General features: G+C 39.7%; 2 protein-coding genes and 1 long non-coding RNA gene across 6 annotated transcripts in view; 1 reads left to right on the forward strand and 2 right to left on the reverse strand.

Moving 5' to 3' along the window:
• The window catches only part of LOC119895345 (putative monooxygenase p33MONOX), an 11,670-nt gene extending 1,838 nt beyond the window's left edge, over positions 1–9,832 (reverse strand). The window contains exons 1-9 of one of the 3 annotated variants that reach the window (XM_038708401.1): positions 9,675–9,832; positions 8,091–8,170; positions 7,783–7,848; positions 6,251–6,423; positions 5,985–6,099; positions 5,549–5,676; positions 2,854–2,960; positions 2,514–2,692; positions 1–446 (exon numbers count right to left, since the gene is read on the reverse strand). The exon at positions 1–446 is cut by the window's left edge and continues 1,838 nt beyond it. In XM_038708401.1, the coding sequence (XP_038564329.1) occupies positions 235–446; positions 2,514–2,692; positions 2,854–2,960; positions 5,549–5,676; positions 5,985–6,099; positions 6,251–6,423; positions 7,783–7,807 (939 nt within the window). In that variant the 5' untranslated portion in view covers positions 7,808–7,848; positions 8,091–8,170; positions 9,675–9,832 and the 3' untranslated portion in view covers positions 1–234. Of the gene's footprint in view, positions 450–2,513; positions 2,693–2,853; positions 2,961–5,548; positions 5,677–5,984; positions 6,100–6,250; positions 6,424–7,782; positions 7,849–8,090; positions 8,171–9,483; positions 9,589–9,674 lie in introns of those variants that run through there. The other 2 variants (XM_038708399.1, XM_038708400.1) reach the window with 2 other exon arrangements.
• Positions 9,833–13,418: 3,586 nt separating this feature from the next.
• Positions 13,419–55,362, forward strand: pof1b (POF1B actin binding protein). 2 transcript variants are annotated; one of them, XM_038707602.1, is made up of 13 exons: positions 13,419–14,043; positions 17,696–17,773; positions 33,433–33,698; positions 36,971–37,004; positions 37,435–37,515; positions 39,976–40,068; positions 41,466–41,579; positions 43,249–43,401; positions 45,050–45,169; positions 45,650–45,784; positions 46,950–47,020; positions 49,281–49,395; positions 51,613–55,362. In XM_038707602.1, exons 1-13 carry the CDS (start codon positions 13,654–13,656, stop codon positions 51,631–51,633), a joined length of 1,671 nt encoding a protein of 556 aa, XP_038563530.1. In that variant the 5' UTR covers positions 13,419–13,653; the 3' UTR covers positions 51,634–55,362. The 2 variants fall into 2 exon arrangements, with proteins under 2 accessions (XP_038563530.1, XP_038563531.1); XM_038707603.1 differs by having other exon boundaries at positions 51,658–55,362.
• Positions 45,713–49,361, reverse strand: LOC119894894. The gene is made up of 3 exons (XR_005442995.1): positions 49,297–49,361; positions 48,443–48,546; positions 45,713–45,786 (listed from the first exon to the last, which is right to left on the reverse strand). It is a non-coding gene; the product is annotated as an uncharacterized LOC119894894 (long non-coding RNA).
• Positions 55,363–63,286: the final 7,924 nt, after the last annotated feature.

Genomic DNA, 63,286 nt, shown 5'->3' on the forward strand with positions numbered 1-63,286 from the left:
AGTCAGTGATAACCTTGTTGAGTACAGTGTTATTATCACTAAGGGCAATGACGTACAAAACTACAAAAATGAGACCCACGTTGTAATAAAACAGATTTATGCTTTAGGAACAAAGGCAGACCCAGAATGTACAGTCAGTGCAGAAATCCATGATAACAACACAGAGAAGTTTTTATTTAATGGGACCTTTAGTGTCTGAGTGACACGCAGGTTTGACAGATGTCATGATCGGTCTTAGAAGCCAGAGGGCGTCAGGACGTTCATGTCTCTGGGTTTGAGCTTGTGTGGCCGAGCTCCATGCCGTCGACCCTCCACCGTGGGAATCTCCATCCTGGGAGGGGCCATCGTCTGAGCGGCAGGGTTGTCGGCCAGTCTTGTGGCCTGCGACTTCATTAACTCCATGGGGGTTGGTTTCTGGGCACCGCGGTATGCCTGTATCGCAAAGCCTTCTGGGAGAAGAGAAGAAAAAATTGTCTCTCAGCGTGTTTCTCTTACGTTTTTACATCCACCTTGGATGATTTCACTACAGCCCCCTTTGACTGTAGAATATCTAAAAAAATCACTCTGCCACTTGCAGACTACTCCGTTTCTCCCACTCTCTGAGGAAAACTTGTGAATTTGGTCTATATAAATAAAACAGACTTGAACTGAATGAGGATCCAGACGTAGATAAAATTTACAGAACTACTACTTTTGCCATGAAATTAAACAGAGACAAAAACTTTATTCTTAAAAATCTGTTAAACAGTGTCAGGGAATTCGTTAAAATGTGTAATGCAGATGGTGTGTTTGGGTTTAGCAGGAAAAAACAGGACTGTTGGTGGGAGAATTTTTACCTCTTGAACGTCGCCTGGCTCGTCATGTGTTATTGGCTGGTTCAACACACTGGCAAATTTTAATGTGCGAGCGTTTGGTTGCATGTGTTCTGTCCAGTGTCTTGAGATCATAAAAAGGCACTAATTGCAATGACAAACATAGGGCATAACTAAAAAAATAAGATAACTGGACAATACAGAGGTTGAATTCCGTTTCATTTTGTTGGGTAAATTAATGTAATTGGTGTAAAGAAAGCTTCATAAATATTATAAAAATGAGACTACATGAATTAAAATGTTTGTGTCCATGTGTCCATTGATAACTCACACACATACATTCGCCAAATTCTCCTCCTTTTTTTAAGTTCCTCTCTATTTCTATTTACTCTCAGTGACATTTCATTGATGCTTCCTTGTCTTTGATTAGAATATTTATTCAAAGGTTCTTTTTATTGTCTTTTCTTGTAACTTTGACAATATTGTATGACCATGCCAATAAATGCCTTTGAGTAAAACCTTCCTGATTATACTGATAGAAGCATTGTCGCATTTGTGCTGTTCAAACAAAGAAAATAGGTTTACATTAATCCCTAAACCTATACATATCTATTTTGATATCTCTGTGCATTGTAGTTAGAATAAGACATTCCTGCTAATGACGAAATATATTCTGTTAAACTGGATTATCGGTCTTCAAGTGACGAGTTCAAATGAAGTTAATCTGTCACTTTTCTGCAGCAGTCTCGATTATAAATATAAATACTGGTAATTGTTATATTCCTGCTATGTTGTGAATGATATCAAGTAGTTATTATGTTTGTGAAACATCAGTGAAACTTCTAAGATAAAAATTGCTGTTTTCTGTAAGATGAAAAAGTCATTCCTTCACTCCCTCAAACGAAACTCTACACAAACATCTGTTATTTTTCTTAAATCACATACCCAAAGTCATCCTGGAAAAAAGATTTTGATAGTTTCCAAACAGACTGAGTAGTTCTTCATTTGAAAATCTAAATGTTGCAACAGCAGCTGTCAGTGATCTAAATGTAAAAGTTGTCCTATCTGACTTTTATAATCACTGGAATGTAGAAAAACTCTGCTTCACTCTTCAAACTTTTGGTCAGTGTTTACAGTCAGTCTGAAGTTCATTTGTTCGCCCATGAACCCAAATCCTGTACATAACTGTTTATATGGACTAAACCAAATCACCTTTCACCAAGTTTCTATTTATGCCTCAACAGAGAGAAATCTTTGAAGCAGTAAAGGGATTTACTTAAGCTTTTATTGGAGTTTTCCCTCTTTTTAGTTTGTTGTTGCGCCAACATTGCGCCTAACGATCCGAGCACATTTACGTCATCACTCAGTCAGTGTTTCACATATATTGATTTGTTTGTGGTGGCCCGCCACAGTATGAAGGCCGGCTGCCATATATTGATATGTCATTTTTTTTACTAGGCCTATTTAAAATCGGTGCCGCTCCGTTCTGTGGGCCCGGGCATGGAATGGGCACACTGGTCAAACAAACCTGACTTTGGGGGTTAAACATGTTCGGGCACGGTACGGATCGCCTAGTGTGAGTACACCCTTAGACTCGAGAAGGCCATCAATGTCTGCGGCTTTGTTCACACACACACCAAACCAACATTAAAGGACTTTTTGTCAAGATTTAGTGTCTCACAATGAGGCCACGCTGTTTACCTGCATGCGTAGAATCTGATCCCAGGTCAGATGTCGACTTTTGGACAAGCGGCCGCGGCCCAAACATGCTCCACCGTTCGACCGCACCTCCTACTCCACCTGCTGCTGTGTCTCCGATGTCCACACTGCTGTTGGCGGAGCTAATGCTGGCCTCTGAACCTGTGCTGCCGAACCAGGTCCTACACAAACACACAAACAGTATGTAAACTTTGCCAGGTTACAGATTTTCAGTGTTCATCCCACTTTGTGGTGAGGAAGGTCAAATTCTTAAACGTGATTTAGACCACAGGTCAGTGAACGCTCTGTGAATAGTGTGTAAACTGTGGGTGTATGTATGTACCTGCGTTGTTTTGGGGAGCTGTGTGGTGTGTTGGATGGAGTGGACTGGCAGGAGGAGGAGGAGTTCTGCCGCTCTTCTCGGGCCTCCATGCTCTGGATCTGCAGTTTCTAAACAACAACAAAACAGGATTCAGTCACGGGTACAATCTTAGATGTACGAGACGTTCAATTTCATTTTCACGGTTTAGAACTTTAAAGTAATGAATAAATATTAAGCAGCTACAACAACACATTTTAAAAGGCGAACGCTGCAGATTTTACTCATCAAAGTCGGTTTACATGTCTTGAGGAGTAGAACTGCATATGTGAAAGAAAGTTGTATAAAGCGTTTTTTGGCTCCACAGGGAGCTGCTTCAAATCTGATAAACGGCCTCAAGTGAGGTCACCTGAGTCAGCGTCAGTGTGAGCTAAAGACTAAATGAAGTTTGAAAAAAATAAATGCCTAGAGGCTTGGGGTTACATAAGCCATTACTAGCATAACACACCAATCTCTGACCGAATTGTTGGCAGTTGAGTTGCATTGTGGATAATGTACGTAGGATATTGGTGCGTCTCAGTTGAAACTTTCAACTGGAACTACTCAGAAAGTCGGGACAACCGCACTACCCCGACTTCGTGATCCAAGATGACTGTCGGGGTATCAACAGTTAGTGAAAGCTGTAGTTTATACTGTTTATTAGCACTTCTGTGTACTTGTGACTCATAGAAATGTTCGTACACAAAGTGCTGTCCAGCAGCTGTCTGTGGTCGTGTTGCTACAGTGTTTAGTGTGAGTAAATACCGCACAATGCGTTTTTTTAATCAACCGGCGTATCAATAGCTAACCTGGCTAGTTGTAAACTTTTTTTCAAATGTGACAAAAACTTCAGGCAGGGAAAGTATCAAAGGCGCTGGATGAAAGGAGGGATAGCTACATGTAGCGATGACATTTACGTTAATATTCTTGCCACAATGGCCATGGAGTGGCTCTTCTCAGATATGGGGCTCACATCTGCAAGACTTAGGCATGCAAACTGGTCAGAGGTTAAAAAGGTGAGAAGGATATACAAGTAGACAAACATACAGAGACAGTGTAAAGCTAATGATACACGGGGGCAACTTTTCAAGCAATGTTGCTGGGCAATGTTGCTGGTGGCAAGTCTGACTATGTTTCGAATGGATAGCGGCGGGCAGGGCAGGTGGCGGAGTGGTGGTGGTGGGGATTACGGTAGCAATCTTTATTCATTACCATTCACGGCAACATTGCCAAGCACCATTGCTCTGAAAGTTGCTCCGTGTATCATCAGCTTAAGAGGGGTCTTTTTTTAAAGCTTACATGTTGTATAGATAACGTGCATTCGTCTACTGCTACAAGAGAAAGATACCGACACGCAAGGGCGCCACTTTGTGTTAGTAGCAGGGACATCAGGGCTCAGATTAGGGATGTGACGATACATTTAGCTTACGAGATGTGCTGATGCACCATACTGGTGTCACAAGAAAGAGATGTGATGATAAATGAACATTATTTCATAGAAATCACCAAAGCTGAAATTTGAGTTGGGGGATCTGGGGAACCTCCTCCAGAAATTTGAGCATTAAACACTTAATTTTCTGCATTCTGGTGACATTTCCTGTTCTGCATTTCCTACATCAATGTATGATGAAAATGTTTTTATTTATGTAAAGGGAAACACAAAATTCAGGTGGCAGGTGACAATTCAAAATCTATAAGTATTCTAAGTCAGTGCAGCTTTCACACATGTTTCTCCTGTAGATCAACTTTTCTCATGTAATATCATCCCTGCTAGCAGGATTGCCCATCCCTTCTGGACCTGTACTCCTCGTGGACTCCGAGGTGAGCAGGAAAGATTGCAGCTGACTCCTCCCACCCTGGGCACAAACTTTCAAACTCTCCCCTGTGACAGGAGGCTGCGGTCCATCAGGACCAAAACCTCTCGCCACAAAAACAGTTTCTTCCCGTCTGCAACTAGCCTCATTAACAAGGCCCGGGTGTGTAAAACACTACTTGGCAATAAAGCTCCTTCTGATTCGGCTGAGTCAACACACATGCAGGCATGGTTTAGTCTTCCCTCCTCTTTTGTCATGTTCACAGGGAGAGAACAGAACATTTGGCCAAATAGAAACTGTGACAGGAAGTTGTTAAAGTTATGGACTGGTGCTGCACGTTTTGGGGTCATTTTGTAATCAGTAGCTTGCTAGCTTACTTAAAAATGCAAAAATACTTTTCTTAAAGCACTTTCATTGGTTCTTTGCCATTTCATGCTGCAAGCTATTTTTCAAAACATTTTTAACAAACGCTTTCAAAAAGTGATTGGGACATGTCCCCATATCCAGTAACAATTAGCTTAGCTAACATTACTGGTTAATAACAGCGGGCAAAGTTCTAAACTTAACAACATTACTGTATCTGACAGGACAGTTAACATTGTAAGCTAACTTTTACCGTCCTCACGTGTTCAGCTATCAGCCTTCGCAGTGTAGTGGACTAGAAAAAAAGACCCGCTCTATGCTGCCTCTGATTGGCTGTTGGGTTGAGGCATTAGGAGTGACGATCGGTTAGGCAGAGCCAGTTGTAAAGTGCAAATCTCATGCCAGAGAGGAGAAGACTCTAAAATAAATATATATATAAATAAAGCGAGGAGGCCTGAATGTATGTATGTAAAAAATGTAATGTATAAAAATGTGTATCTTACCTGGAGGGAATCGGGAATGCGGTGGTGGTGTCTCGTCTCCTCAGCGGTGAGGCCTTTGTGGGGAGTGTAGCTGGTGTCAGTAAGCCCCGCCCTCTGCTCAAACTTATACATACTATCATGAGTGTGCTCTGAGAGAGAGAGAGAGAGAAAAAGTGTTTTAATAATTGTTTCAAGTGACAATTTATCTTTAAAATATCAAACATTCAAACCTGGTTGCCTGAGAAGGTGGCTTTAAAAAGTTAAATAAGTTTTTGGGAATCCTGAATCTAAGTGATGACCATCATGTTGACTTGAATTAAACTTCAATTTAACATAGTTCTACCCCTTTTTCCTTTACTTGTTCATGACATTATTCATTTCTCAGCTTTGGCGCATTATACAAAATATACTGAACTTAAAAATAGAATATCTTTGTCATCAACAGACTGAAACATACTGGTGATAAGAGAACTCATGATGACGGAGGAAGCCTTAGTTTTCACAACAGCTGGTGACCTGGAGGAGGCGGAGCCCAGCCCTGTGGACTGACTCACTGCACCACTCTCATCCTCCTGGTAGAAAAAAAACCCAAAACACACCAACATCATCATCTACACACAACATCACACTCTTCCTCTTGATGACAAAACAGGTGAAAATAAAAATAATTCAAATGTTAAGCAGGTGTGTGTGTGCGTTTGTGTTGTGGAGGCCCCGTTTCACCTCAGCCAGTTGTGCGAACTTTCTTTCCGGTATGACGGGTCGTCTCCATAGGTTGTTGATGCTGATGTCATGAGGAGGCGTGGACATGGGGGCCTCCAGGTTATCGTCGTAGCTGAGGGCTCGTCGGGTCATCCCGATGGGAAGCTTCATTCCCATCCCTGAACCCTCTATGGCTGTGAGCACAAACAAAAGCAATCACATCTAACCACGCTCTCTTCGCTTTCTGTTGACAGGAGTTCAGAAATTTCACAGGGGCCATAAAGGCCATACGCCCAGTGTGCCAACATCAGCTCCATGATGTTAGCGGATGAGTGAGGTTAAGTCTGTAAGCACGATTCTGTTTTTACAGCAGCAGGTGAGCTGCCAAAGGTTTGCCAAATATACCTGGGTGGCCCGCCCAAGTACAGTCTATATGTGGGAAACACTAAAATGGATACTTGAGACTTGGAATATGCTGCATTAGTTGGGTTACTTTTGTTTTTTTTAACTTCAGATTAGTTTGCATTTGCTATTGCTGGAAGATCCAATTTCATGCAGCATTTCCATAACCATGGGACTTCAGTAGTTACAGATATTAATAGCCACTACTTAACAATGTGGGAGTTGGTGTGACTCACAGTATGAATGGGTGACTGTGTGGGTATCTAATACTGTAATATTTGTCTGATGTGAGACAAAACAATCTGTGTAATTCCCTATTATATGTGTGACTCCACAGGTTAGTCAGTATTTTTTTTTGGTTCAAATCCAGTTGAAACGAGAACACTGCCTTATAGCTCAAACTCACAGAAAACATGCTGAAGGCTTTAGTGAAAAGATACACAACTGAAATCAAGGTCTCAGAAAGATGGAGAATGATGATGATGGGGCAAGATTTTGAACCATCAGATCATAGAGTACAGGAACAAAAGTATGTGGATACATGGACACTTGTGTGATTTCTGAATATTTCATTCTAAGTCACTGCTGAAATAACAGCCTCCACGCCTCTGGTTTCGCAGTCGGTGTTCCAGTTCATCCTAATTGTTGGATGGGGTTGGGTGGGATTACTATTTCTTCTGGATTTGTGAAAGGGGGGATTGTTAAGTTGAATATTCCCCAAACTGTTGCACACTAGGGATGCATCTATCTAATCCTGATATCGACTCGATACTGACTCAAATAACTGGATCGGGTATCGGTGACATGGGTGGCGAGCTGTTCAGTTCAAACACATGCGTACTAAGCAATACATCAGCAGCACACCAGTAGACCTGAACATTTTGCTACGAGAACCAAGTTTTACAAAGTCTCCTCCTCACAGTGAGGAATACAGCTTATTCATTTTAAACCTGCATCGGCCGACAACCAAAGCCCAGGTATCGGGACTGAAAAGGTCTGATCGGTGCATCCCTATTTCGCACTATTGTCTAAAATAAGATTGCATTCTGTTGCATTAAGATTTCTCTTCACTGGATCTAAGTGGTCTAGCCTAAACCATGAAAAACAGCCCCAGAACAGAAGATTATGACTAATGATTAAAGAATACACACCTGGTAAGTCTCCTGAGCCGGACATGATTTTAATAAGACAATAAACGAGATCAACCAGCAAAGGACCTGTGAAAAAAGACAGAGAGAGGTATATGCCTTATTACATCTACATACAGAGGTAGTTTACATAAAAATGTAAAACTACAGAGTCTCTGCTACACACTTCTCCGCAGCAGGACTTCAATTTAAACAGATTAACACATTTGATATTGCATTCATTTTCCATAAATATCTACACGACTCAGATTTCAGCAGCAATGCAGCAAAGTTGCGGAGATACATAAAGCAGATTGTGAACAGGCTCCTACCTTCCCGGTGTTTCGCTGCGATGTGGATTGGCTGACAGCGCCAACAGTTACATTGGTCTGTCTAGGACACACAAAACCCACTGTGTGTAAGCAGCCAGGCCAGGGAGCAATAAGGAGACAGAAAAGGCAACAACAAAGGTCAAAATCAAATTTCAGCAGAGTCTTTGCAAACTTGAACATTTCCACTTAAATTATAAAAAATATGTTCTGTGGGTTTAAACAATGTGTGTGGTCTTCTATGCATCTTAAACATTAGAGACATTAAGTTTTAGGTGTATATGCCTGACAAGCATATAGTTATGGTGAGAAAGAGATACTGATAACAATAAAAGACAGATATAGTGGACATGTAAGACAAAGGGAGCTCAACTTCCATTACAACCAACAGACTACAGGATTATTCCAGAGGATGATGGTAGACAGGCTGGATTACATAATTCCTTCTTCTGCAGCAGCAGGGGCACTGCATCACTGACAGAGACCAGAATCTTAATAAAAGCTTACATTTTGTCTAGTGGGGTTGATCAAGCAGGCCTTTTTGAACAAGGGGCCACTTGTGTCAAGCGGCTTGTTATACAAATATCCTTTGAACAGACACTGCAAATATTTTTTATACTTTTAGTCTGAATCCAGGTTTTAAAAAAGAAAAGAAAAGATGCATGTGATATGAACATATACATGAACACATATTCACAGAAACAATCATACAGGAAGTGTAGTAAGTATGAATGGATTTATTTCTGTGCTTTTGTATTTGTGTATTTTGTAATGATGTTGTATGTTTTTCTAATGGACCCGAGTCTGACAATAAAAATTTGAACTGAACTGGATACATGGAGAGATGAGTTTAGGTGCATTAATTATTTTTGACTGCCTAACAGTGATGAACTAAACGAGGTTTAGACCTCTATATAACCACTTGTATGTTGTCTATATTGTTATTATTGTCCGTTTAGTGTAATCACATCAGACAGTGAAATAAAATAAATTTACAGCAGATAAATGTAACAATTTCTGGTCAACTTTAATGTTAACGTTATCCACGATTGAGGCCAGAGCCACGTATTTAACGTTAAACACACGAAACTCCATTCAGACATTGGGCCTTTTAAGGTATTTTACAAAGGGTAACAGGTACATTAGTGTGTCATGCTTTTGGTATTCAAATTACTTTATGGTGAATTAAGCAAATATCTTTAACATTTAAGAGCATTTATTATCGAGTAAATTGTTAAAGGCCGTTTGTTAGTGTGCGTTTCAGTGAGGGAGGAAACACAGAGGAGCCGGTTTTAAAACGTACATTTTTACTAAAATAGGCACTTTAGTCGTATTTTAAGTCATCCCGAATTGAAGAATGGCTTCGATACATTTATAAAATGTCTTAAACACTTACATACGTCAACCAAGAAGCGTTGCGTCGTTTAATGATCTATTTTACAGTGTAGTTTGGTGGTGGCTTTAGTAACGTTAGGATCGCCCTGCAAGACAGCGGAACCAGTCGGCGCTGGAGGAGACGAGATGCCGCGGACTGACGACGTTTCAAAACACAGTGTTGGCAGCATAATCTGCCTTATTTTCTCTCACCGGAGGTAATGGCGGCTTCAGAGCGAGGACTGAAACATCGGTGACCCGTCAATGGCGACTGGACAGCGCAGAAAACAACGAGGTTGTTGGGCAACAGCCATTATTGTCCGTCCGGTAAATAAACGGTTGCTCGATAGAACCGGATAGAAGGTTCAATGACGTTCCTTGTTCTCGCGAGAGTACAGCTCAAACACACACACACACAAAACACAGATACATGTGTAATATTTTAAATAATACAATAGCCTACATTTCTAAAACTCAGCTCATAAATACAAAATCTTATTTCATCCATTCTATCGCCGTTTATCCATAACTTACACTATTTTAAAAACACCTAACCTTTTTGTATTTGTCAGTAAATTAAAGAAAATATATTTCTAACTCAAGTTAAGCTACTATATCTAAGACAAGAATGGACAATGATAAACTCTTGGATATAATGAGCAGAGGCCTACACGCAGTGAAAATGTTTTGAGATACTGGTGTTGAAATACAGGCAAATGCAGTGGTGGAAGTAACTAAGTACATTTACTCAAGTACAATTTTAAGGTATTTGTACTTTTGTATATTTCCATTTTGTGTTACTTACCTCTGCTCAACTACAATTCAGAGGTAAATATTGTACTTTTTACTGCACTATAGTTTTTTGATAAATTCAGTTATTCCAGACCAGATCCAAAAATGGATGTTACAAAATTATTGGCACCCTCAGATTAATAACTAACGTGGAGAAAATACATCCAGACTCCCTGCTCATTGTTCTCAGGGACTTCAACATAGCAAACCTCAGCCATGAACTTCCAAAGTACAGACAGCATATTAAGTGTCTCACCAGGGACACTAACACACTGGACCACTGCTACACTACATTAAAGGACACATTCTGATAGTGAAACGAATCACTTTGCTCGGGTTGTGACGGTCAAATATACTGATCCACTGTAATACAGCTGCTGGTTTGGCCGCTAGTAAAATTTACTTCAAAGCACGGAGCACTTCTTGTCAGCTGGGAGGCATTGCGAGGCTACCTAGCCAACCAATCACAGTTCTTACGGTCTGTGTCGCCTCAACGTGTAGTTCCATTTTTGAGGAGATGCACGTCAGGCTACGGCATAGCCTACAGCGTAGAGTACAGGGCTCCACAGAGGCTACGCCGTCAATTTGACACAGGAATATAAATATAAATCGCACTTAAAGAGGTCAAAGCAGCAAAGAGGAGCTACGCTGGAAAGCTCACTCACTAACTACAGGAGACCATCTCCCAACACTGCTGGTACTCAACAACTGGCCGACGAGCTGAATGACTTTTATTGTAGGTTTTAAAAGCCCACAGTCACACCTCTCCCCAGCTCCAACACCATCTTCAAACAGTCACCTTCCCCCACTGCCACGCTGACACTCCCCCTCTCCGACCGCTCACCTGCACTCACGATCTGTGAAGAGGATGTGAGTCAGCTCTTCCAGAGGAAGAAGATCAGCAAGGCTCCTGGCCCAGACGGTGAGTCACCATACTGCCTGAAAATCTGTGCAGCTGGCCCCCATCTTCACACAGATCTCCAGCAGATCACTGGAGCTACGTGAAGTTCCCTCAGGCTTATCGCCCTGACATCTGTAGTCATGAAGTCCTTTGAAAGACTGATGTTGGCCCATCTGAAGGACATTACAGGCCCCTTGTTGGACCCCCTGCAGTTTGCCTACAGGGCTAACAGGTCAGTGGATGATGCTGTCAACTTGGGACTGCATCACATCCTGCAACACCTCAACGCTCCAGGGACATATGCAAGGATCCTGTTCGTGGACTTCAGCAACCTCAGCACCAAACTCACCCAGCTCACTGTGCCAGCCTCCACCTGTCAGTGGATCACAAACTTCCTGGCTGACAGGAGTCAGCAAGTGAGACTGGGGAACATCACATCCAGCACCCGGACTATCAGCAATGGCGCCCCCCAGGGGAGTTCACATGACTTTTAATCAAGAATGTACAGATTTTTACATGTACATTCCTCCCACGGGCAGTTCAAAACCAGAATATCTCATAGATCTCCAATATGCTAGCTGGAGCTCACGTTTCTCACTGAACAACAGAAAGTAGGAAAGTGGTAGCTCTGTAAGAGGAAATGAAAGAGGAGGCATTACAGCTGTTCATTTGTTATGATGTGTTGAGTGTTTATTATAAAATTGGTTAAGACTACACTTCATCACTTCAAGCTACACTTTTTATTACATTTTTTCTAAAAATTAGGCACTTTAATTTAGTTTACTTAAATTTAGAATTTATTATTTGAATAGTTATTATTTATTATCCTTCCAGTTTGATTTGAAAACTGACTGAAATATTATTTGATTTGACAGTCCGTTGTTGACTAAAAACATGTGTTGATACAACTATAGGTTATAGTACTGAATGATAACGCAAGTTCGTCGTTTTGATGTTCCGGACCTTTGCTTAGGGAAATTTTCTCTAACTGAACCTCTTTGAAATCTAATTGAATACCCCTGGTCTACACCAACAACTGCACCTCAGGAGACCCATCTGTCAAACGGTGATGAGTCGGCCTACAGACGGGAGGTTGATCAGCTGGCTCTCTGGTGTGGTCAGAACAACCCGGAGCTTAACACGCTCAAAACTGTGGAGATGACCGTGGACTTCAGGAGGAGCCCCATACTCAACAGCCCTGGGTCTGCTGTGGAATCCTTCAGGTTTCTGGGATCCACTATATCAAAGGACCTGAAGTGGGAGCCCAACACTGACACTATCATCAAGAAGGCCCAGCAGAGTATGTACTTCCTGCGCCAGCTCAGACAGCTCTCAGTCTGTCTTGTTTTTGTTTACAGTGTGTATATGTGTTCTCTGTAGCCTGTGTCTGATTTTATTATTGTATTATTGTATCAGTAAGCACATTGTGAGCAATGTACAAACCTGAGTCAAATTTCTCTTATGTGTATCTGGCATTAAGCTGATTTTGATTCTAAATCTGATTCAAATTGTCAGCACCTGTGAATCGCTACAGGTGAGTATAATTACAAATTACAGGAGCATCACATGCTTGAAAAATACAGCTATTTATGAATATTTTGAAAAAGGTGCTTTTTAGGAGTTCTGTGTAAAATGTCTCAGATTTTGTTCCAATGCAAACAAAAGAAATAAACATGCAGAATACCAAAGCATTTGTAATTGCAACCATTTTCTGGGAGAATGTGACATATTTTTTGACCATGACTGTAGATTTTGGTGCAAAAACTTCTGTACTTTTACTTAAATAAAAAAATGTAATGCATGATCTTTACTTATAAGAGTATTTCTACACGTTGGTTTGGCTACTTCTACTTGCATGGACAAACGCATGGATAATTGTGAAGTTGCCTGTGACTGCACCTGTACTAATACCATTAACAGGTCACTTTTGTCTGTATCATTAGTGGCTGTCTGTCTCCTCCTATTGGCTGGTTCAGATTCAACAGCTTCTCTATCTCTACCTCACCTGCTGTATGTTCTTCATATATATTCAGGTAGCCTATATTCATTTGGGTGCAGTTTAAAATGCCGAATGCATGTGGAGGAGCACCTGGCGTCAGCACCATTATACCTTTGAGCATGTATGCTCATGTCAGAGCAGCCAGGTAAAACTCTCTGCCAGCACTTTTGACCTCCCACCCCGCCCAACTCCTGATGCACAGAGCAGTATTTGCATACAGCGGATCAGACCGCCTCCCTCAGTAGTTTGTGTCCCTCCTCTTCGTGGAAGGACTCCTCTAACCGGACTTTCCTCTCTAGTTTGCACAGAACAGGAGGAAGTTTAACTTGGGCACTTCACCTCTGCGCTGAAAAACGCTCACAGGAAAACAACCCGAGGAACCTACGCGGGTTTTCAGCGACTTATTCGCTTAGAGAAACTTCCAACTTTCTGTTGTTGTGTTTGTTTTTCTGTCGGGTTTGTTGGGGGTCTAAGCTGATCCGCTTCGCCGATTCATCAAGATGTCTGTCCAGTCGAGCCAGAAGACGACGACGACCTACCGGACCGTGAAAGTGGCCTCTCCTGAGCCGGTGACCAGCAGGGTAATCTCGGCCGAGTCGGGGTCTCCGCTGCCGTACGCGCTGAACGGCTCCTATGAGACGGTGCGGTACCTGGTCCCGGTGCAGCAGGGAATGCAGCAGCAGCAGTCCTACATCCCGGTGCAGCAACAGCAGTCCTACATCCCGGTACAACAGTCCATGCAGCAGCAATACTACCTTATACAGCAGCCTGTTGTGCAGCAGCCTGTGATGCAGCAGATGGTGTCCCCGGTGTACCTGCAGAGTCTGCAGCACCTGAGCGTCAGCAGCCAGGAGTCCGACATGATGTACCAGCAGCAGAGCGCCATGGAGGTGAGTCCAGCTTCTTTTCCAGATGCTTGTTAAAACCATTAGTGTTATAAGCGAGGCTGGAACCAAACCTTTGGGGCCCTTAATCGAATGGGACACGCCCATTAATAACCTGAACTTGCAAAACAGTAGGCTAATAAAACATAACAAAGAATGTGTTTTACTGAACAAAAACCAGCATACAAGCTGCGTTAAGTAACTGTAACCCACCAAACGCCTGCAGGCCAGGTGGTTTTCTTTGCAGGTGTAATGTAGTCATTTGGGGCCCTTCTAGGCTTTAGGTAAAGCTGATAAGTAAGTAGGTACAAATGGGGCAAGGGGCTGTAGGCTATATATGAGACTAACACAAATCCCTTTGTATGATCATTTTATTATTTATAAACACTTTCTGTGTTTAACTCTTTTTTGTTGCTCTTTTTTAAACTTAATTATTCAGTTGCTTTCTGTTCAAATGTGTCTAAATAGCACAAACATGGACTCACAAGCAGCTTGTTTATTGGGCAGAGTTTGGTGAAAGCACAAGACCAGATTCCAGTCTCTGAAAGTCAGCTATAGCTGCCTGCTCTCTTTATTAGAGATAAGAAGAACATAAAGATAAAGAGCTGAATTTGAGCATCAGTCCTTACATTGCCAGCATCTTTCTCTAGAAGCATCTTTTTGAGAAAGTGCGCACCCATAAATCAGTTCACAGTTTGCTGTTAAATGTTTTAGAGAGTTCATTAGTTTGTCAGTCATTATTTCAGTTGTCAGAGGAGGCGTGGTGAAAGGGAATGAGCCACTTTGCACGCTGTCAGAAGAACATTAGCAGTGTAAGCCCACATAGCGATGACTTCATATTTCTGACACTGTGCGTTAAGTTTTCACAGCCTTTACTCAAAGATAAGTAGGTGGATATGATGGACAGAAAGCTGAGCTGGTGCTGTGGCTCTGGAATGCTTTCCAAATGCCACCAGTAGCAAAGAACACACATTAGTACTACATAAAAGAGAAAATACACAAAATCACACACCATGTTAGGAGACACCTGAGAATGACTTCATACAGTGATGCTGCCACAAGAACGTAGGCGTTAATAATCGTTTTCACTTTTTAAATTTGTTTTGAGAAACTGGGTGTGATGAGTCTTTTCAATCTGAGCAGTTATTTGCTCATTATTAAATATAGAAAAGCAGAATCATTGCTTTCCAAATTTTGTCAGGGGACCTTTTGTTGAATGTCATTTCCAATTAGTTGACTGACAGAAAGTAAATCGGCTAGGCCTACTATTTCTTTGTCAAACATGATAGTAGTAAACTGAATATCTTTGGGTTTTGGACCGTTGGTTGGACAAAACAAGACATTTGAAGATGCTACCTTGGGCTGTGGGAAATTATAATGGGCATTTATTACTAGAAAAACTGATGTATCGAGGAAATTAAAGACATAATAATTGTTAGTTGTTCCCCCACCTTTCTCTCTTTGTGTTCCCTGTCTATTTTGACTGCTGTCAATCAAAGGCTACAAATGCAAATACCCGAATCCTAATCTTTTAAACAAGTATCATAAATTGGCCCTGAGTGCCTGTTCAGATTCTTAGGCTTGTTTATTTATTCTTTAATCAGATGTCTCCTGAATAAAGTCATACCTTTGCTCAATTTAGCCTGTGTCCTTCTTGGCTGATGCAGTTGACTAGTTCAGCATATTTTGTTAAGTAGAAACAGAAAACATTTTCATTCCTAAGTGCAAGGTTTGGTGCTGAAATTAAGGTATACCGCATCGGCATGGGTATCAAACATTTAATTTCCATTAATTGGGTTTTCAGGTGTTGTCTTCCCAAGTTTTTGCCTTCATTTATCTTCCTGACAGAATGAGCTCTCGTGAAGTAAACATGATCTGCTCACATTCACAGAAGGATTATGAAACTCGTGCCAATCCTGCCTTTTGCCAGTTGATTAACTGATTGTGTGACGCTGTACCACTGCCAAGATATACATAATGTGTTGTTAATAGTACGGTTCACAACGATCAATACAAACTGTACTGTGTTCACTCCCAGAGCTCAGGTTTATCGGATTTTCCTCCTCGTTTATTACTATTAACGAGGCGCCAGTCTAGTCCTGCAAAGGCTAATGTTTCACCAGCAAACTCTTCTCAGCTCAGATAAATAATCACTTCCTGAATGCCTTGGCCTTCGCCCTTTAGATGGTTTACACAAAGTCTCCACTGTAGGCGGGAAACATTTGAATAATTTCTGCTCTCTCACATTGTCCTCTTCTCACTCTCTGATAAAAATATTCTTTCTACCTCTTTTCTCAGCTCCTGATTTCATTTGATCTCTTCTTATAATTTAGTACACCAGAATATGTCAGAATTCCCTCTGGACCTTCCCTTTTGGCCTTCTCTGGTAATTGACTAATTCCTTAGTTAGTTCAGGTTAGTTTGAATCACTGCACTCTGTCGTCTGGTAAATTCGCATGAATTGTTTGATAGGGAAGCGGTACCACACCCGGTCTGAGTCGGCTGACGCGGCACACCCTTATGTTTAAAGACAAACACATTCTTCCACCTGGTTAGGTCACCTCTGGTGCATTGATCAGAACGTAGACCGCAATGCTTCTTCTCATCTTTTTGACTTAATTTGTTTGTGTTAAACCAATTAATTTATCAAACAAAACATTTCCTTATGCCTGCTTTTCAAATATTGGGATTTGCTCATTTGTTGTTCAGTTTTCTTGTTTGTAAATCAAATATCCCTTATCAGCTTTGTTTATCAATTAGTAGGAAAGTAATAAACAGATTAATTGATTAATATTGATTTGAGAAGACTGGTGCTCTGTATTTTACATTGGGAACCTCTCTAATGGATTAAGAGGCAAATCTGCTTTCTGCTTTATGGTATATTTTACTTGGCAAGAAATACACATCTTACCTCACCTGAATATGTTTTGACTGTTATTGGCCCCGATTCAGTTTTCTATCTTGCTAATACCTTTAGAGTGACATCAGGGCTAAGGTAACAATGGGGAAGATATGGCCAGAATTTTAGTTTAAAACATTGAAAAGAATGCATCAATAAATAAAATGTTCTGAAGTAGTAGTTCTGACGTTATGTCAAACACATCTGTGTATTGTGTTGCAGAGAAGTTAGCATGCTAACTAACTGAAAAGTGCACCTGTACTTTTGAAATTATTTGACACAATATTTCCCACTATGTTGGATAATGTTGGCCAGCTACAGACTGAACACTGTCATTAATCCTTATGTATTTCAACTCTTGCATTTTTAGATTTAGTTCATTTATGTGAAAATGAATTTACTTTGTGTACTTAGGGTTGCAAACTCCCTTAGCTGAAATTGCCCCTTGATGGACGAATGAAGTATTTTGAATTGAAAGTACATACAGTTCCAATCCATTAATTTTAGTAGGCAGTAACGACATGTAGGTTATGGCTGATTCAAGATCGAGATATACCAGATTTATTTTTAAATTATACATTTTAATATAAAAAGCAAACATTTAAATTGATTTGATTGGTTTGAAAACCTTTCTTCAAACTAAAGGATAAAGATGGAGTCATGCGTTGTGGGTCTCGTGGTCCGAGGACTGATGTTTAGCATTTTCTGTTCAAATCTGACAGTCTCTTCTTCCTCTCCCTCCGTTGTGTGTTATTTCAGAGCATCAGCACACAGTCTTCAGTATTCAGCCAGTCGTCCAGTCCCATGAAGAGTCCTGAACCAAGTGTTGAGGAGGAGGTAAGGACACACACGCACACGCGCACACACACAACTACAAATTCATCTCACCATTAAAGCCTTCTTACTGGTGAAACTCTGGCAACCACACAAGTATGTGTCCTTCACTAACTGTAAACTTAAAAAAGCAAAAACCTTGTTAGGTCTTGCCTTAGTTTAATTCATTTTTTTCTCATTCACTTTACTGTGTTTTTTGTGATAAAACACAGATGAAAACATGCTCAAACAAAGAAATCATTGGTGCAAATAAAGTTGGGGATAATCCTAAACATCTAATCTCAGCAACTACAAAAAGTTCTGGCTTTAAGTGGAAACCACAATGTCAGACACCTGATGAATGACCTTAGCGAACACAACATACTCTCAAGCCATTGAGCCTGTAACTTGTTGCAACAAGTGGTAATCCCTCTCTCTGGAAACGTCCATCGAGTTGATAAGACAAACTGAGACAGAAATCTTGCATCTGCACTGCAGTCTAGTCCAGAAGGTATGCAAAGATTATAGAAGGGTGGAAAATAAATAATTTGAAAGATAACTATATAAACCCAACAGATATAGCTATTTGGAAATCGAAACTATGCAGATAGACTATGAAAGTCTCAACATGTTTGAGGTAGAAAAGTATTTCAATAAGCACTTAAACAGTTAAAACTGGGCTACATTTGGTGAAAAATGAGTGAAACCTGTTTGACACTTGACACCTGAGTTCTCTTACTTTCAAAATCTTTTTTTGTGTTTAACAAATAACACCAAACTTTTTAAATGTTAAAAGTTGTGTTAACACAAGGACAACAGAATGAATAAGTAAAAATGACTATGAATCTGACCAGACATGAGATGCCAACTTTTGATAGCGACAGTTTGAGTGGCACCAAGAAAAAGTATTTAGGTTCAGTACCCGGCCCTGGTTACACACTCAGTGGCCACCTTAGCAGACACCCATCCAATTTAGCAGCTCTGCCATGAATTCTACCATTAAATAGTTTTAACGTTCATTGTTGGAAATGTGTAAATTCACTTATATGTGTACCACTGAGGTCGTAGTAAAAGGTGATGTTTTACTAGACATAATATTGGGAGGTGTTTCTAATTTTCTGCCACCTGTTTTCACAGACATGAGGGGGGCAGAATATTAGAAACACTTCGCAATGTAATGCAGTCCAGTGCAACATTACCTCAGGGCTAAAATAATACCTCCGTGACAGTGTCAAAAACACAGTTATATTGGATTGCATTAGACTTTATAGGTGTGCCTGAATAAAGAGTACTAAATTGCGTGTGAATTTTAAAATATTCACGTGTAACTGTAGTACCTGTTATGGGTGATCAACTAAGAATTATTGCGTAGATGACAACAGGAGCAAACACAACGGCAGGCGTTTTAATGGTTGGTTTGTTTCATTCAGTGCGTCCCGAGTATGTGGAAATCGTATGTACCTGCCCATCCTGCCTAAGACTGCAGTATGTACTTGGGACAGCACACCGGAAAAACTGTTTTGGGAAACCCCAGCAGAAACATCTAGCCAGAGAGAACAGTCACCGACCGTCCGCAGCGTGCCCGGTCGCTCCACAATCTCCTGGCCCTGTACGCCCCACTCCCTCTCTGCCACCTACAATGGGTTGTGCTGCTATTACGACCGGTGCGCTGTGAACAGTTGGTGATTGTTCCCTCTGGCTTCTCACAACAATAACAGAAGCCTGAGCAACACTTGGCGGTTTGCACCTTCCTTTCAAATGTATAAAATACATTTGTAATTGCTTGTAGGCTTGTTAGATCACATTGGGTGTAGTAAATAAAGGTATGTGCATGTTACCCTCCCATTACTTTGCACAATAAAATTGAAACGCCCCAAATTGCATATTCATTAGCGCAGGGTCAAGGCTTTTGACCTGCAAAGGCTTACAGAAATAGTTGTTTGTCTAATGGTTCCAGTACAAGCTGAGCTGTTTTTACTTCTCTGCACTTTTGCATTTAATTTAAGCTGATAATTTGATGAGTGTTGGAGTATGAACAGTATCTTAATTGAACAGTATGGTTAATATATAGTGTCTTAAGTTCTCTGTCTCGGTAAAATCAAAGCCTGTAGTGTGATTTGTGCTCTTGCTTCATATCGCCAGGTGCTTGAGCTTTTTCTTCCAAAATGAGACACAGAAACGAGTAAAAAAAAATGCAGAGGGGGTGTGGAGTCCATCTGTTGGTTGTGTGCACACACCCATCAGCATGAAACCTCAACATGGGAACATATCGGTGTGTGAAAGTACAGTAGCACAACAAGTGTTTAAAAAAACTACCCAGGGAGACTTGCTGAACACCAGTGCTGTGTTTATGTGCAGTCACACCCTGCCTCCTTATTCAAACGGTTACAACAGGACTTTGTTCATAATCACAGGGCCTTAAACTGTCGCAACACTGACAAACCATTTCAGGGTGGGTGTTAAATTTGGGTGTGTCCAGCTACTTCCCGGAGGCCCTTTACTCTGGATGAGTGCATTCCTTGGATTTGAACCTGCAGCGTCATGTATATGGCGGTTGTCAAAGGAGGGAGGTCCTTTGATTTATAACGATCGTCGGCGGCTCTTTGATGCCGTTTTTCTTTGCATGTCTTGACAGAGTCATCACTGCGTTGACGTGCGCAATGTAAACTCAGTTTTTATTCTGTTCATTTGTTGAATAACTTCATTGTTGTCATGAGTGACAGTAGTATTCACATCTTATCATCATCTCAGGTGTTCTCCCAAAAAGCATTTCATTTTGTCTCTGAGATCATTTTAGCAGCATAGTGGTCACTTTATGATTTTATCGAATTTAACTGCTTTAGCTTTCTATCTAATTATTTAATGTATAAAATGTTACAAAATAGTGAAAAATGTCCATCGCGGTCACACAGAGCCCAAGGTGACCTCTTCATCTTCATATTGATATTGTTGCTCGACCAACAGCCCCGAACCCAAAGATGTTTACAGTTGCAACAGAGAAAAGCTGCAAATTGTCTCATTTGAGATACTGGAACCAGCTAGTGTTTGGCATTTATTCTTTTTTTTTAATTGCTGTCAATCAAGGCTTTGCTGATTTACAAATGAATGAATTAACTAACCGTTTGAGCAGTAAATCCCTTTGTCACCAGTTTTGGGGCAAAAAATGTGTCATTTATAACACCTGTTTGGATTTTCTGAGCATTTTGATGGACAGGTTTGTTCAGTTCATCTTTCTATTGTCCTGAAAAAAATTGTCCTTTCAAAAACATACAAAACATTAGGACAAGATGCGACAATAATCTATATTTCAATACAACTGCAACAAAAAGGAAGGTTGTGCTTTTTGTGCTATATTTGAATTAAAATGGATTTCTTGTATATGGAATATAAGAAAATTTGAACCTGTTGCACCTAATTTTCTGGTAGCTATTATCTCTGACCATAGTCCAGATTGGCTGGGAGGGAAATTTACATTATATTTTTTTAACAACTTTTTCATAATGTCATTTTTGGTTGAAAACTGTGTGACCACTTCAGCAATGTGATTGAAGCCTTTCAGGTCATAAAGCTCCAGTTATACGGTATTTATTTTTTCTTCTTTGTCCTCTAAAACACAAACCTTCAAACTAAACAAAGTCTGAGGTGTCCCCTCAGATCCCCTTACATAATCTGCAGGGTGTGTGCTGGAGTCACAGCTGGCTCTAATGCCTCAGCTGTGTCAGCTGCATCTTCAGGAAATCATTTGGGCTTGTCAAGCTTCAGCCAGTAATTGTCAGGTGATCTTTTCAGTGAGGCTTTCTTTGGATGATTGTGTGACGTGTGTGCAGTGAAAGCTGTGAAAGTGTCTGTGCTGTTTGATGACTGACAAACACTAACTTCACCTGAGGGGGAAAAACTCTGATTGTTGGCCTGCAGATTGAGGACAAGCTCCACAACATTTTCATGAGAAAATGTAAAGACTTTTGAAGTGTAGATATACAACAAGAGCAGTAGAAAGAATTCATGTGATGTGACACACCCTGTGGCAAGCAGAGATGGATTTAGAGGGCTCCCTCGTGAATGTGTCAAGGGGTAATATACTGAACGTTGTTGTTACTTTTAAAATAAATGCAAAACTTGGTAGCTGTTTTCGCATCTGCGAGCTGCAACATGTGGTGTCACAGAGTTTGTCTATTTTTAGAAAATTGAGATGCATATAATAAATAAATAAATAATTTATTAAAAATAATCAAAGTACAGTGTGAGAATCCAAAATAACTTTTATACTGACAAAACAGTCAAGTTGTTCACATTTTGTTGTAGCTTGAGTTAAATCCCGTTTAATGCTCCTTTTGACAACAGTGACTGAAAAATATGTTGCTAAAACCAACACACATGATTGATTAACAATGAGGATCAGTGATCACTGTCTGAGTGGAAGGTGTGGTAAACTAACAATGCCAGAAACTGACTTTGGTTAACTGATTCTTCTCAAGCTCAAACTGTAGTCCTGAGGTTTATTTTCTTAAGTCAAACTTGGAAATAAATAACAAACACAGGAGTTACCCATATTAGATTTGTTCCCAGCTAATTCTCCACAAAAACTCTTGCATGAAGGTGGCAGATCAAAGAGGTAGAGGTGAGGACAAGTTTCTAAAATGTGTACTACAGCAAAAACCGTACCAGCTACAGAGAAAGATTTAACCTCCTCACACACACTGAGGGTGTGGGGGGGGGGTGTCCTCTCTGAACTGTCTTATTAAGGTGACACGCCGTCACAGTTAGTTAAGTCAGTCAGCCTCTTACCACAGGTAATGTGAACTTTTAAATCCTAAGTGTCTGGCTCTGCCTGCAGCTGTAAGCAAATCTTTACAGGTCTGCACAGGCCGGAGCTGCAGCCGTACAAGTTAGGAACCACCTGACAGAGAGGCTTTGATGCTGGTGCAGTATTCACATAGCAAAAGATAAACATAATGCAAATTTATTAGCCTCCCTAAACAAACCAACACAACTGTTTGACCAGTCTGTTTCCTTAATATTTGTTTATATTTGTCTGTTTTTTCGTAGTTTGGACTAAGCTCCTTAGCGCTAGTGAAGGGAACTCTTACAGTATACAGTGATATTTTACAGGGCATTCTCAGCTTTGTGGTAGCAGTTTGGGAAAGGCCCTTTCCTGTTTCAGCATGATAATGCCCTCCTGTGCACAAAGTCAGCTCCATAAAGACCACCCAGTCTGGGGAGGAAGAACTTGACCAGTTTTTAATTTTTACTTAAAAAAATTTTTAATGATTATTATCAGGTTATATAATAGTCTGTCCATCAACTAGGGTGGCAGCGGCGTACATTGGTATGAAAATTGATGACTATTACACCATGTGCATTTTCTTATCTACCGTATTGATCGAGCAGGATGGTTGCTGACAGACATGTTTGCTAATGTGAGGATGAAATCTGTCATCTTTTACTTCTGAGATTTTCTCTCCACACATGATAATGATTTTGCAGTGTTTGCATCCATATTGCACAGATGCAGGGATTGTGGAAATATGACAAACTGTATCTGAGAGATGGACTTCAGCTGTGTAACGTTAAATAGTTTTTGGTCTCTGCTCGGCTGCTTCTTAAGAGGCTTTTCTCACCACTGTGCGGTATGTGAAGTATTCAGACTTAATTACAGGACAGTGAAGGAGGGCGTCACATTGGGGTGAAGCACGAATGCTAAACAGAACTTCATGTTTTCGCTCTTTACTATGAGGTAATCTCTTCAGTAACTGTTAAATGATTATGATTCTGCAGCTTTGATTAAATTGCTATAAATATGCATAACGTTTTCCAACTCTTCCTGATGCTTCTGCTTGTGGTTGATTTCTAGCTTTTAGGATGAACTTTCATTCCCATTGTGGAAGAAAACAATATCAGTTATTTAAAGCCTCACAGTCCACCTTTTTATGGTGTCAACAAAATGTTTGCAGCCATGGTGTTCAGCTTGCACCTTGTCAATGCTTCTTTGTGTCCCTTACAAATGTTTCTCTTGTTACAGTAGTAGGAGTAAAATAATACAATTCCCGTCTGCTCCTCACAGGCAGCCCAATGATTTTAGAAAAAAAATAGTTGCGTAAGTTGACTGAGCTTAACATCTGAATGTTTTCATTCAGATTCGTAAAGCTGAAAGTCATGTGTATATATTTTTTTGTAACATCTTTATGCCATCTGCTCCACTGCAGTCTGAAAAACATTCACATTTCTGGAGCTGTCAGGCTTGTGGTGTAACTGAGTTATGGCCTTAAGTTTGTATCTGCGCATGGTTGTGTAGAGGTGCTTTCAGTGGTAAAATTGGGATATCTGTAATTTATCCAGTCTTGTACTTATTTTGGTTTTGTTGTTGGTTGCGAAAGTTTAGCCTGATTATCAATTATGTCTTCGCTTTATTGTTCAGTCTGACCTCATCATTTGTCCTAAACTCTGCAGTGAGTGACTGCTCTGAGAAAACCCTGAATGTGCTTATTTTACATTGTGCTACTTATTGTTCTTGGTGCTGAATTGACCGTTGCATGGCAGCAGTCAGACAGTTTATTCATTATGATTAATTGCGAGTTAAACTGTGTGAACATAAACAGCTTTACATTACAGTATCTGTGCTTGTGAGTACCTCATCCTGCGGTCCCACATCAGACACATCACATCAGAGGAGGAAAACCACTCCTCTTAACTGATGCTTTTTCTTTGCTGAATGTTGCTTGCGACTTCTGGATCCCATCCAGTTGTGCTTTGCTTGCCATTTAATCACCTGCCTTTAGGACATTTCCAGCTAAACTCTATTGTGGGTTACTCATGTGCTTCGTATTCATTTTTCTTGATAAAGGCGGGGAATAAATCTCTGTACACACGTTAAAACAGGTGTTGAGTATCCAAATGATGTCCCACCACTGCATCGAGAGCAAGTTCTCATTACTATTTGTTAATTTAACATGCGTCTGTTGAAGGCCTGAAGGTGTTGCAGAGAAAAAATGTCCAAGTTTTAGATTTCGTGTCTGACTCTAAACGTTGATATCAGGAACACTGCGGGAGTATTTGCAAACTTAGGAGAAGAAGACAATTATCATGTAGACAAATCTTTACAGTGGTTCCTGTTGGGTTTTCTGCTTTTTGTTCTCTGACCTACAAATGAACTATTTAGTAGAATAGAAGGATGTTTGCTGTTACAGTGACAGCTGTTGGTTAGTGTCTTCATGTTAACAATATGACGTCACACTTTATTTCTGAATGGGGTGAAAAAGTCTAGAGCTGTGATCTAAAGGTCGTTGGTTTGAATTCCAGGTTGCAGTTAAAGAGAACCCGGAGAGGTTTCTGGCTTTGGTGTGATGTGTGTTTTCTTATTTGTACTCTTACTTATTCTCATTCTAATTCTGCAAAAGTATTAACCTAAAATTCCTTCTCTTTTGCAAACAAGGGGAACAATCTGCCTGTGCAGTAAGTTTTCACACAATGCACCGTCCATCTTCTTTGTTTTAAGCACTGTAAGTATTAGAAACACATCACATCACATTTCATATTTTTGATTGTAACTAATTTAGGTATGCACCATATGTTCGGCCACCGAAATGAATCTGCTGAAAATAGCAAAAAAAGCACTTTTGGTATTCGGCCTAGTAAGTCAAAAGGCCGAAGAAATTTTACCGAATAATTACGTTGACATGTCTCCTAGCACATCCACTCCATCTGTGGCTGACTTTGAAAAGGCAACAAACGGTCTGACCCGCTTTGAGTGTTTCTGTGACTCGTTTGTCAGAAGGTGATTAAGTTAGCCGCACCGAAATTTGGAGTGCACTCCTATTCAAGCCTTTACGGTAACCGAAATGGTCCAGTGCGAGCTGACAGGCAGGTTAGCGACTTTATCCTGTCATTGTCTCTCTTTACAAAGGCAAGTGTTGCAGTATGAGAGTCCTACCTGAAGAGAGGCTGTGAAGTCTTGATGTATTGATAAATTGATGAGGACTTGATAAATTTAGCGCGAGGAGGATCCACATGTGACGACATCCAGTTTTCAAAATAAGGTCTCTTTACAGTATGGAAATAAGATTAATTGGATTAAATTCACAGAAAGTATATATCATATTACATATGTACATTAAAAGTAAATGGACACATGTAATTTACTTTACCGGACCCTCTCGGGTCTCAGACCCCAATCTCTCCAAATCCTGTAGGAAACACTGAGTAAAAAGCACATTTGGAAAAACAAAATGGAAAAAATGTGAATGTACTTGTTCGGTGTTCTGCACATTTTTTCATTATATTCGGTTTGGGCTTTGGCCAAGAATATTCATTTTGGTGCATCCCTATAACTGATTCTTGACTTTTGCAGTACTTTTATTATTATTTTCTCTTTGGATATTTATTGCTGTGCACAAAAAACCAAGGCATTTTCCTTGTATGTGATGAATGTATCTTGATTGTGTTTCAGTCGAAATCGACCTTTCTCAAGATCTGTGTCAGTATCTTTAATTAAGAAAGAATATGGCAGGTTGTGAAAGAAGAATCATGGAAATACTAAAAAGAAAGTTTGCAAACAGGTTGAGAGGCAGCAGATACAGGTTGACATATTCTTACTGCACAGACAGACTGAATCCTGAGTTGATAAAATGGAGATGTTTTACAGCGTGCACACACAAAGACACACACAGACTCACATAAAAGAGCCTGTGTGGTAAAGTGACTCTTCTCTCTCCAATAACAACCTCTTGTGTTACTCGGTCACAGAGAGTCCTGAGAGCCTGGCTCACATACTGACCTACTTCACCACACACACTCTCACACACACACACACACACACACACACACACACACACACACACACACACACACACACACACACACACACACACACACACACACACACACACACTCTAGAGCTTGCATGGTGAAGAGGTGAGGTGAGATTTTGTCTTTCTGGGGTGGATATCCAGGCGGGGAGAAGAAAATGAAACTGATCCCGACCTCTCTCTGTAGTTCTTCAACTTGTTGATGTCAGGTGGAAGAAATTATCCATTGATTATTTTTTTTTCTTTAGTCTTTAAAGATCAAACATTTCCAGAGGTCAACTTGACAATCTCAAGTTGTTGATGTGTAACCTGAAGTATCATGTTTATATTCATACAAAACAGAGAAAAACTGCAACAGATCACATTTGAGAAGCGAGTGACAGTATTTTTCTTCATCAATAATTTGAACAATTAATCAATTGTTGACTATTAATTTTGTGCTTTAAGAATAGACTGATTTGTCTTATTTTCCTCAAACAGGAAGGTTATTTTGACTTGTCCCCAATACAAATGAACTTGCTTTTAAGAATTTTCTAAAATAATAGTTATTCTAGTGGAATGATCAACCATAATCTTTAAGCTTTAATGTAATATTGTTTTAAGATACACTTGTCTGTAGAAAATGGGTACATTTATTTAAGTTTTTCAGGACTCAATTTAGACAGAAATTACTCAGTGAGATGGAAATATTTCAATAGTGCTTTCTTTAACCAATGGCTGCTCTGTTGTCCCTGTGCTCTCACTTTTTCTCAGCCAGTCTGCCTTATATAGACACACACACACACCCCTCTGCTGCAACTCTAACCCACTGACCTGTTATCATGTAGTTGTTGTTGTTATCTTCCCACACATTCTCCACAGCAGTATGAGCTCAGGAATTTAGCATCTGCAGGTTGGCAGCATATTGAACTGTCAAACAAAAACATTTTCAGCCCTTCAGCTGGACAGCTTTTGTTTCCTTCAAGTCAGTGATTCTCACACCTCGAGACATAATTGGGATTGTAAAATTATTTTTCAGGTTTTCCTTTAGTTTTGCCTCGTAAGTTTCAGGTTGTATTGGTGATTGGAGAGCAAGATATCTGTAAATCTAACTGACCAGACCGACATGAATTATGTGACAAGTCCTATATAGGGCCGAACGGTCAATCGTTTTCAAATTGAAATTGCTATTTGAAAAGGGTGATGTGCATCTGACCCATTTTAGCCAATCAAAACAAAACCAACGTGGTAGCTAACGTAGCAAAAATGACATCTGACTGGTGTGTTCACTGTTGCTTCACCTGATCCGCTCTTGTAGAATATCATCACTCTGTGTTTCTCTGATAAATGCTGCAATGTATCGCCTAACCTGGGCGGACCGCCATTGGAAAAGTGTAGATTATTGTATTTCTTTTTACAAGCCAGGTCTTCAGCCATGTCGGCTGGCACTGTGTCTCCCTCCATGTTGTTAGAGAGTTTTTAAGAGGCTGTACGGTGAGGGACAGAAGAGCAAACGCTGGCAGAACTTTACGGAAACATATTAATGAACTCAACATCAAACTATATCGGTATACATTTACATTACATTTATAAACTGTATTGTCTAATTTATATCTCTCAATTTCGGTATACCTCATTAAACCCAGAAAGTTAAATTATTCCCCAAATTTGGAAGCAAACCATAAAAAGCAGCATCTTAACATCAGGACTGAAATCTACTGGTATGTCTGGTGATGTCCTTGACCTGTTTTGTGTCCACACTGGTTCAGGTCTGTTTGTCGTCTCCACGCTACCTTTCTTTGAAAGAATGACAGGTATGTTACCTTAACAGCCACAGCCCTGCAGCACTGAGACACATCCACCTCCACGTGGTCTCAGCCATCCCTAATGCAAACTCAGTATTCTTACATTGAATTTAATGTCTAACAGCTAAAAGAATGGCCCTGAAATTGCCAACCTTAGGTCCTGCTGTGACCTTTGAGCTCTGCAGGATCATAAACCAAACTCCAGATTTCACGCCGTCGTCACTGCAACCAGACAGGGTTTGACTTGTGACCTCACAGTGTCAGGCCTTTAGTGCCAAGCCCTTATTCAAACAGTGTGAGATCTGGGACAGTTTTAATAATGATAACTCCCAAAATGTGTACTTTTAGTTAATGTTAAAAGTTTTTATGGTGCTTTCAGTGGCTCATACTCACAAAGCCTAATACGGCCCATGTTTTCAGTATATTTGGCATTACAGGGCTGTTATCTTTAAACTCGACCTTTATGAAAATTTAAGATGGAACTTAAATAAGTTGCTCTCTTGAGCGATGAAGTGTGTGTGCAATTTCTATTGAATTGTGTTCCTCACATGACCGTGTTTGACCCACTTTGTCACTGGTTGTTTCAAACCCAGGGTTCACTCTTCCAAAGCCTGAATCAAAGTCGTATTTGTTCTGGGGTTTGTCCCTGCAGGAATCAAATTCCTAACAGTCTCTGTTAGTGCCAGTTCCTGCCCACTGAGTTGTATGGCACAGTCATCTTGTTTCAGACATTTTAGCCACTTCACTGCCTGTATTGTTCTTCCTGTCTGTAGTGTTTCCTTGATTAAAAAAAAAAAAAAACTAAACAAATAATACTGAAACTTATAGTATGCCAGTGTTTCCTGGTAGTGATGACATTATTTTGTTAGTCTTTCTCCCACTGGGTCTGCTGCATGGGTGGCAGCTACAGGATATGCAAAAGGCCCTGGTTCTCAGAAAGACTTTGGCATCTGAAGTGTTTCTTTTCCTGATAACTCTGAAAAATCAGGAACAGCTGTACAGCTCTAATCCAGTCAGATGCAATCATCCTGCTAAAAATACTAGGTGAAGCTTATAAAGTTCAGTTTTTGTTAACATTGTCAGATAGGGGTTAACTCTATGGTTTTGAGGTTGTAGTTAGGGGTGGTGGTACACTTGATTGCATTACTTTAAAAGTAGGGCTGTGCCTTGCAGTTATTTTCATAGTATTAAATTACGATAAGCTATTCAATGAACAATGATATGAAACTGAGAAAAGCAGCTGATCAACATATATGAGAAGCTGGAACCATGCTAATGTTGATAAACAAAAGATTATGAAAAACCACCACTGACTATAACTGGAACAAATGAGCACAGATTGGAGTGAACACCTGTCTGACACAGTGTCAACAGAAACTGAACATACAGTAGATACTGAAGATGTTGGGATATTAGTGTACTGCAGGGTTCCATGTGGGTCTTGGTCGCCGGCCAATGGCACTATAGTGTAAACTTTACCTGGTGGGAAAATCTGTCTGCCAGTCTTCCCTCGGGACTCATGTGGAATCTGGAAGGACCGCTCTCGACACAGCCACAGTTTGGATAAAGGCATGACATCAGGCAAAATGACCTCACTCACTTGCTCTGTATCTTTGTTTGTCTTTGTCAGGGCTGAAACCGATAATAAAACCACCTTAAACATCTCATGATGCAGTATTGTTACTTTCAGAAAGATATATTTCCCTTTTCTTTATTATTAAGATTATTTAGTATAGCCATTTGGGAGTGTGTGTGATCTTAAGATCTCAGATTGTATCTGAATGGAAGAAGGAGTGAAGCTAAGCCTCGTGTTGGCTGCCTCAAAGCTCACTTTCCTCCAGGATTTTTGCTATGCAACATTTCAGATATTTTATTAATGCAGGTTTACTATGGAAACCCAAAGTGCTGCTGTCGTAAATAAAAAGTCAGGTCAAAAGTGTAAATTAGCAAACACAGGCCTGTTAAGAAACCCAACCAACCCAACTTTCACAAAAAGGGCCAAACTTCATATATTATTATGTATCAGTTTTAATCAAACTCAAGATTTTCCCTCTGCTGAAAAGCTTTTTAACAACCAGTTTGTCACAACGTCCATCACAGGGCCTAAAAATAGAAGAAACTATGTTGAAAGAAGACAAATATGATAAAAAAAATGTTGGCATGACAGAGTGTGACAGACAGGTGTTTGAAGAGAGTGAAAGTGCTTTCTGTGTGAAGTGTACACGCAGCAGGCAGCTCAGCGTTAGATTAACAGGTTATGCAACAATTCTTTGATGTTTGTAGTGTGTGACATTTATGGCAACAATTGGGGAAGGCTCTTCTGTTTCAACATGACAATGCCCCTTCTCCACAAAGCCAGTGGGTTTTTTTTTGTGTGTGTTTGTTTTTTTTAAATCCTGTGGACTTTACTGCACACCTTATGTTTTAAAATGTCTTACCTACTATTAATTTCTCCAGAGTATAAAGATGAACTTGTAGTGTACTGCAGACATGTCAAATCAGTATGCATAATGATGTTGTAATAATAACCTTACTCAAATGCAAAGACATTTTAAGTAGAAAAATTTAAAAAATGGCAGCTTTGGGGAAGAAAATCTTTAAAGGACATTTGTAAATGCACTAAAATATGCATGTTAAAAGCTGAAGCAGGCCACACATGTCATGTTGTGAGGTATCATTATTAGAATATCTATAGAGTTGAAATACATCAGCAATGATTTTTCCAGTAATTATGAAACATGACATTTACATTTATTCACTTAGCTGACGCCTTTGGAGCATCTAAGGGTTAAGTGTCTTGCTCAGGGACACAAGGTGTCAGTGGGGAATTGAACCCGGGTCTCTCACACCAAAGGCAGGCGTCTTATCCACTGCGTCATCACCACCTCCATGACCTACATTTCATTGTTAAGCAGCTAACTAAATGTAATTATTTTGTTGTAAGATCAAAGAGGTCATTCAGCATAGCTCACATTATCTTTTAAAATAATTATCCCTGTTGACAGCTGTTTAGTAGGAAGCCAAGGAGGGGATTTATTTGTTTATTTATTTATTTTATTGACATCTGATTGCCGATTTTTATTACACTAAAAATGCTGTAAAGTAAGAATGCTTTTAAAAAATGGACATGTTTATAGATTATATTTGTCAATTAACAAAATGCACAAACAAAAGAAAAATCTAAATCAAATCTTTGTCTTCAAAACAGCATCAATTCTTCTAGGTACACTTGTACAAAGGTAGGGAGATTGGTGGCATATTGTCAGGTGTATGATTAAACACTTATCATTGACTCAATATGTAGACTGAAACGCAATCATTAACTGAAAAACAGAAACAGCTGTGGAAGTGGATTACAACTGGATGGCCAAACTCAAAAGCCTAGTTCACACTACACAATTTTAAGCCTGATTTGCCAGTTGGAGAGCTCGGCGACCGCCAGGCTGTGATCAGGGGTAAATCAGCAATTGATGTCATAATGTGTGAACTACTTCATCAAAACGACAGATTTCTGACGCATCGCCGACACCAGCCAAATATCTTGAGGAGTCAGCCGACTCGACATCCACATATCATTTACATTTAGCTGACGCTTTTATCCAAAGCGACTTATTTTTGCCAGGTTGCACGCCTCTGGAGCAACTAGGGGTTAAGTGCTAATGTGTCCCACATATTGGTGGATGGGTCTCAGTGGGGGGATTGAACCTGCGTCTTTTACACCAAAGGCATGCGTCTTATCCATTACGCCATCGCCACCTCTACATCCAGCTAATGAGAGCAGGCAGCTACTTTTCACAGCAAAACACTTTTTACTCACCTTCAGCTCTCTCTGTATCTCAGACAATCTTTACCTGCATCTGCTAATCAATTCTTTCATCCAGGTTCTTTGTCTTTATAATTGGTATCTTTATAATAACAAACAGCTGTTTTGTGTGTAGGTACGCATCATTTCCCGTTTAAAATTTCACGTGTTTTCTTGACAAAACGTGGTTTGGAGACCAGCGTCCGGTGACACAGCTGTTGCCAGCTCGTGTAGTGTGTGACCCCCGGTCACTGATCAGTCAAGTAGTGTGAGCGCCAAAATGACTTCACGACTCCCGTCACAAGACAGCAAGTTGTGTAGTCTGAACAGCACATGGATCTGCCGACACTGAAAGTTGTGTGGTCTGCACGAGCCTTAACAAGGTGAGGCTGCTGAAGACAGTTGTTGAAATAATGCGTCAGCAAAGTCTCTCCCAGGCAGACATTTCAAGACTGACGGGGCGGTTCCAGATGTCCAGGCTATTTTGAAGAAGCGCAAAGAAACCGACAGCCGTAGGACCGTAGCCCTAAAGGGCATGCAAGTAAACTTACTGCAGCAGATGAAAGACCCATCATGCTTACTTCCCTTTTACACTTGTTAAAGCACTTTGTAACTTGTTTTTGAAAAGTGCTCTACAAATAAGGATTATTATTATTATTATTATTATTAGCAATCGGAAGATGTCCAGCAGTGCCGTCAGCTAAGAACTGGCAGAAATCAGTGGGACCCTGAGTTCCTTCAAAAACTATTTGCAAGTGTACCTAGAGGAATTGAGGCTGTCTTGAAGGCAAAGGGTGGTCACATAAAATATTGAGTTGTTTTACATTTTTCTTCTATTCACTCACTTTGTATTTTGTTTATTGACAGACATGTTAATAGATTATATTTATTTTTGAAAGCATTCTTACTTTACAGCATTTTTCCACACCTGCCTAAACCTTTGCACAGTAGTGTACATCATTGATCGTGTTATCTATAAATCTGTGAGCGAAATGAGAACTTCTTTACTGAGTGATGTTATGACTTTCTTGCGCACCATTAAGTCAGTTTGATCTAATCTGTTATGTGTCACTATCAAGACAGGAAATCTTTACTTTGAATATAAAAAAGATGGATTTCATTACAGTGAGCAATGCATGTATACTGACTGAAACATTTTCTTCACACACATGCTGTACAGACAGTTTATAAGGATCTAAAAATGAAAGGAGAAAGCAGACTACTCACTTGTCTCACTCAGACACAACAGACATGTAACACACAGTGGTTTAAAATATGTCTCCCCTGTTTCTCCAGGAGGAAGAGGAAGTGGAGGAGGAAGAAGAAGAAGAGGAGGAGCGAGTGGAGGTGGAAGAGGTGGAGATTGTAAACATCATACGGCAGAAGCCGCAGCCGGTGATAGAGAAGATCTCCAAGACAGAGGTGAAAACTGAGCTGAAGGAAGTGCCCCAGCCCACGAAGCTGGACGTACGTTACTTTGGCGAGCTGCTGGCCGATGTCTACAGGAAGAACTGTGACATCCACTCCTGCATCTCTGAGCACGTGTCCAAGATCCGTGGAAAGTAAGTGCATGTGCATTTTAGGCATTAAGCTTAAGTGTCCACAGCAGTGTACACCTAATGAAACATGTGATCTATGTGGTCTATTTAAAAACAGTAGAACTTCATCATGTCCCAGTCCACACATGAAGATAACAGAAATAAGTCGAGAATGTATTTTGAGGGCCGACCCCACTACAAATCCTGATATCAAACATTTGAGGGTCAGCAACAAAATAGAATTGCATTTATAAGCTAACTTAACTGCAGGGAGAGGTCATTGTACCACTATACACATGTAAAGAAAAGGCAAAGAAAAACTTCCTTTTAAGAGGCAGAAACCTCGAGCAGAACCATGGCTCAGGGTGGGCGGCCATCTATGTTTTTCCTCCCCCCAACATCCATTTTTCTTGTTGTATGAGTGGTTGGATTGTTGTTTAGTTCCATGACAGTTTTTTGGACTGAAAGAACTTAAAGTTATAGACAAGTGAGATAAACTGACCATCTTGTCCATGTTTTTCATAATGAACACATAAATTTATGTTGATATCAAAGTGTAGTCAGATGTATTGTTGTAATTGTTAAATATAAGATTGTTGCCAAAGGATGCACCTCAACTGATACATTCAAATGAAAGAAAAGAACAATATGAGAAATAATATAGCCGAAACAAAATGAACGAAATGGTGAGAAAACCTTTTTTTTTTTTTTTTTTTTTGTTCTTGTGCATCCAAGGCTTTGAACATTGGATTTTAACAGTAACAATGTTAGAAATATATATTAAATAGAGCCTGATGGATGCAATATGTGTTTTCTGTGCATATACATAATCTCAGTAGCTAAAACAAATGTAGTCTTATACAGCAGTCTCACATTCATAAAGGTTGAAGTGTTTAGTTTCTGTTGAAAGTTTGCGTTGATTCAACTTTTTGATCATTTCGAAGGCTTCAGTTTGTGGTGTGAGTGCGTTTTTAGTATTTAGTCTACCGTACTGATATAAATGGGGTAGAAAAATATTAGAAATAAATAAAGTTGAATCATTACCTCCCTAAAACAGAGCTTTATTTGACTGTATTAGTCAGAAAGACAGCTTTCTGTCACTGTTGCAAAATGTTCCTATTGGATAAAACCAACAACAGACAGATATCATTTCATACAGTGTAATAGACTTTTATGACTTTAATAATATCATTCAGTCTGATGTTATTATCCTGGCATACAGTTTCGTTTGTAGAAATTGATGGATATTGTCATGGAGATAGACGCTGGGTTTGGCCGCTATAATGAACAGCATGCTCCAACAGGTCATGGCGAGTTTCGGTTGTTTTTTTTCCCCTCATAATATCAAACACAGCAGGTGCCATAATGGAGGTCCATTGATAAATTATGTTGGGGAAATTGTTAACCCCCTAACCCTTTCTATTTGAAAAACTGGCACAAAAAAAGAAAATTCTAATAAAGAAAAAAATGACTTCAGTTCAGGCATTGTTGTTACCTGAAAAGGTAGATATGTTTTTAGTGAAGATTATACTTCTATAGAGTAGTAAAGTTTTATTGAGGTGGAAAAGTCAATTTTGGTAGTCATCTGTTCACAATGTAACATCACCAGAAAGTTCTGCACAAGGCAGGCAACCTGGGTTGGGAAATGGGAAGGTGACATGACATCAGGTGGTCTGATGCAGCCAATGAGCGCAAGATACAACTCAGAGCTGCAGGTTGTGAAAGGGAGGTCTTTGACTATCAAGTTACCACCCAGTTGATTCATGTGCTGTCATTTTGAAGTGTGTGCGTGTTTGTGAGAGAGAGAGATTAACCGTAAGATCTTAATCATCCTCCCAACTTTTCACCTCTTTGTCAGCCACGAATGACGTGAGGCTCCAAATCACTCACATGAACTAGTATACTGTACATTTGTGGCCGCTGTGTTGACTCCCAGTCAGGGCTCTGCAACACGGTTGAAGTCAGTGTCAAGCTGTTAAAAGGCGAGTATGGTGATATTCTACATTTTCCTTATTGTCAACAAATCCCATGAAAAGCCCAAAACCAACAGTGAATTGATCCTACTAATTACTGTCTGTGTATTCACTGTGAGTGCACACACTGGAGTTTATTTTGAGTCAGTCCCACAGACAAAAATGCCTCTTGTTTGGGTAACGATTGTTAAAAATTACAGTGGCCAGTTGTTTTATCACTCAGCTTTTAAAAATAAAATGAAACTACATATTCATGACCCATTTTAAAGATGTACATCATCAGTAGGAACCAGTGGGCTTAGGGCTGAGTGCAACAGACAAGGTAGGGTTGAGAGACGGACTGAGGCATTAAGACAGACTGTAAGAAAAATACAGAATGATTACATTACATACTAATTACATCACATAAACACCTCTTATAGTTAATCTGACTGCTGCTACATACTGTACCCAGGGATTGTCCTGAATAGAGGAATCTTTGGCGCCCCCCAAAGCCATTTTAGCTGTTTTAATCTCCAGTGCCAAAATGCTAAGAAAAAAAAACAGCATTTCAAATCTTAAATTTATCAAGAAATAGCAACTTATAATTATTTTGATTATTGACAAGTTAGCCCTTAGCGTTCTAGCACATCAATTAAATGAATAAAAACAATCCACAAAAATAAAACTGCAGTTTTTTTACAACTAGAATTAATATTAAAGTTGTGGTAAACTATATAGTAGCCTATACTATGATCTGAAATTGTAATAAATACACAAACATTTACCCTAATCAAAGTTTTATTATTAAATAAGCTGTTTAAATGTTACAAATACTGTATAAACTACATACTAGGCAGACTATCCAAATCAAATGTCACCTATAAATATAATCAAATGGCCAGAAATTACAAGAAAATGCATAGATTTCGGTCATAAGGTTGCCTTTTCTTTACGTGTACCGATCATGCTTACTGTCGCGCATGGTCATCCCCGAAAGCACCATTCTGAGCCAGGAAAAACCCTGTGTACCTAATCCCATCCTCAAGCTAAATTTAATTTCTGAACCCTAAAATAAATAGTTTACCTTCTTTACTGAATGTTTGTCCCCTGATGGGAGGTAAATCCCCTTGTTACTGAGTGAAGTGCTTTTGTCCTCACAATGTGATGAAGACATAACACACTCGCACACAAACCCTTGTCAGTGGCTGGTTACATTCCCCTTAAAGGAAGACTCGTGAGTCACAATCCGAGTCGTGTTCACCCTGCAACACACACACAACTCAGTTTTCTCCAGTCACGCTGCTGTCCTCATTGTTTGTCTTTCCCCTATGTGTGTTACAGGAAACACCAGCTGGATCCCAGCAATGATTACAAGGTGAGACACAAACCCTGCATCACACACATCTGATAAATAGATCTGAAAAGAGCTCAGCAGACTTCATCAAAGCTTACAAGATAAATATCTATGAAAACAATCTGAGGGGATATTTAACAGGATGAAAAATATAAAACATTCCATGAGCTTATGTCTAAACAACTTTGAGAATATTTTCTCACACATTTGGTGGTTTGATTCTTCACTGTTTATGTGCACACATACATACTGATGCAGCCAGTGCTTTTCTCGCGTGTGTATATTGTCGTATTTCTGTCATTTTTAAGGACCAAATACTTTCTCAAAATTAAAAATACAAGGAATTCTAAGAAACCTGTGGAAATTATTCAAACTGACAGGATTTCCTTTATCCCATTTCCACCTGTCATATCATATCATATCATATCTGTGTATGTGTGTGTGTCTTCAGGTAGAGAAAGAGGAGGTGGAGGCTTTGCTTCCCAAAGGAGCCACTGAACTGACCAAACAACAAATTCGCTACCTGCTGCAGGTGAGTGAGAGACCAGAGCTTTTGATCATTATTCCCATAAAACGCCACTTTTTTTTTTTGTGTGTGTGTAATTATAATTCACTTCCTCATTGACCATAATGTGGCATACTGTGTTGATTCACATTTATTTATCTTTAATGTCACGCATGCTGTGTATTTGTAGTTTAACCATTTGGCTTTATTCTCTTTCACTGCAATCATGTCATATTGAATCTACAGGTCAGAAGGTGTAACGTTTAAAACTTACTTCACGTCCGTTGCTTCGGGCGTTACAAGCATCCAACACATGATTTTTAAAAATATATTTTCTTGCTGTTTTTGATCCACATTTTATTTAACTCCCTGTAATAGAAATTACGCTTTATACATGGTTATAATACATATTATCACAGCATCATGTAGTTTTGCATGTAATGTATTTGTCTACGAATCAGACTTCTCCTATGAGCATCCAAAACAGTTTGACAGTAATGAATGTCTGATATGCCATAGCTGTAATATATCATTATATATAATGACAAAGGGGATATAGGGGTGTTAAAATAAAGTGTCAACATTTATTTATGTCTGTATTTGTCTGTGTTATTGGCCTGGTGTGGCCACATGTTTTGACAAATGATTGCAAGTCTCAATTAGACGCCTGGGGCCTCATTTATAAACGGTGCGTACAAACAAAACAGGGCTGGAAATGTGCGTACGCCACTTCCCAAGCAAAGGTTGTGATCTATAAAAAACAAACTTGACGGGAGAATGTGCGGTCCTGTAAGTAAACTCTGAACCATGCCTACGCACATAAAAAGGAGAAAAGAGAAACGGCGACTCATATGGCAGAAGGATGAAACGGTTTGAAATGAACAGGCCTACTATTATAGGCTTAAAGCCTTTCTGAGTAAATGAACACCTGTTTGATTGATTTACCCTGAAGTGCGCCAAAAAACATAATTTAAGATCATTTGCAGCCCACATTTAGGATCATAAACACAAACGGAGATTTTGTTTCTGCAAAGGAAGCCTCAAATATGTTGTACAGTTTAATCAGGAATTTTTTAATTAATAGGCTACTTGCATGCAGTGCAATTTATACTCATAAATAAGGTGACCAGGAGGACAAATTGCATTTAAATTGATGCCGTTTTCAATGTGTCAGTCGAGCAAATACCAGTGCATAGTTTCATGTAGCCTATTGTTCTCACATGTTCGTTGCCTTATTGAGCCAAACGCTGTGCGCCAGCGTGTGGATGTGATGAGCTGCTTGTAAAAACATGTTATGGAAAACACTATTTCATTGTCATTTTGCCTACAACAAGTTATATTTCTTTTAACTCATCAGTAGGCTCGTTAAGTGAGTGGACTGTTTGTGTGGCCTAAATAAATGTTTAAACAAGCGGAATGCATTTGGTTTAATCTTAATCTTTAATCTCGACATGGAGCTCCCTCACATGCGCCACATTTCAGTCTGAAGTCTGAATATCTTTTGGCTTTTGGGCACACGTACACTTTTAATGAGTTCCTACGCACAGTTTTATAAATGAAACGCCAGGTCTGGTTTTATAGAAGTTCTTTGGATGTATAAAACCTCTTAAAGCCGAGTGGGTCGCCCGCTTGAGCTAGGTCTAATGCTACACATCGTAAGATCGTTCAGTTAATTTTACGGAAACAGTTCAGACTTGCTAGAATGATAAACAAGTAGGGCTGAGCGTCGAAGTTTCGATAGTAATCAAGAGCGATTAGTCGAAGCTAATCGCAGAATCCGGGAATAGTTTAGCGGTATTTCCAGTAGCGTAACTAAAACTAACACGTTAAATTCACTTTTAACTTTTATTATAGCCTACTAAATGCTCATCTCATACATTCAGCCTAATAGGCTATAAATATTTAAATATGTTCATTGTGTTGTTTGTTTGTTTCCAGCTTACAGTTTACTGATTAATTTTAAAATGTAGGAATTTTGACATGTAATGAAATTAAGCAATTGTAAAATTAATAAACCCCACAACTGCCACACGACTGCTGTCATCACTCAGTTTAAAGTGCTCCCGCAGAGTTTTTCCCTTTGATGTGAACTGGAGCGTTATGTTCACTGCTGTCGGCGGAGGTCAGGCGCACAAAAAAAAACAAACAAAAAAAACCCTCAATCAAATCTCAAAATTGAAAATCGAATGTGTCCCCAACGGTCGAATATTTGGGTCCAGCCCTATAAACAAATTAGATGAAATAGCCCTATGTAATATTCATACTGGTTTAAAGAAACAATTTAATAGTAGCATATTTACAATATTTGTTAAGAAAGAGTTTTATGAGAAAGGAATTAAAGGCCTGTCCCATATATAGGCAGGGTGAGTTCAGTGGTTGAAGCAAATAAATGCCCCGACTATTCATTGAATTTTTCACTATATTATTTCTCAGGGAGGAGGACTCTAAACTCATATGATAACTCATCTTTCTGTGTGTGTTTCTCAGACTCGTCTCACTGCAGATAAGACCATGCGCCTACTGCTGTCCACCTTCAGCAGTCTGAGAGAGGAGCTCCTCCACATGTCAGAAGACCTGCGGGTAAGAGCTGTCGCCACCTGACAAAAAAAATATTTCTATGTGGCCAAGAGATGCTTGAGGCGTTTAGTTGAGTCCCAGTTTTGTCACCATAACTCAGATTTTAACACGGCACCCTCTAGCATGAGCTTAAATATCTGTTTGAAATGTGAGTTGGGATGATTACAGAGCTGTGTGCAGCTCTCTGCGGGCCTGACTCTGACAACCTGAACTGTAATTGTGGCCTTTGAAAAGGAGCCAGGTCCTCCCGTTTGACTGCATAAATGAACACGTCAGCAACATCAAGCAGCATACAAATCAGATCACCCTAAACTGGCTGACAAAATTCATTACATGACAAGCAACACAACCAAATTCGACCAAAAGTAAAATAGCTTATCTTAAAAATAATATACAAATGTAATTTGTCCTCCTGGTCACCTTATTTATGAGTATAAAGGGAAAAAAACACATTTATATTGTAGAAGGATTGAATATTTAGCAGTGGGGGAAGAACTATTTGGATAATTTACTTTAGCAAAAGTAATAAATCAAGATTTTCTTCAGCAAAATGTATGTATAAATGTCTAATTGGATTATTATTACTAAGTACAAAGGAACATAAAATGTAAATTATTTGACATTGATATCAAGACGGTACCTCTTATCAAGACACTATTATTTGATTGTAATAGTGACTTTTATTGACTTTCTTTTAACTTCCTGTTTGATTAATTTGTTCATGCGTAATTCCTGCACAGTAACAAAAGACTCCCTTGATGTTCATATTTTCATAGAACAGATGTGATTTTTTTTTTTTTAAGCATTTGAAAGCAAGATATCCCAGTTCCTGCTATATTTACTTTAATGTATGTGAACAAAAACAACCAAATACAACATCCATCAGGATGGCTGGTTACAAATAAAGTGTACATAGGGATCAAGATCTGTACAGCAGTAGGGCCACAGCCTGCACAAAACATTATATTCACTGTTGTGTGAGCTAATTGAATGCTTTAAAAATGACATCAGACATGTACAGGCTTCAGGCCAGATAATAACAGCTTATGAATGGCAATTTCCATAATTGTAATTGTTAATACAGTGTGGTGGCGTTTTAATGTGTGTTTGCATTCGTGAACAGAATCAATTAGCATCTCAAACAGACAAAAGGGAGCAAATGGAAATATGTGCTGGTATTGTGAAAAAGTTCTTTGTCTCTTTTTGTTGTTTGATTAAAAAGAAGACATAAAACATAGTAATAATTTAAACACAATCCTACATCAAAACTTACAATCAACAATAAAAAAAAAGAAATCTTGAGGACATGGACAGAAAATATGACTGAACCACCTATAAACATGAGAAAATGTGACCACTCATTACTGTTAACATGACTGTCTGTCTGTCTGTGTTCACAGCGCCTGGAGAGCGAGAAGGAGACTTTGGAGAGAGATCTGAGTTTCAAAATAGACCAGGCTCGGCAGTATGACAGCCTCCTGGAGGCCGTTCGGGAGAACAACAGACAGCTCCAGGTACTGTGTGTCTGTCTGTGTGTGTTTTCGTTTTCTGTAAAGTTAATGATCTGGGTATTGATGTTGTCACTGTAGATGTATTTACTTGTTTTAATAATTAGTCATTGCACAGGAAAAAAATACTAGTGTTAGTCTGGTAGGTCAAAGTTGAAGGAGGAAGTTGGGCTGTAAACTGTGACGGATGTTTAAAACAGACAGTTCACCTTTGTTTTCTCTTCCACATAAGTTTAGCTAACCTGCATAAGTTTGAGCCGCACCTAAATTTGGAGTGCACACGTATTCAAGCCTTTGTGGTAAATCCACTGAAATGGCCCACAGCGAGCTGACAGGCAGGTTAGCGACTTTATCCTGTCATTTTCTCTCTTTACAAAGACAAGTGTTGCAGTATGAGAGTCCTACCTGAAGAGAGGCTGTGAAGTCTTCATGTTACGCGATACGAGAACCACATACAACATTATTTATTAAATTGGGTCAGACTTAATGAATTTAACGCAAGGACATGTGACAACGTCCGGTTTTCAAAATAAAGTGTCTATACAGGATGGAAATAAGATTAATTGGATTATATTCACAGAAAGTATAAAACATATTACGTGTCCATTAAAAGTAAACGGACACATGTAATTTACTTTAACGGACCCTTTCTGGCCCCGGACCCCCCCACCAGAGTCTCTACAAATCCTGTGGGAAACACTGAGTAAAAAAAAATGTATTTATGCAGTGGTAAAAAAAAATTAAAAAATAAAAGGAAAAAACTTGAATGTACTTTTTCGGTATTCTGCAAATTATATTCGGCTACGTCCAGGAATTTTCATTCCGGTGCATCCCTTATTATTACTGATAGAAAATAATAATAATCTTTATTTGTAGAGCACTTTTCAAAAACAAAGTGCTTTAACAAGTGTAAAGAATAATACAAAAAAACAAGATAAGAGCATGAAAAGACTAAAATACACGTTTAAGATAAATATAAAATTAGTAAAATAGAATAAAATAAAAGGGATAAAATAAAGTCAAATAAGATCGGGAAAGGCTCTCCTAAAAGTATGTTTTAAGAAGGGACTTAAGAGTTCACTGACTCAGCCGACCTGATTTCCTCGGGCAGGCTGTTCCAGAGCCTCGGGGCCCTGACAGCAAACGCTCTGTCCCCTTTAGTTTTCAGTCGACTCTGGAACAGACAACAGACCTCTGCCCGAGGATCTCAAGGTACGTGCTGGTGCGTATGGGACTAAAAGGTCAGAAAAGAATGAAAAGATGCCTAAAACTATGAAAATAAGATTTGGAATTATACATAGTAATGCATTACTGTTCTAGAAATAATTTCTCCTATAACAAGTTTGGCATTACAGGAAGACAAGTACTTATGAGTTTTATTTTCTATGTATATTCAAAATCAGAATTTGGTGGTGTAGTATTTATCTATTATTTAAACATTAAATATCTCTTAGTATTGAGAGTAATATTTAGTCTAACCTCAATCATACAGTTTTGGAATCATCTACAGTAAAATATCCTAGATGATCAACAGCTCTCTGAAACGGTTTCAACAAAAACTGAACACGACTCGTGTAGGGTGTACTGTAGGTCTGTCGTATTAGACTGCATTAGTGCAACTTCAGCAGCTGATTTTTGAATCTAAGTGTTTCTGACTTCCTGTGTGTCGTCACAGCTGTCTCTGAAGGAAACCGCCGCCGCCCAGCGTTCCCTGGAGAGCCAGCTCATGAGCAGCCGAAGCACCGAGTCGAACCGCGACTTCAAGATTAAAGAGGTGGAGGGACGGATGAGGGTGCTGGAGAAGGAGAATGAGATGCTCCGACAGAAGGTAGCACACATCACCTGTCTCGCCCTCCCTGTTTGTTGAAGACTATTCTACCAAAATATATCTTAGAAGACATCAAGCTAATTATCACCTAAAAATAACTTTCTGGCACACAGAGCTGTTTTGAAGTGCAATTGTAAGGATTCATGGTTAGACCCTGTAGAGCAGTGAGTAAAAATATAAATACTTGACCAGAAAGATGTTTATCGTGGATTTGGAGACGAGGTGCAGGTGCAAGTGGCCTGCAGGTAAATTGGCTTTACCACCAGTAGCTGCGGTTACAGTACATTTTACAAGCCAGCTTTTTTTCCCCTTCATGACATAAATCAATCCAAATGAGGATTATATTGCTTAATAAAATGATTAAGGTTTCCATGTTCCAATGTCAATAATCAAAAGAAAAAACTCGACTTGTGAAGCGCTTGGCACCCACTGTGATTTTGAAATCCGAGCATGTGCAGAAAGAATACACATTTAGGGCCTTCCTCATTTCCCAAATGTGTGCCTCCTCGAGCTTGTGACCCGGAAATCAATCTCAGCTCAGACATCTCAATTCCTAAAATCCACCTGGAGGAACAAGGATCTAGGAGGCTTGCTGGAGTCATTTCAATTTGATACCACTGATGTTGTTGAATGTGATGTGTGGATGTGCGGCTGGCTGGGTGAAGCACCTCTGCAGAGACGCTGTGCGCATTTACGCACGAGCCACAGACAACATAAATTAATGACTAACAATCTCCTGACACGCCGACTGGATCAGTCAGGATCTAATGTTAATTCATGATGATGAAACCTCACCTCATCAGGCTGAGGGGTTAAAAATGATCTGTTTTCAGGCAAAAGGCGCTGCAAAAAAAGAAGTTACTGTACTTCTATGTAGAGCATGACAGTAGGCTACTGTGATGTGTGACCAATTTCAATAGATGCTTTTAATATTTATTGGAACCTCGATGTTTCTACGTGTTAATGTTGACAGACATGTTTCTGGATTGTGAAGATATGATCTGTAGCCTTTAGTGGCAAAAGCTGGTCGGCTGCTCTGACAGAGATCACGGCTTAAATAGTGGACAGATGATGCAGCTGTGCAACAGGTCATATTTAATTGTCGAGACAAGGACATCTCCTTTCGCTAAATGCCTGTTTCCTCGACTCGTCTCTCCTCACGTCTCCTCCTTGACTCATTGAAAACGCATCTCGGGTGGGAGGGACTAACACGCGCCACAAGGAGTTGAGGGATCGAGGAGGCACAAAGTTGGGAAATAAGAAAGGCCCATACACACAGAGTATCTGGAGGAAGCATTAGAGGTATTCTATATTGTCATTGTTAAAGGTTTATCTAAACCATTCAAATGGTATAAACTTACTTAAAGAATGACGATTTATTCTGATCAACCTCATTTTCCTAATTAGAGAAAAGAATATATAATATGGCAGTATATGATGTTGTAAGGTGGTCAGTTATGTGATATTTGGCTTTTAGAAGCAACCTGAAATAAAGTGCCTCTGTTATTGCAATCTGTCATTTGGGACAAATCTAGAGGGGAGTTAATAAATTAAATAAAAAAAAATAGTAGGCAGGTGATGTTAACTCTGCAGCTGGGATGATGATTTTCTTTCTCTTTTCTTCCTTCCTCGTCTATCTGTCCTTCAGCTGGCAGGCCAAGGCAGCAGCTCCACCCTGCATATCAAGACAGAGGAGTTGTCACGTCAGTACAAGGAGCAGCTCAACTCCATGAGGGAACAAAAAGACCAGGAGATACAGAGGCTGCGGGTGAGAATAAAACTGTTGGATAAATTGCCATGAAATGTGGTTCAGAAAGTTGTGTCCTCTTCAGGGTGATTTGTGAATACTTGGGGAAAGCGCCGTCATCAGGTCAGTATTTAAATTTGTGCAATACTTTAATTTATTGGCAAATACCTGCAAGGCTAATGACATTCCCATCAGCCTCAGCTGTACTTTGTGTTCGGTGCTCATTAGCAAATGTTAGCATGCTAGTTTGTACCTTAAAACACGTTGAACCACTCTTGTTCAGTATATCATATTCAACTGTTTTGTCTATCTTGCCTTTCAGGAAAACGGTAATGTATTGAGAGAATATCCTGTGTATGTTCAGTGACGTTAGTTTTATATCCAAGACAAACAAAAAATCAGCTAAAAATGTCCTCAGGTCAAAAGAGACACAAGTTATATCTTAACATGTCTTGTAAGAACAACTTAAATGTCCCTCATCTCTCTCCATCCTCCCTCCAGTCGCAGATAACGACGATCCAGACCGAGGTCAGCAGCAGCTCCAAGTCGTCCTCAGATAAGAGTCTCCAGCTGAAAATCTCAGAGCTGCTCGCCATGTTGGATCAGCGACAGACCACCATCACCCGACAGGAAGAGGTCTGCAACATAACACACCAACAGTGTTTCTTGTGTTACTTCAGCCAAATATTTTACTGCTCAGGAAGAGAGAATTAGATTCTCCATGATGTTGAATGAATGTACTCATATCTAAAAAGATTAATTTGAATCTGATGTGATCAGCTTCTGTAGTTCAAATGAGGCAAACCTGTTGGGTCTTTCTGACTGGTCAGATTTCATATTTGTGGTTTGGGTTATACTTTTAAACACATGCCTTCAGATTGTGTTCCCAGACAGAAACCAATAATGGAAAAAACTGGGAATATAAGACCCAAGTTGTATGTGCAAGCGTGCATGCGGCCATGCAGAAAGAAAGTGCTTGACTTGCCTGGAATGAAGTATAGAATTCATGAAAACTAAGCCAGCTTGTTGCTGGAAAAACCGATGTTTGGACACCTGCAGGTGTGTGAGCTGATTTGTTTCTTTAGCATTTCATGAATTAGTTTTCGTTTTCACCTTTCAGGTCCAGCTGCATTCTAACCTTATTTTTGTTTTTGTGCAGCACCAACTGAAGCAGTTAATTTCAAGTCAGGAATGTTTTTGTCACCTCAGGGTGCTGGCATGGCATACCTTTGGTTAAGCGTTCTCACACAAACAGATGTGTGTTTTGGTTAAAGGTCATTTGCATTTAAGTGACCAAAGAAACTGTCAAGAAGAGAAGCATACTGAGAAGATGTGAGATTTGTGATACACTTTCTCTGTTCATTTAACAATAGAAGCCAAAATGTTCGATTGTTAAACATTGTCTAAACACAAGCAGTTATGAAAACTTTGACAAAATAAAATACTGTCTAAAATTGGGAAGATTATAATTTAAATCTCTAACTATCTGATCTAAAAGCAAGTAATATGACTACAACTCTGCCCAGAGAATTGATGCTTGACAGTTTTTGAAACTGGACAGACACATTCTGGTCAGTATCGTCCCAGCCGTCACGTATCGATACCCAGCCCTACAGAAGATCAAGACAATATCCAATTACATAAAACACAAAATGACATAGGAATACATTCCGATTTAGCGAACTTAGATTTATTTTTTTTTATTTTTTTTTTTACACACTAATGGTAGCCTGTAAGCACACTTTACTTGTTGCTGAGTTTCTGACCTGCCTGCTGACCTCTGACCACTTGTGATCCTCAGGAGATCAGAAAGCTGATGCAGGAGAAGAACAACAGCTCCAAGAACGTAACCAAGACCATCATCACCAAGAGGTACAACATCATATCAATTGGTTTTTTTTTTACAGCTAATAATAACATTTTAATAATCAATTAAAAGCAAAAATGTCAAATATTTTCAGAAGTAAGGGTTATTGGTAATACTTGTCTTACATTACAGTAAACAAATGATCTTTTTGGTTTGGACTGCTGGTTGAACAAAAGAAGCAGTTTAAAGATGTGACCAGGGAAAATTTTCAGTATTTAGCAGTATTCAGTATTTTAGATATTTTAAAGACCAAACCACCAATCAAGAAAATAATCAGCAGATTCATCAATTATTAAAGTAAATGTTTTAGACTATCTTCGATCGATCGATCATCGATTAATTCGATAACTAAAAAGCATAGAGGCAAATTCTTTGCTTCGTTTAATCCATATAACTATATAGCACACTGTTTCACACGGACATTTATTACTGTCACACATCGTGCTTACGCTGTGAACATGACACGTGATTATGATGGCGCTGTTTGCAAAGTGGAGGAAGAGAGAGAAAATAGCAAGGGACAAAGAAGAAAGTGTCCAAAGTATGGGATTATTTCAAGCTAAACAACAACTCTGTAATGTTACAGTCCGTCCACCGTAAAACGAAACTTGACAGCAACAGCATGACTGCACCTGATCAGAAAGCTCCCGGTGTTGTGCCGAATTCTGTATGCCTGCCGAGAATTGCATGCATTTCATTTATGCTGAGAAAAGAGGTGAATGCAAATCTCGGCAGGTAGCCTTCATCATCTGTTTTGCCGAATTATGCATCCACCTCTTAAGGTCCTTTTCTTTTTAAACGCTGTTAACACCATATATTTTTGCTGAATCTCAAAAGTGTAATAAAATATTAACGATTCTTAACATTCATAAAATATGAATATGAAATATATACTGATTTATTTATGACTATTGATGAACCCCACAAAGAATATTATAGGGTTCAAAAGCAGAATTTGGAGGTGCATGCAATTCTCGGCAGGTTTGCAAAATTCGGCATAACACCTGGTGTATCATGAAGTCCACGGAGCAGACAAGGTAACAGCAACTTTAGTATTTAACTGAAATCATGATTGATTGTTGAGTTGAAGGCTAGCCAAAGTAAGCCGCAATCCTCACCTGAAAATGTGCACACGTGCATTTGGTGTTCTCCTGGTTGGGCCATGAGATTGGGTTGCACACGTACTTCTTAAACGGTGCATCAGTGAATCAATAAAACAATCATTGTTAGCTGCAGCCCTAGACCATCTACAATAGTCAAGTAAATTTTATTTATATAACCAAATATTAGAAATCACTAATTTAACTCAAGGGGCTTTACAAACTGTACAGAATATGACGCACTCTGTCCTTAGACTTTTGATTCTGATGAGGAAAAACTCCCCCCTAAAACCTTTGACAGTGAAACACAACACTTTTAGGTTTTACCTGTTAGGGTTTGGTTTCGGGAGGAACTGGGAGCAGACAGAGAACACAACAGGAGGTTTTTTAAGATAAGTCTGGCAGGGCTGACGAAAGCAGAGGGTCCGAGTCTGAGTGGAGTATTGTGGACAAAGTTGTAGAAGAACAAGGAATTAGTTGTTTTAACTGAAACATACTTAACTGAAACATACTTAACTGATTCCCCCCCCCCCCAACATTTGAGCCAAGATAGCCTAATATTTTTAGGCAAAAACAGCCTAATATGGCTACAACACAGTTTTAAAAAAGATCGGCCCTAAGGTATTTGTTAGTTTCTGTCTCTGATTGGGGGAAAATGGTTTCGAAAAACTACTGAATCTCTGAACTCTCACACATGTAGGCTATTCTACGTGATCTCCTTTTGATAACTAATGCACTAAGTAATGTAATATTGTTTCACTTCCATTCACTGAGCCTCCCCTGAAACTGTTTGGAGCCCCCCTGCCTCACACTTTAAAAACCCCTGGTGTATAACATACAGTGGATTATACAGCTAGAGCGGATATGACTTAACACATTTTTCCATCATTGAGAAAACCTAGAAGAGCAAGTGAGTATTTGAAAAAGATGGAGGCAGTAGAAGTTATTTTACAGATCAGAAGATTAATCCAAAAATAGGGGGAAATATCAGCCCCAATATGCTGGTAAACTAATTTATTATCTTATTCTGCAGTGTTACAACTACCCACCACACTGTGTGTGTGTGTGTGTGTGTGTGTGTGTGTGTGTGTGTGTGTGTGTGTGTGTGTGTGTGTGTGTGTGTGTGTGTGTGTGTGTGTGTGTGTGTGTGTGTGTGTGTGTGTAGGTACAGGAACCAGTACCCTCTGCTTGGTCTGCTGGGCGACGACTACCAGATGACATCACCCGTCAAAGAAGCCAAGACCATCGTGATCGAGAGAACTGGAGAGATGATCAAACAGGTATAGACAGGAGAGAGGGAAAAAGAAGAGATTAGAGATGATCAAATACAATTAGTAATTTTAGCTACCTACTATTGCTCAACACACTCAGCATAGGAAAGTGTTTACTTGGAACTCATGGATGATTTTAATATCAGAAGTCTTCCTTATTAAGAATGTTTTCCGTGTTGAAACAGTAGATATTCAGCACTGCTGCTATATGAGAGACGTTTGTTTTCGTCATGTGATGATGAGCAGACTAATTCTGAGAAACCTGCTGGCACTGCGCTAAATTCTGTGCCTGCTGACTGGTACAACAGATAACCTTGACCAAGTCACATTCAACACCGACATAATAAAGGGTGTGATCCAGAGGTCAGAGTGGGGGTGAGGGGTTTCTAGCTCTACATACAGTGTACTTTTTAAAAGGTAAATTTTGCAGGAGTTACAGGAGTTGCTTATTCTCAGAAATTACTTTTCTTTTTTTTTAAATTGCACGCCATTTCTGACAGTGTCCAGGGCTCAAGACTAACACAACCTTATCTAAGAAGAGAGACAAAACTGGAATTAAAAAGGTTTTGGACAGAAGTACCAGCTTGTATGTTGTTTTTCACATGTTAACTTGTAGATGGAGTGAGGTTTTATTTAGATACTAGGTCTCTATTCACATCAAGGCGTGGCCACATTGACTCGCTGCTGCAAAGGTTTGAAAAGTCCTGCATGTCTTTGCTGGAAATACTATAACAACCACTCTGTTTTCATTCATTTACACACATGTCAGAAAACAACAAAAAAGAAATCCAAATATGGACAAGAAAATATTTTAACTGAAATTTGCATATAATGATGGACTGATACCAACATAAATGAATGTGTCTTGCTCTGCCTCATTGTTTGACTTGGTCTTGGTTTAACACTGAATTACTGAAATGTTACGCCATCCAAAACAATTTTATATCCTGATAATGGCTGAATATCCAATAGTACATATGTTAGTATAAGTACTTCCTATGTGTTGGTACCATACAGCTTTAATAGAGCTGAAAAAGCTGTTTAATTGGTAAGGAAGGGGCAACTATTTTCTAATCAGATGAACTGGTGCCACCTTGTGGTAAAAAGCTGCAGGTTTAGGTGGAAGCATGCAATTCGGTGCCTTTTAAATCAGTATTTGTGAAATAATTGAGCATGGGTTATTTCAACCATCTGGACAGGATTATTGATTTTTTGTGTTGCATTCATGGCAATTGAAGTGTTTGTTTTATCCACAAAATCCACTTGAATTGGTCTCAACACAACTTTCTTTCTGAATTTCACTTGAAATACCATTTGAGTTGGGATTTTCCCTTTTCCTAAATGTCATAAATGTAGCACAATAACTTTTCACGATCTCAAACTGCTTAAGAATGTATTCATTGTAAATTAATTCATGAAAGTTGCATTAACTTATTTTTACCTGCGCTTCTCAAAAGTGTACCCTGCTGGAGTTTCATGTTGCCATCATTCTTTTCACTCATGATACTTTTTAGTCCTCAGCTACAGGATAGAGAGTCAGAGACTGCTTTACAACTAATTTAACTTTAAGTCTAAAGTCATGATTACAGCATCTTTTAAATTATTCTGATTGAATAAATGTTTGTTTGCCTTGCCATCTGAGTTTGCATGGGTTTTGCATACGTAAGTGCCTGTAAACCAAACAAATATAAAAGCCTCGCTTCAGCCAAGTTCGCCGTGCACTGACTGAAATTAAACCTTAATTTAGTGGATATAGTGTCAAATTGTCAATTAACAGTATTTTAATCCTCACACAACTAACTCTGTAATATCATCTGGATGAAATGAACACCCAAGTCGTAACATGGGAATCTTTCTCATCCATCGAAAATTATGTTATTAACCCCTCTGTTTTGAAAATTTAAAAAATAAAATCTCAACCAAACTAACTTTCCAATCTAATCAACTATTCCATGTTTAAACTGCAGACATCTATGGTGACTACTGAATGTCAAAGTTGAACCATGGAAGTAACTTTCACCTTCACGTTTCGCCAAAACATACAAGACCAAGATTATAGAATGAACATAATTTTCCCAAAGATAAATAAGATCTCAGGTTGTTGTCCATACGTGGAAACTGATCTGCCCGTTTCATCTAATCTCATCAGACGCCTTCTTTTGTCTTTGACTAAAAATGTGTACAAAATGTAACAACTGTACCTGTGTTTTGTTTATTTCGGAACAGGAAATCATTACAACCCCTTAAAGACACACTGCTTCTCTCCGACAGGAATGATTGAACGTCGAGAAGACCCAGACATCACCCCCCTACCCTGCATGCTCCTCCCCCTCCCCTCCCTCATCCTCAAGGCTCCCAGGGTTGGTGGTGGTTGAAATCCCCCTTCCCCCTCTAAATTTGGGGTCATTGGTTCAAATCTTTGGTTTTACCAAATTGGGCTTGTCTGGGTTGACTGTTTTATTTGGGCTTTTTGTGACAAGGGAACAAATAATCCAAATCTTTTCAGTGTATGCTACAGCCATTTGGTTGTGCCAAAAGCAATCATGACAACTGGGTACTGGACACGATTTGAGCTGAACAGAGGAACGTTTTGTTTAAAAATCTGAGCTGAGGTGACGTCCTGTTTGGCACACTTCCTCTCCTTTTTTACCTTCATAAGTGTATTCTGCTTGCTGAAGTAAAAGGTTTACAGTTGAAAACGTCTCAAGTAAAACATTTGAGATTGTTTAAAATAAAAAGTCTTTGGTACTCTGACATATGCACTTCTAAATTTAGCATTTACAGTAATCTCTCAATCTGACTCTGAACATTAACACTGTGACATGGCATACAATATTTCCATGTTGACAATTTTTTTGTAAGCTAATTATTTGCACTCTGCAGTAGGGTTGGTAAATCACAAAATTGAATCACAAAACGTGATTCTGCCATATACTGCAAGACAGTCATCTGTGATATGAAATTAAAAACATCTGTAAAATGGCAGACTACATGTGAAAAATCTATTCGCTGCCTGTATGAGGAGCTTTCAATGTCATAGACTTGTATGAACAACTATGATAAACCACATGAGGCACAAACAAAAGCAAAACAGTTCAGGGTTAAACACCCTGGAGTAAAAGACAGTCACAGTTCTCAATATCACAGGAGATTGTATTGTGATATATTGCTATCTTGAAAAACAAAAAAAAAGGGTACTAACTATTATCATTTGGTGTATTAACTCTACTAAACGAGTGCCGCCTCAGCTTCCAGTTGTCACTGATGGACATTTGGACAAGCCTGGTGCCATCAAGCATGTAGCATGGGATTCACCTCAAAGCCACCACAGCCATGCTAGCCTGGGGGACAAGGAGGTGGATGTGTTATTATGATTGCAACTGTGCATGTAAATATTTCTAGATAGATATATATAAATATATTTTTAAGATGGGCACGCTCAGTGAATGTTTTCTCTGGTGTGACTGTAGAGCAGCCCTTCTTCAGTATGTTTTTGATTAACAATTGAAAAATGTTTTGATTGGGTAGCTTGCTTTGCTTTTGTTTTGTGCTAAATGGAAGATTTTATCTGTCTCCATTGTGGAAGTCCATCTTTAAATGCTTTTAATTTTGAGGTTTGTAAGTCTTGTTTGACTCAGAAGTGCATGGGTATCTGCTGTTCATATGTAGCTTTGATGTGTGTATATTGACAGCGTGACCTGGGTCGTGGACTGTGTGATGTCTCAAATTCATAAGAGGACTCCCATGGGTGTAATGCATTGCTGTGTGGGGGGGGTGGGGTTAGGAGGTGGATGGCTGGATGTATGGAACTGGAGCATGATTATATGGTGTTTTATGATGGTGGAAGAAAATTTTAAAGCACAATATTTTTTTATAATTATAACTGTTTTCTGGTTGTCTCTGTTCAGGTTGATGGTTTTGTGTCCACTGGGTGCTCGTCCTTAAGGCGTTGCGGCCTGTTTCACTGATCCGTAGCTTGATTGTTGTTCAGGGTAGAAAGTTTACAGAAGCCATTACACTGAAGCAAACTGACTTTACACTAAGGCTCTTTATTTATTGTTGCTTCTCGGAGCCAAAAAAATCTTTTTCAACTGGTTGAATGCAAAGAAACATTACAGACCAATGTTTTCACATTCATGTTGCCAATAAAACAAGCATTTATCTGTGGTTTGTCTCCAAAACAGCTTTATCCACATCATATACATAATGAAGTAGTAACAGCTGCAGATGTACAGGACATGTCGTAATGGTGATGAACACACGTAGTGAAACCATAACTTCTCACACAGCATTTCTCTCTCTAGGAACAGATTTCCTTCTATTCAGAATAAGCTATTGTAGTTCATCAGTTCAGTAGTGCCCTGCCATTTAGGTGACACAAACTGTGCTGTTTCGTTTTTCCACCTCCACCGCCTGGAGGTTTTTGGCATGTGTATTATGCCTAAAGCTCTTGCATGACTTTACTGCTAACAGGGAGTTTGAAATTGTTCAGGGAAATAGTTTCTATTTGTACAACAGATAAATGTACGATACCTGGTTTAACAGGCTGCAGCACCATTTTAAAACATGTTTAGGGAGAAACTTTTTACATCTGATTAATAATACTGACAGAAAAGAGCGCCTCAGTGGACACCAAGCAGAATTTTTGTAGGAATCCTTTAAAAATATGTTGACTATCATGATGGACCAGCGTCACTGTTTGGTTCACAAAATATCTTTATCATCTGGTCAGTTGGTCAAGACAGCTTTGGCAGCATCGGACCAGTAGTGACTCTTTGGTTGCCTTAGGCAGGATTTGGTCTCACAGATGGCAAGCAAATTAAGGACTTTCCTATCTTTGCCAGCAGAGAATACATTGTATGCCGAGCTAAATTAACTGGTTGCAGCTAATCTGCAAATTGATGTCTAAATATATTTTCGTATGCAAACGGTTTTCTTTATTTTCCAGTTCAGGAGGATTTGGGCTGCTAGCAGGGCTACACTGCCTCAGTCCTCTCCACTGAGAAATGCTGTGATAGATTGTGATTAAAATCAGTAATGTATCATTGCAAAAGTGCTCGTTTTGTGTTTTACTTAACATATACTGTGAAAGCATGATAAAAACTGTATTGATCAACACAATCACATAATCAATATGGTCATGTTAAAGGGTCGGTTCACCGAAATTAATTTTTAAAAAATGCACTAAACAGGACTAAACTTCCCTCCTTTACTTTTGTTTTTCAGTTTTCTGTCCATTTTCTTTTTATTCTACAAAATAATGTAAACTCAAAAGGTCCGCTAACTAGCTTTCAGAGATTAAGTTCACCTCACCTGAGCCAGCTCCATTTGCTGAATGAAGACCTATCTCCTCTCCTCCCCTCTTTCCCCCCCTTTTCAGCGTCCCTGTGTAACACTATACTCTTAAAGAGTCAACATTATTTTGAGGGAGGTCAGGCATCAGCAAGGTGGCGGGGAGTTTTTAAGAGTTGGTGATTGAACAGTGGAAATGACTAAAACAAGATGGTTTGGTTTGTTTCTGTCAACAATTAGCTTGGTGAAAGAGAGAAACTTTGAAGAGAAAAAAGGAAAATAGGTGTAAGACTATGTCCTTTCTTGATATTTTGTTTATTTTGCTTATTTATGAGACTAAAAAAAAGCAAAGAGAGCTTGTTTAATGTAGCGAACTCGCTGCTTGCACAACTACGGGGGGAGGCCTGAGATATTGGTATCACCTCTCAAGGCACAAGTGGTATAACAACACAGGATGGGCTAGCTGGTTAGCATGCCAACTTCGGTAGATCTCTGTAACACAGTACATAGACATATTTGACCTAATGTCAGAACTGTTGCTTCTTCATATTCTGTTGAAAATGTTATTTTGAATGTTTTAAACTAATATTCTGGCTGCATCTTACACATTATGCCTTTAAAAACTCAAATTTAATGACAATGTAACTGCTGGATGTATAAATAAACAACTGCTTGCATTTATAATTTGTTTCTGCTGTCCCTAAGTGGCCTAAAAATAAATGATTGCAGGTTTAAGGGCAATACACCACTTATGCTTTTACAGCTTTTTAAGGAATATGCTTGAGCTTTCAGCAATCACATGTATTTATTCAAAAAAAAAAAAGTTTTCATTAACATTAAATGTCATATCTTCAGCATTTGGTTGATGGCAAAGGAGACTCATACATCCTCACCGCATCACATACAGAATTTGTTTGCTAGTTCCTCGAACCATCTATAAAGTTCTTGTCTCCAGCAGAGGGAGCCAGCTTCCCTAAAACAGCTCGCTCCTCACTCGGGGTCAATGAGTGGAGCTGATGGAGCAGAGAGACCGAGAATGAGGTCATCGCAGCTCTGTAGGGCTTGGCTCATTTGGCTGCATGTCAACCATTTTGACTTCAGTCACTGTTCGTGAAGCCCACATGGCCACAGAGAAAGCAAAAGCCACCACAGTGCACTGCAAACGACCATGACTGTCCTGACATACAACCAGGCTTGGGAAGTAACCTTACATGCAGTGTGATTACAGTGATCACCGATAATTAGTTGCTATAATTGATTATGGAAGCTGAACAAATTAAATAATCTGATTAAGAGATTCTGGAAAAGACGACACAGGAAATTCATGTTTTGGGTAAATACAAGTACAGAACCCCCAAAATCTTCTATGCAGTGGATAACGAATACTAAATGCGAGTACTTTTGCTTTGTACAAAAGTGTATTTGACATCTTCAACGTAAGAAGATTATGGTCAGTAAACAGTGAAAAGTTACCAGTAAGGTAATTTTACAGTGTGCCATTTTGGACTCCACAACCCTAACCCTTTGTTACACACAGGCAATCTAATAAAAAGTCCACAAATTGAAAGAATGGCCATTGAAAGTTGTTATATACTCTATAAACTGATTATTATTACAATTGTTACTGGGGCTAAATTCATGATATGGCTGAAATCATGCCCCCTGTTTCTTAACTGAATCAATTATGCAGCCCATTCTATGTAGGCCTCATGAATTAAATATGAGTTAAACTGAAAAAAAAACCCAAACAAACAAACAAACATGTTTTAAGTTATTTAAACCTGGATTAAATTATGATATGTTCTTCATTGTCTTCAGTAATAATAATTTTTTTGTTTAGTAAAGTACAATAATAGTGTTTCTGCCTAGCACTTTGAATCTACACACAAACGTGTGAATTGCCTGCCTTCAATCTGATTATATGCTTTTTTTTTTTTGTAGATTAATTGTGTAGCACTTGATACCAGAAATAATATAAACAACACTGACACAACATATTTTAAGTTTATGTGGCAGACATGTTATCAAACAGTTGTCTATTTACACATCCAACACATCATGCAACACTAGCATTTATTTAGAGCAGGGTTTCAGGCCACGAGATGAATCCAAATGCAATATTACTCTTTTTTTAGCTCTCCGCCAACATCTGAGGGAAATATCTGGTATTAGATGCCAAATACACACTCATTTTATTCAGCCTACTTGCCTATCTCCCCGTGCACTCATTGCGCATGAAATTGTTTTGGAGGAGTGGCCTTGGAGGACGACCTAAAGGGGGGTTCCTCTTGCTAGTTTCGCCAACTTTACCTACTTCAGCTTTAACCCCTTGACGTCTGAATTTATTTACAGTAAAAAAAAATGAGTTGTGTTTTCATTTGCAACAATCGGCATCAAAGGGTTAAGTTGTGGGGCATTAAAGAAAAAATTAAAGAAAGGCTCTGTGTAATTTTGAAAGCACATTCTTTTTCACGCAAACATCAACAACACCCTAATCTCTTACACACAATCACATGCCTTCTCTCCATCTCCCTCTCCCTCGTCTTCTGTCACATTCAAGCTTATGCTTATGTCTGATGTATACTTTCTCTCAACCCAATATCCTCTGAGGCCCGGGGGTTTTAGAGTGTAGAGGCAGTGCACAGGCAGGAAGAGAGAGACTGCATTATCCACATCAAAGAGCCAGAGTTAACAGCCATAATCAATGCTTCCCCATTACTCACTCCAGTCTCTCTCTCTCTCTTGCTCGCTCTCTCTCGGCATCAATGGAAGTATGATATTAATATTGCCAAAAAAAAAGGTGGACCTCATTGACAAAAGGTGTCAACACATAGAAAAAGACTGAAACAGTAGCTATGAAGTCTGACAGCCTCCCAAAATTTTTAATTTGAGACTTGAGAAATATTAAATCAGACTTTTTGAAAGTTGAATGAAAAAAATGACAAAGCAGAACAAACACCTGTGGACAATATATTACGATATACAAACTTACAGTTGACATGAATATGTTTATTTTTTGTTGAAGCTATACTTCACACTCAAAACATAAAATTATACAGAATGCCAATTAAATCCACTATGCATACTGGACACTACTGTAGGCAGATACACACATGCATACGCAAAGTACTGGTGCACATGCATTTGGTACATTTACATGTACTTAGGGCACCTTGTGGAGTTTTTGACCATTAGTAGTGCTATTGAGCCTTGTTTTTGCAAAGGGATCCACGTTTTGTTTGCACTGTGCATGTGAACAAGGACGCACATGGTTGTGTGCGAGAATGCGGGCGACGCAGTTCACATTGTCATTGGTTTCACTCTGTTCTGCTGACTGACATTTGGTGGCAGTAACAAGCCAATAAATTTACCAATTTATCAACAAAAGGTAGTTAACATCCAGTTTAAATTAGATTTCCCCCTGTAACCTGGTTTCTGTGTACATACACTGACAAGTTATGGTGAGCTCTTTTTTTCTCTAAACTCAGTTCAGTTATGTTTATTTACATTCACAAAAACAAAATGACAAACTAAATGTAAACAAGAACAATGATAAGACTACACACAAACTGCAATAATTAAACTGAGAAAAAGTAGAAAATATTGTCTTTTTTCCTTATTGACCCACTCTCCCCCACACAACCAGGCCTATCGACCCCTCTCTCCCAGTAACCAGGCCCCATGCCAGGGGTCAGCGACCCATTGAAGCCCCCTGCCTGGCTGTGGAGTTGGGAAATGTGTGTGTGGGTACATGGAGTCACACCACACATCATCACCAACCCCCCGCTTCCACACTTGGGCACAGCCCCAGGAGCTGAAAAGGCTACAGCCCACACCAATGCAATTTTTTTTTCTAACTGAGGTGGAATGCACTTATTGTAAATTGCTTATGATAAAAGCATCAGCCAAATGAATGTAATGTAATTTTCTCACTCTCATAATCTTGTGGTTAAAATGAGGCAGCAGTCACGGTTTCTAGAAGCTCTCAGCTACCCAGTGATATTGTAGGAATCAACTTTAATGAAAATTCAGGTTTAGTACAACTAGGGTATTATTTTAGTAGCTTTGGCCCCCATTTCCAAGAGGGTTAAGGCAGTGCTGGAAAATAATGATGGCCACACAAAATATTGACACTTTGGGCCCAATTTGGACATTTTCACTTAGGAGTGTTTTCACTTTTGTTGCCAGTGGTTTAGACATTAACAGCTGTCTGATGTGTTATTTTGAGGGAACAGCGAATTTACAGTTATACAAGCTGTACACTCACTACTTTACATTGTAGAAAAGTGTAATTTCTTCAGTGTTGTCACATGAAAAGGTATAATTAAATATTTACAAAAATGTGAGGGGTGTCCTCCTCACTTTGTGAGATGCTGTTTGTCAGAGGTCACACGCCTCTGGAGCAACTAGGGGTTAAGTGCATTTCTCAGGGACACATTGGTGGATGTGTCACAGTCGGAATCAAACCCAGGTCTCCTACACCAAAGGCAACTGTTGCTGCTACCAAAAAAGATGCCGTGAGAGCGCGAATCAAAACAGTTAAAGCCCAGTTCACGCTACATGATTTTTAGCCCAATTTGCCGCTCGGCGTCCCTCAGGCTGTGATCGGTAGTAAATCAGCGGTTGATCGGCGGTCACCAGTCGTAATGTGTGAACTACTCAACAACTTATTGAAACGGCTTCCTGACACAGCGCTGACACATCGCCGACGTCTGCCAGATATCTAGCTTGCCAATTATCTGGAGGAGTCGGCAGACTTGACATCCAGCCAATGAAAGCAGACAGCTGGCAGAGCAGGCAGCTACTTTTTTACTGCAAAACACGTGTGCTAATCCATTATTTCACCCAGATTCTTTGTCTTTATAATCGCTATCTAACAAACAGCTGTTTTGTGTGTAGGTCGCATCATTTCCTGTTTCACATTTGACGCGTGTTTTCTTGACAAAACATGGTTTGGAGACCAGCGTCGGGTGACACAGCCGCTGTCAGCTCGTGTAGTGTGTGACCGACCCCCTGTCACCGATCAGGCACACAGTGTGAACGCCACGACTCCCGTCAAAGACGGCAAGTTGTGTGAACTAGAGCCCTGCAGGGGCCCAAAACTCTGGCCCTAACCCGGCCACAGCCCGATAACATCTGCAATTTTTCAACCCGAGCCCGAACTGAGCCATCAATTTCACGCTGTCTCTGGCGCGCGCTCTTTTGGATATACGCACGCATACATAGTGCACAAGTAGCGTATGCTCTCATTGCTTAGGCTATTTAGAATATAGCCTAATCAATACAACCAGTGCTTGATTTGTAATTTGTAAATTATTAGGTGTAGGTTTAGGCAAAGATCATGGTTTGGGTTAAAATAATAACATTACTTATGTGACTTACGCAACTTACATAACCTACGTAACTTCAGTAATACATTCAATGTTGACTTTTTGTTTCACATGGGAAACGAACACCCGTCTCCTGGGCGAAAGTCCGGTTTCTGGCCCAGCCACCTTCTCACTTTGTGTAAAATATCCTTCACCTATCTCTACCGTTCATAAATGACAACGCAGGGCTTTCCCCAGTGCAAACTTTGAGTCGGCATCAGTGGTTAGCTCAAGTAGAGGCCCAACGACGTACCCACCCTGTGTTATCTGTGAAGATCCTCAGTCATCTATGGCGACCTGTCAATCAAGCTAGAGGCGACTCGTATCCACTGCTCTGTGTACATTTAACCAGTGCCGTTGAAAAAGCTTATTAGGACTTAGCTGTTAATTTTTCTGGTAAGTACGTTTTGTTGTTTTAAGCCTGGTTTTACCTAGCCAAAATTATCATCAAGGTTAAAATCAGTTAAAGTGAATTACGGATGCACCTAGCTAACCAAGCTAGCTAGTGCCACAGTCTCGTCCGAATATCTTCACGTGTGGTGCCTGGTTTAAAAAAGAAAATCAACATGGCGATGGCCAAACGGCCACACTGGAGGCTTCAAAACTGCAGTCCAGAATTAATGGGTGACGTCACAATGACTACATCCACTTCTGTCAATGGTTTTAGGCCAAGTCAAGACTGAAACCAGAACACTTTTAATCTTAATGGAGAATAAACTTAAAAAAACTAATTGAAGTAAAACAGCTTAATCCTCTCTTGGGTTACCAGATCTGGATGACTTAGGTCGCATCTAATCAGCCTGGATATTTTCAGTTTTCCACCAGTCGTGACAGTGTTCCTCCATCTCTCTTCCTCTGTTTCTCCACCCTGCCAGGAAAGCGTTGACAGCTCTCATCTTTCATCCATTTGATGTAATTATGCTCCACTATACACTTTTGAAGCTCTCCATTCACATTTTATAGTGTGATGAAAGGCCACAGTGTTGTTTCTCTCACAACTGCTCAAACACCACCTCAAGTACAGGATAGTTCTTAATAGATACTCTCTTTCAGAGTGAATACTTCACCTTGTTGTCTCCCACTCTTAGTGTGATAGCAAACTTTCCGCGTTAGTTGTCTTTCCATGCATCGTTATGTCTTTTAGCCCAACCCCAAAGGGACAGCTCAAACTGCTTATGCCACAAGGAGTTCATTGGCAGACAGCTAGTTTCAGCTTCAGAGAAAGACACTATAATGCTCCCGCGCTTTGGCACCAGAGTGCAAACATGAGATTAGGTATCTTTAAAACTATGCCTGATAGGAGATTCCTCAACCTCTTCTCCTAGTGCCACAGCCAGTTGACAACATGGTCCCCACAGAATGAACCTTGTCCATTTTGGACACTTGACAAGCCTACAGCCAGATTTAAATCTGTCCAGTTAGGATGGCACAATGTCACTCGTTTTGATGCAAATAAATACGACAGCAGGTGCACTGGAGAAGCAACAGAAAGACAACTCCCACTAACTGCTCTCTAGTTTTGCGTTTTGCTAGAGTTCTTGTCACTACTGGTTGCATGAGGCGGTACCTGCAGCCCATTCAGGTTGCACAGGTAGTCCAGGTCCTCCAGGATGGCACATTCATACGCGCAAGAAAGTTTGCTGTGTTTTTTTGCTGTCCAAACTGTCAGAAATAGACTGTGCGGGTGGCATGAGAGCCCGAAGTCCTCTAGTGGGATCTGTGCTCACAGCCCAGCACTGTGCAGCTCAATTGACATTCGCCAGAGAACACCAGAATTGGCAGGTCCGCCATTGGCACCTCATTCTCTTTACAGATGAGAGCAGGTTCACACTGAACACGTGCGACAGACGTAAAAGAGTCTGGAGACACCGTGGTGCTCGTTGTGCTGTACTGTTGCCTTTCTGTCATCTCGAACCAGTCTGCCCATTCTCCTCTGACATCAACAAGGCATTTTCGTCTAAACAACTGCCGCTCACTGGATATTTTCTCTTTTTCGGACCATACTCAGTCCAGCCCGTCTGACATCAACAACAATGCCACGTTCCAAGTCACTTAAATCGCCTTTCTTACCCATTCTGATGCAGGGTTTGAACTTCAGCAAGTTGTCTTGACCTGCCATGTGATTATCTGATTGGCTATTTGTGTTAACAAGCAATTGCCTCAATACCTAAACTGGCCGGTGAGTGAATATGACCATTCCCCAAAACAAACATTCAATATAGTAGGTGCTAAGGCACCTTAATGCTGGTTGCCATCCACCATAAAACAGAAAAAAAGAGGACGAAGAGTAAGACATAGAAAATATCTAGCAAGCTAGTGAGTTCCCACACGATGTTTGGTGACTACTGACATGCAAATAACATCATGTCGGAGCTGGAGGACATGGCAGATGACAGCAAGCCACTATTCACACTATACATATTTTTAACATTTATTATAACACTGTATCTTCTAATTTCTAATTGTGTGGCTGTAGACATTTAGTTTTTGGAGAGTATTAATCAGTCGTGATTTTTCAGAAAAAACATTTTATATATCAATTAAAATTTATATTTTGTGTTAATCTTGTATTATGTGGAAGGCAAGGTGCACTGAGTGACCTGCAGTGTACTGGTGCATAATGGAGTTACACTGTAAGAGATACTGTAGGTTGTGAGCCTATAGAAACCCTCCTCCCTATAATCTCTCTCTCTCTTTCTCTTTTAATGTCTGGGCTCTGGTTTGTTTCACTTAATTCTATCTCCCCATCTCCTGATCCATCCATCAGTGTCTCTCTTCGTCTCTCACACAATCTCTCACACACACACCCTCTTCCTCTCTCATCCTCTGCTTGTCTCACATTATGTCTCTTTGCAACTCATTTTCACTCCCATCATCCCTTCCTTTCTCTCTCTTTTCCTTGATGAGGGAGTGAATGAGTGGATGAGCGAGTGAGTGTGGGCGAGCGGCCATAGCCACTGATGCACTCCTGGTCATTAATAAAAGTTTTATACACAGTCAGGAAATGCATTTGAGCCCCGGTGGCTGGAGCTCCTCTCAGACACACAGGAAATGGGCGCTTGGCCGACAGCCAATCCAGCTATTTCAGGGGTTCGTCCGGAGCCAATCAAGCTGGGCCTGGTCAGTTAATGGATCAGTGGCTCTACTGTTCTCTACACCCAAAAATCAGCAACAATAAGAAGGTGTGGGAGAGGGCGACCAAGGTGGGAGCTTTGTCAGAGGCAAGTGAGCATAACCTG

This window comes from Micropterus salmoides, unplaced genomic scaffold (genome assembly GCF_014851395.1).
Source record: "Micropterus salmoides isolate LMB-PRFRI ecotype aquatic unplaced genomic scaffold, ASM1485139v1 Ms_hic_scaffold_9, whole genome shotgun sequence".
In the NCBI taxonomy this organism is placed as follows: domain Eukaryota; kingdom Metazoa; phylum Chordata; class Actinopteri; order Centrarchiformes; family Centrarchidae; genus Micropterus; species Micropterus salmoides.

What these genes read in the sequence shown, in the direction of transcription:
- pof1b (XM_038707602.1), top strand. Translation starts at nt 13,654, where the DNA reads ATGTCTGTCCAGTCGAGCCAGAAGACGACGACGACCTACCGGACCGTG. An exon ending in ATCCCAGCAATGATTACAAG is followed by an intron (nt 37,005 to 37,434) that starts GTGAGACACAAA and finishes GTGTGTCTTCAG; the next exon opens with GTAGAGAAAGAGGAGGTGGA. An exon ending in AGGAGATACAGAGGCTGCGG is followed by an intron (nt 45,170 to 45,649) that starts GTGAGAATAAAA and finishes TCCTCCCTCCAG; the next exon opens with TCGCAGATAACGACGATCCA.